At 33.7% G+C, this 72089-nt stretch overlaps 4 protein-coding genes across 4 annotated transcripts; 1 reads left to right on the top strand and 3 right to left on the bottom strand.

Moving 5' to 3' along the window:
• Nucleotides 1-44733: 44733 nt before the first annotated feature.
• Nucleotides 44734-46783, bottom strand: K441DRAFT_662502 (uncharacterized protein). The gene is made up of 5 exons (XM_067649051.1): nt 46470-46783; nt 46220-46419; nt 45503-46170; nt 45079-45455; nt 44734-45026 (listed from the first exon to the last, which is right to left on the bottom strand). The coding sequence occupies exons 1-5, from the start codon at nt 46728-46730 to the stop codon at nt 44982-44984; spliced, it is 1551 nt and encodes a 516-aa protein (XP_067502350.1). The 5' UTR covers nt 46731-46783; the 3' UTR covers nt 44734-44981.
• A 1077-nt stretch (nt 46784-47860) lies between these two features.
• On the top strand, nt 47861-49656 carry K441DRAFT_171968 (uncharacterized protein). Its single transcript, XM_067640322.1, has 7 exons — nt 47861-48228; nt 48283-48396; nt 48483-48755; nt 48807-49036; nt 49086-49103; nt 49176-49441; nt 49495-49656. Exons 1-7 carry the CDS (start codon nt 48042-48044, stop codon nt 49538-49540), a joined length of 1134 nt encoding a protein of 377 aa, XP_067502349.1. The 5' UTR covers nt 47861-48041; the 3' UTR covers nt 49541-49656.
• K441DRAFT_662500 (uncharacterized protein) lies at nt 49643-50370 on the bottom strand. The gene has a single exon (XM_067649050.1). It carries the CDS (start codon nt 50072-50074, stop codon nt 49772-49774), a length of 303 nt encoding a protein of 100 aa, XP_067502348.1. The 5' UTR covers nt 50075-50370; the 3' UTR covers nt 49643-49771.
• Nucleotides 50371-69314: 18944 nt separating this feature from the next.
• K441DRAFT_568471 (uncharacterized protein) lies at nt 69315-69467 on the bottom strand (the record flags this gene model as incomplete). Its single annotated transcript, XM_067643832.1, has 1 exon — nt 69315-69467. A coding segment is annotated over one exon (153 nt), but the record flags the coding sequence as incomplete, so codon positions are not given.
• Between the last annotated feature and the right edge of the window lie 2622 nt (nt 69468-72089).

Genomic DNA, 72089 nt, shown 5'->3' with positions numbered 1-72089 from the left:
TAGCATAAGTAGTACTAGTATAGTGGCTCGTCTCTTCTTGGTGGAATACCTAGCTGCTCTATAGTATAATAGTAAAGTTAACTACTAATTAGTGTTAGTTACATAAGCGGATATTATGTAGCTACAGTTCGTAGATAGTATAATAATTATTATTCTTGTTTTAATTCTTAAAGAAAGGGGTAAGGAACTTAAGGTTCCTCACTACACTAGTGCCGCGGCAGCACGTGACGGCAACTTGCCGTATGTAACGGCAACTTGCTATATATAGTGGCAATATGCCTTATATAGTAACTACTTGCCTTTATTCCCAACATATACAGTTATTTTAATTTTAATTATAGGTATTACTATTAGGGTCTCTAATATAAGTGCTTTAAGGTTATAGAGTTCTTTATTTTTTTTTTAATTTTTTTTTTATATCCGTTGTATTATACTACGTATAATACTGCGCATGCAGCCTCTAGGCTATGGCGCTATAGTTCTATATATATAAATCCTTTCTAGGCAGCTTAATATGTACTAGTAGCTATGTCCTAGTAGTTTATAAATCCCTAAGCTAGGGATTTACAGCTTCCTAATAAGATACTAGGTTGCTAACAACTATTAGGTAATAAGAAAACAATAGGAAAATAAAAGAAAAAATTAGAATAAAATCATAAATAATCCTAACGCCTGTCCCTGTCCTTTTTATAGTTCATTTCTGTCCTTTTGCTTTCTATGGTCTATCTACTAGGACTTTAGTAGGAGTTGCCTCCTTTTAGAGATCCTTCTGCTCTTAGCCACTTCCCAGTAGCTATTTTTGTCCTACTTAAGAATAGAAAAAGCGCCCTTCTTCCTTTCTTTGTACAAAAAAGCTTCTCTAAGGAGAGAGAAGAGCCTATTTGTCTTTGTATTTCCTTTCTATCTTCCCAATGTAGTCTGCATTCTAGTAAGAGGTGCGTAGGGGTTTGTACCGCGGTACAGTCCTTAAAGCATCTACCTTCTTTATCCTTCCCTATTGTTTTAGAGAAGGATTTAAAGAAGCCTTTTCCTAGTTTTAGTTGAAAGAAAGCTGATTGTAGCTTTTTAGGATATTTATCCTTAGTGGCTTTAAAAGAGAAAGGGTAGTTTCCTTTACAGATTCTAGTATAGTGTTTTCCTTTGCTTTTATTCTGTTGCCAATTGTTTTTCCACTATTCTAGTATCTTTTCTCTTGCTTGTTTCCCTAGGTGGGCTAGGGAAGAATAAGAAGATTATATTTTTCTTCTAGAGAGGCCCTTTTTAGCTAGTTTATCTGCTATTTTATTTCCATAAATTCCTAGGTGGCTAGGGACCTAATAGAAGTTAATAGAGATATTCCTACTAGCTAGATAGGAACAGCTTTGCGTAATTTTAAAGACTAGTTCTTGCCCTCCTATAAGAGAATTAAGCTGTAATCTCTTAATAGCCGCTTGGCTATCTATAAAGATATAAACCTGTTTCTCTTCTAGTCTTTATTGTTTTAGGTGTTCTAGGGCCCTATAGACTGCATAAAGCTCTGCGTCCATAATTTCTATATAGGGCCCTAGATTCCAATTTGTTGCATATTTAATCCTATTTCTCTCTCCTATTTTGCATACGGCTGCTGCATTTAATTTATTGTCTTTAGAGCCATCTATATAGTATATATCTACTAGGTCCCACTTTAGGGATTCTTATAGATTTTCTACTAGTCTTAGATGTTCTTGTGCAGCTTCTTCTTTACTACCCTTAGAGATAGAAAAGAAAGCGGGGATAGGAGGAGACCACGGTTTTTGCCAGTCTAGAGAGACTCTCTCTATATTCCAATTTTGGATTAGCTTCTAAACTAGAGTTCTTTATAGATTGCTTCTATTAATTACTAATACTAAGCTTTTAATATCGCTCGCTATTAGGCTAAAGCATCTATAAAGGACTATTATATTATAGTTAACTATTCCCTAACTAGGGCTATAATACTTATAGTTAACGCAGGGGGTTTCGGTTTGTTTACTATTTTAATAGTAGTTATTTTAATATAACGTAATATAAGGGCGCGAAGAGACTTTAGGGAAGATTTAAAGAAATAATATAAATTCTATCTATATCTAAGGGTATATAGCTCTTACTAAGAATAAGACGTTATATAAAGAAGAGAATGAAATAATAAGAGAGTTATATATTAAATAGTTAGGGGTCTTAGTGGTTAATATATGCGTATATACGTACGCGGTTTTTAACTAACTTTAGTAGAATTTAATAGATTTAGCAGAACTTGGTAGAGGTTGATTAAGCTAGTAAAATTTAGCAGAATTTAGTTAAAGCGTTGGAATTTATCTGTTAAGTGTTTTACCAAGACATTCCTACTGTAACTAGGCTAGTCCTATTACATTTTACATTATTAAATATCTCTAATATTAACTTAACCTATAAACTAATTAATCTTTAGATTATATTCCTATAACTAAGGCATTCCTAATACTACTTTATCCTATCCTAATACTAGGATATTAAAAGATATCTTAATTTGTCTTTCTTTAATAGTTATCTAAATAGGTCCTATTTTAAGGTTAATAATACCTTCTCTATAGGCTATTAGATCTCCTAAAATTATAACCAATAGATAAGGGTACTTCTTTTATCTATATGGTAGCCCTATCTTTTTTACTGCTACTAGTAAGATATAGTATTAAGTTGTTTAACTTCTAAACTTCTACTAGATGCTAGCTATATATATACTTAGTATTCCTATATTATTGCTTATCTAGCGCCTAATATATCCTAATTAGGTACTTTTAATTATTTTTTTAATTTAGGTTTTTATGTATATTATATATATAATCTATACCAATATATAATATACTAGGTGCTTTAGGTTAACTCTTAGCTTATCTTTACTCCTAAGTTTAAACCTCTATCTAGCTAATCTAAATATTAGTCTTTTACTTATAGGTACTAAAATCTATTTTTCTTATCTCTAGTCCTCTAAGCCTTCTTCTAGGTTTTTAGACATTATAATTAATGCTTCCTTAATATAATTTATGCGTCTCTCCATAATTACTTAGTCTTAAATAACTTTTTAGTCTAGCTATAGGTAAAAATCTTTCTAACTATTATTATATCGCTGTCTATACCACTTTTAGTATAGCTCTATAAGCGTATATAATCTATTTATAAGAAAATATCTTATTATTGCCGCTTTATAACAGTCCTTTATATACTATTCTTTAAATCTAGTTAGAACCCCTAAGTAGGGGGAGACTCCTTTAAGTATGTAGTATAACTCCTAGCTATTAACTGCTAAAGAATAGTTCCTATAGGTTGCTAGCGTAAGACCGTACTGGAAAAGGAGCGCGTAAAGGTTAAATAACGTGTTAATATTATCTTTAAAGTTTATAAACGGTTATAAGTAGTCCGTTAGGTTTATAGCACCTCTTAAAAACTTATTAGCTTTAGTAGTAATAAATTAAGGGCCCAGTGTGGGTAGAACTGGTAAATAGCTACGGCTTAGAATTAAAATAGTATATTAGCTAAGCCATTCAAATCACTTAGGATCCACTTCGCGGATATTATAATATTATAAGCTATAATAGCCAGTATAATCTTACGGAGTGATTTATTTACTACGCTATAGATAACGGTCTTCTTAATACTCTAGTAAACTACTATACTATTAATATAAATAGATAGCGCGCTATACTACTAGTTAGTAAACTATAGATTAAATGCGTAAGTAACATTATATATCTTTTTCGGATTAATATAGTTTACTTATTAACTAGGCTTAGGCAGTATGCTAAAGCCTAAGATTAAGGGAGGTTAGCTATATACCACTACTAGTTATCCCCGTATTTAAGTTCCTTAAAGAAGTAAAAGCCGCTAAACCCGAACTAGGTAAAGGCGTTAGTAAAGAAATAAATATAGGTACGCTTAACGTCGTTAAAGAATAATACCCTATTACTTATAGTAAGTAGGTTAAGCTAGATATATAAGTTACTTCGCAACTTAAAACTAAATCGCCTAGGTTTATACTTATTTACTAAAGTCTTTAGCTAAGTAGTAATAAAGATCTAAAGAGATTTAGAGTAAGATTAAATAAGTTTAATTACGTAGGCGTACTATATAAAGTAGCCCATAAGCTACTGGGCTTAAAGAAACGATAATAAGCTGTATTTTAGTGCGGTAATGACTTTCTTGATAGCGCGTAATTATTTCTATAGTAAGAATCGCGTTTATATTTATATGGTATTAATAGTATATCCTAAAATCTTAATAATAGTTCCTACTATATCCTTAAAAGCATTTTAAGGGATACTTAAGAAGTTAGTAATAGAGATATAAGTCTAGGTAATAGCCGCTAAGTTGTTTAGGTTGGTAAGGATAAAGATAAAGTTATTTAAGTAGTATTCCACCTTATAAGGTAGTTGTAAATAAAGTATCTAAAAAAAACACCACACATACAACCTTACTAAAAGGTAGCGCCGCACTTCCAAACTTACGCATACCCATCTTACCATTAAAACTATCTTTTTTCCCACTCCTAAAGCCTAATTCCGCCTACTTAGCAAGCTAGAGGTGGATCTATTCTCCTAGTTACCCCCTTTTGCCTACGATAGAAGACTTAGTAAAAGGGGTCCTAGCTTATAAGCAAAGCATAGATAGGAACACCAAAACTATAACCCATAGACTTTTCCTAGATTTTTCTTCTATAGAAAGTAAAAGCCTAATAAAATAGGGGGCGTAGGTACTTTTCTATATCTCCTTTAGTCAGATTTTCCTTAGTAAGAGAAGGATTGCCTTTTTGGGCTTTTCTGCTAATAAAAGCCTAACAAGTCCTTTTTTTTAGTAGTTTTTTCTACTTCTAAAAAGAGAAGAAAATAACTACACTAGTCTTTTTTAGCTAGTTTTTCTACTACCTTCTAGTCTAATTTCTCCAGAATCTCTCTAGTAGAGATAGTAAGGAAAAAGGATATAAAAGGATAGTAAAAACTAGCAAGGATTTTTACCTAGTTTTTTACCTCTATGACTAGGGGATAAGAGACCTAAGGAGGTTATTATCAACTAAAAAAACTAGGAAAACCCTCTATAAGCTATAAGCTACAAAATGTTAAAGGACTCTACGGCTACTAAGCCTAAAAAGCCTCCTAGAGGTAAAAACAATATAGAGATAAGCGACGACGAATTCTCGTCTACCTCGTCTACCTTTTCTTCTTCTTCTCTCCTGTCTTCTCCCTGCCTATCTAGGAAAGACGTAGGAAAAAAGAGTAAAAGAAAAAGAGAACTAAAGAAGAAGACCACTTATACCTGAGCCTATTTTGGCTAGTATACCTTCTTCTACCTTTTCTCCAAAACAATACTAATAAATAGCTCTATATAACCTAAACGAGGCCTATATAGGGCTAAAAGAAGGAGAAGAAAAAAAAGAGCAAGTTAAACTATTAGGGGACTATATACAGAGTACCTTAGTAGGAGAAAATCCTTTTATAAAGGAAAAGGAAAGAAAGGAAAGAGATGTCCTAAAAAGACTAGTAGAAGAAGTAAAAGCTCTTCGTAAGGAGGTAGCTCCAAAAACCTATACAGAAAAGCTAAAGAAGGGCCTCGCTGCTTCCTCCTTTGCTCTTCCTTCTTCTTCTATTACTTCTTCCTCTCCTTTTATAACACTTTCTTCCTCTCCCCCCTCCTTATTTCCCCCCACTAGTAAGACAACTAGTAGTACTACTGGTTCTACTAGCCCTACCTCTACTAGAGGAAAGAAGAAGCAGCTATAAGAAAGGAGACTAGTCCTAGTTATAGACTAAAAGGACTAGCCTCTAGATATTATCTCTCTACGAAATTAAATTAACTAACTATTTATATCCAAATTGCAAATAGAGAAGCTAGTAATAGCTACTATAGCTAGAACTAGAGAAAAGCAGAACATTTTCCTTATAACTATAGAAGAATATAATGTAGAGTTTCTAGTTAAATATAAGGAAATCTGGTCTAACTGCTTTTCCTTTAAAAGGGAACAAAAACTAGAGCCCTGGGCTTAGGTAGTAGCTTACGGCGTCCCTATCTCCTCCTTTTTAGGAGAAGGAGGCTCTAAACTTCTAAAAGAAGAAATAGAGACCTTTAACCCTATTAGAATATAGGGACTACCTAGATGGATCTTATCTAGAGAAAAGAGATATAATCCACAAACTAGGTTTAGCTCTATAGTTTTTGCTATAGAAAACGAGGAGAAAAGATAGGAAATCCTTAAGTAAAAGGAAATCCTAATTGCAGGGGTAGCTGCCAAGGTAGTTAAATACCTAAAAGTCTCTCCTACTATACAGTGTATAAGTTGCCAAAAATTTGGCTATATAGGAGATAGATGCTCTACTAGGCCTGTCGATTTTGTGTAGCAGTATATCTATCTAAAGACCACTCCTATTCTATTTGTAATATTATAGGTAAACCTTACAGGTATACTACCCCTCTTTACAGTAATTGTAAAGAAAAACACTTTGCTAATAGTAAAGACTGTAAGTCTCTTAAAGCAGCTAAACTAGTACACTAATAAGTATAAGCTTAGAAGGTTCTATACAGGAAGAAGAAGAGATCTCTCTAGTTTCTAAAGCTAGAGGAGAAATCTCCTTTATACAATATAATGTAGGAAAAAGATAAGAAGTATAGCAAACCCTACTAGAAATAGGATTTAGGAGAAAAACAAATATTATCCTAGTATAAGAACCTAGTACCTAGAAAGATAGACAAAACGTATCCTACTTCTCTATTCCACATCCTGTATTTAACCTTATTCTTCCTAGTAATCTAGCTATTCGCCCTAGAGTAGCTATCTATATAAGGAAAACTAGTTCTAGTGTTCTATAATATAGAAATATGGAGGATATCTGCAAAGACATAGATATTATAGCATTAGAAATCTATGGCCAACTTAAAAGATTTTTATTGTTTAATATCTATAACGAGAGACAACTAGACAAGAACTCTAGAACCTAAAGAAATAGTATAAGTACTATCTCTAGGGCCATTCTAGAACTAGAAATAGACCTCCCTTTTATACTAATAGGAGACTATAATCTATATTATATACGGTGGAACGCGCTAGATAGGAATCTAACTAGAGAGGCTAAAGAACTAGTAGACTGGCTAGACAAATATAACTACTAACTACTAAATTTGGACAAATAGGAAGGGACCTTCTATAGATCTAATATAAGGGAAAAGTCTATTATAGACCTAGCCTTCTACTTAGGAAACTTTTAAGAAAATACCTGGGATAATTAGACTATAGTAGAAGAAACAGGATCTGATTATAAGACTATAGCATTCTCTCTATTTACTAGAGAGATGTAAAGATACCTAAACCCTCTTTAAGAAACTCCTTTCTCTATAAAAAAGGCAAACTAGGAGCTTTTCTCTACTTCTTTAAAAGAGCAAGTTCTATAGCTAGAACTAGAAGCGAAACTTTTAGTACTAGAGAAACTAGGAGAAACCCCCTATATAAAGATAGGAGAAAAAGGTCCCCTAGCCTCTTTAGAAGATTCTTATAAACCTAGGGATAGAAGCTTAAGTATACTAGTAGATAATCTAGTAATAGATCTAACTAGCTATATAAAGCTAGCAGCAGAGAAAGATATCCCTAGATTTAGAACCTGTGAATTTTCTAAACTATAGTAGAATAAAGAGCTTCTAAAAAAAGACAAAAAAAATGGCAAAACTAGGAAGACTTTAAAAGGAATAACCTACTAGAAGTTCGAGACTAGAAGCCTATAAAGAAGCTAAAAATTAATACTTCTACTCGATAAGAGAAGCTAAGACTAGCTGCTAGAATAGCTTCCTAGAAAAGGCATAAGGAAAGGAGGTCTTTACTGCCCTAAGATATATAAAGGAGAGAACATTATAAATAATCCCTAGTCTATAGTATAGCAAAGACAGGACTATAAGACTAGTAAAAAGCTTTAAGGACCAGTGCAAAGCTTTTATAACTACTCTATTCCCTAAACCCCCCCCTTTTACTAGACCTATAGAGTGAAAGGACTATATAATAGATAATAAATGGGAATGGCTAGAACTAGAGAAAATAGAAGTTAAATAAGCAATTTTCTTTAGCTCTAATAAAAAGGCTCTAGGACTAGATGGGATATCCTTTATAATTTTATAAAAGGCCTACCCTATTATAGAAGATCTTCTATATAGAATCTATAGGATTTTGTTTATCCTAGGCTATTAGCTAAAGGTCTAGAAAGAAGCTTAAGGAGTTATTCTCCCTAAAGCAAATAAGGAGGACTATTTCTTACCAAAGTCCTATAGACCTATCTCCTTACTAAACTGCCTAGGAAAGACTCTAGAAAAGATCTTTACTACTAGATTAAAATATCTAGCTAGTACTACTAGCTTACTTTAAGACTCTTAACTAGGAGGAAGAAGACAGCGGTCTATAATAGACGCAGTTTTATTACTTCTAAATAATATCCAATCTAAAAATAGTAGGAAAAAAGCTAGACAAAGGATAGCTACTACGTTATTCCTAGATGTAAAAGGGGCTTTTAACTATGTCTCTGTAAACCAGCTTCTGTCTATCTATAAGGAACTAGGACTACCTATAGCGTTTATATAATAGGTAGCTACTTTCCTTAGCAATAGAAAGCTACAGCTTTCCTTTAATAGATAAATATAAGAAAAAGTAGAACTAGAAACAGGGATACCATAGGGTTCGCCTATATCCCCTATTTTATTTCTACTATATATACGCAATATCTGCAGCATACAGATAAAAGGAGCCTATTCTCTTAGCTATATAAACGATTTTGCAATTACGGTTACTTTAAATTCAGCTAAATCCAATTGCAAAAAGCTAGAGAGAATAGCGCTGGAGCTAATATTTAAAGCTAAAGAAGCTGCTATTAGTTTTGACGTTAACGAAACAGAGCTTATACACTTTTATAGTAAACGTACCACTATAGAAGAAGGGTTAAAGCTAGGAGACGTAGAAATATCCCCTAAACCCCTAGTTAGGTGGTTAGGGGTATTCCTAGACTCTAAGCTTACTTTTAAACAATATATAGAAATACAAATCTCTAAAGAAAAGACAGCCTTCTATTTAATTAGAAGACTAGGTAATATATAAAGAGGTCTGTCTCTATAAGCCCTACGACAGCTCTATATAGCTTGCGTTACCACTATAGCAGACTACAAAGTATAATGCTGATGGAAAGTAAATCTAGAGACTACCTACTAGATAGGTACCAATCTCTATAAAATAAGGCCCTAAAACTAGTTCTAGGAGCGTTTAAAGGATCTTCTAGCCAAGCTATAGAGATTGAAGCCTCTATTCCTCCTCCTAGAATTAGATTTAAAAAGCTTTGCAATAACTACGCATTAAGAATTCTAAAATTTAAGGAAAACTACGCAATTAAGAAGGTCTATATAGAAGAGGTTAATAAAGATAGGGACGAATTAGCAGCTAGTTGTAGCTCTAGTTCTAGCTCTAAAAACTCTACTATAAAATACCTCTTACAGCTAAAGACACAGCTACTATCTCTAGCCTCTAGAGTTTAGCAGCTAATTTAAAACTAAAAGATAGAGAGAATCTCTCTAGACTAGCAAAAACCGTAGTCTCCTCCTATTTCTACATCCTTTTCTATCTTAAGAGGTAGTAAGGAAGAAGCTGTATAAGAACATCTAAGACTAGTAGAAAGTCTATAAGAATCCCTAGAGTGGGACCTAGTAGATATATACTATATAGATGGCTCTAAAGACAGTAAATTAAATATAGCTGCCGTATGTAAAATAGGGGAGAGAAATAGGATTAAATATACAACAAACTGGAATCTAGGACCCTATATAGAAATTATAAACGCAGAGCTATATGCAGTCTATAGGGCCCTAGAATACCTAAAATAATAAAGACTAGAAGAAAAATAAGTCTATATCTTTATAAATAGCTAAGCAGCTATTAAGAGATTACAGTTTAATTCTCTTACAGGGGGGTAAGAACTAGTCTTTAAAATTACGTAACGCTGTTCCTATTTAGCTAGTAGGGGGATCTCTATTAACTTTTACTGGGTTCTTAGCTACCTAGGAATCTATAAAAACGAAATAGCAGATAAGCTAGCAAAAAAGGGCCTTTCTAGAAGAAAACTATAATCTTCTTATACCTCCCTAGCCTATATAGGGAGAGCAGCAAGAGAAAAGATACTAAAATAGTGGAAAAATAACTAGCAGCAGAATAAGAATAAAGGAAAACACTATACTAAGATCTGTAAAGGAAGCTATTTCTTTTCTCTTAAAGCCCCTAAGGATAAATATCCTAAACGACTACAATTAGCTTTCTTCCAGCTTAAGCTAGGAAAAGGCTATTTTAAATCATTCTCTAAAGTAATAAGGGAGGAGGACGAAGATGGTAGATGCTTTAGGGAATATAGAGCACTATAAACCCCTAGGCACTTACTACTAGACTGCAACCTATATAGAGAAGAAAGAAGAGAAATGCAAAAGAAGCTAGGCTCTTCTCTCTCTCTAAAGAAGCTATTTTATACACAAAAAGGAAGAGAGGCGCTTTTTCTATTTCTAAGTAGGATAGGGATAGCTACTAGAGAGTGGCTAATAACAGCAGGATCTATAGAAGGAGGTAACTCCTACTAAGCTTTTAGTAAAGAGATATTAGTAAGCAGAAGGACAGAAATAAATTACAAAAGGATAGGGATAGGCGTTAGGATTTCTTATTTCTTATAGTTTTTTACCATTTTCTTATTCCCTAGTAGTTGTTTATAACTTAGTATTTTACTAAGGAACTATAAACCCCTAGTTTAGAGGCTTATAAACTACTAGGATATAGTTACTAGTATATATTAAGCTGCCCTAAGGGATTTATGTATATAGGACTATAACGCTATAGCCTAGAAGCTGCACGCGCAGTATTATACGTAGTATAATACAACGGATATAAAAAAAAATATAAAAAAAATAAAGTATCTAGTATAGGCCTTTTGTAAAGAGGTTAAATATAAGTGGCGCAGTTTAAAGACTAAAGGATAGGCAATATTCCTAGTAGGTAACACCTTCCTAAAAGAGGCCTATTAATGTTCTTACCATATAAAATAGAAGGACTATACAGAACGCGTTTTTGATATATCTTTTAAGCAGCAGACATCTACGACCTATAGAAATAACGTAGGCTTAAATAGCGGTAACTGTAGTGTATACTAGTGCTCTATATTCTTTTAGGATTACGTTATTAATTAAAGATGCTAGTAAAAATCAGAGATTGTAAATTTAGCGATATCCTTTATTTAATTTTAGCACTAGGCTAAGAGGTGAAACTATAATAGGCCCTATCGCGATTCTAATATATCCTTTTTTAAGGTCTAATATTATCTTCTTAAAGATAAGGTCGGCGTTATTCTAAAAGGAGTTATAGCTTCTATAAGATCTTAAAGTAGGGATAAATTTGGCTCCTATCTCGTAGCTATAAGTTAGAATGCTTACTAAGATAGCTAGTAAATTACCTAGGTAGTTAGATAGAAGGGAGTGCTATACTAAAATCCTTAGAGGTAATAGAGAGTAGTAGAGAGCCTTCGCCTATATAAAGATTGGGAATAATAGTAATATATTAGGCCTAGGTCCCAGGCGTATAATTAAAGCTATTATTATTATTATGCTAAACCCTGCTTTATAAGGTTCGCCTTATTATCCGTAGGCGCAAGCTTTAGATAATACGGTATAATCTTTACTATACTTTAAGCACTTATTCGGGTATTTATAAGCTATATTATTGCAGCCTCTGCTATTAAACTTATAGTAGGTATTAAAGGTATAGAAGGTATCTAACCTAGATCTCTTTAAGGCGGCAAAGCCGATAGTACTATATATTATAAGGTATAGCGTTATATACTAGGCTAGTATTTATTAATTAGCGGGCTTTAGTTAGCCATTTGTTATTATAAAGGTGTAATAGTTAAGTGCTAAATTAAGTATATAACCTACCTAGATATATTAGGTTAATAAGGTACGAATTATATTTATTTAAAGAAGTATGCTAGTAGTAAGGTCCAGTAGGTATATATAGAGGGTGTTAGTAATAACTACGTAGTTAGTAAAACCTTTAAACTAGACGCCTTTATTAATAAATAGCTTTCTATTTACCTTTGCCTTCCTTATAACTAGAGTACCATTTTTAATCTATGTCTTATTGGCGATTTTAATTTAAGCGGTATAGACTTAAAGGTGGGCGAGGTTTATTAGATTAAAGGTACCCTTAAAAATGCCTAGGTAATCCCTTTTTATAACGCCAAGAAGGCGAAGTTTAAGTAACTTTACGCTAGGAGGGAGAGGCTTACTAAGGATATTAGCTAAAGTAGCTATTACAGTAGCTTATAAGGTCAAAGCGGCCAAGCCTAACTATAATTAAGCCATTTAAGCTAGGTGGTATTTATAGTAGTAAGCCTCCTCTACTAGGCAGGCTTTACGCTCTTCCTTATACTTCTAAATCTCCCTTATATTTTGGGCTTGTTCCCTTTACTTTCTAGTAATTTTACGCTCTTCTACGGTAGTAGCGTGTATATTAGCTTTAAACGGCATTATAGGACTAATAGAGGAGGGTGTAGCGGTTGTAGACAATGGTATAGTTAAGGTAGGTCGTCTAGGTGGGTATACTTATTAGGATTATACAGTAAAACCGCGTTTTACCATTATCTTAATATACCGTTTCTCTATAGTATACTAGTTAATAGCTAGAAACAGTTGATTTTCCTATAGGCTTACGTTTAAATTTAATACGCCGTTATGTTAAAGCTCTTTTATACAAAAACGGTATAGCGCGAGTTATTATAGCATTAAAACCCCTATTTTTAAGAGCTAATTTAGGTGTAATTTAGCGCTATATATTAACCCCTTACTCTTAGGCCTATAAACTAGTACCGCAACCATTAATATTTATTAATTTAACACCCCTCTTACTATGGCGAAGCCTAAAGACCTTAAGTGCCTTCGCCGTTATAGTGTCTTAGAGCGTAAGAGGCGGTAAATCCGGGTATACTATTATAAAAACCCTGGAAACCCTTAGAGAGACGCTACTCACTATTTTACTAATTAATTTTAACGCCCTATACAATAGTCTATTATATTAAACTCTTTAAAGCCTAAATATAAGTACTTTAATTCACTAGTCCTTTAACGTAGTAAGGGTGGCTTTAAAAGGCGTAAAGCTCCTAAAAATCCTAAGCTTAAAGAAGCGCTATTTAAGTAGTAATAGCGTATATAGGCCGCTGCTATACTTATTACTAGCAACCTTATTTAAGCTATAGTAATAAAGCTTTAAAATATAATAGCGTATTATTAGGGCTAATAGCAGCCTGGCTTTTTAAACGGTTAGGTTAATAACTTTAAAAAGAGGAATCGTATATTAAGACGGAAGCTATACAGCGAGGCCGGGTTAGCTAATATAGAGGGCACTTAAGAGCGTATATAGGAGCTTAAAGCTATTATAAACAAGTACTTAAATTAAGACGTTTATAATAGAGATAAGGCAGGGCTTTTTAATAAGGCTATACCGGACATAAGACTTATAACTAAAGGGTAATTAGGCACTAAAAAGTAGAAGGAGCGTATTATAACCGTCTACTATAGCAACGCAGACAGCAGCTATATTATACCCCTATAGATTATTAGAAAAGTAATAAATCCTTAATATTTTAGCAAGTACTATAGCAACCTAAGGGGCCTTAACTTCGCCTAGAGGTTTAACAAGAGGGCCTAAATAACAGCGTTAATATTCCTTAATTATATTAAGTAGCTTAATAGCTTAATAGGCGGTAGAAAGGTCCTTCTATTTATTAATTCTACTCCTAGCTACGCTGCTAGCATAAATATAGTATTAGAGCTTGCGAGCTTACTTAATATTAGGGTTAAATTTCTACCTTAAAACATTACCTCTTTCTATTAGCCCCTAGATCAGGGTATAATTTAAACCTTTAAAGCCTACTACCGCCGCTACTGGCTATGCTATATAGTAAATTAGGTAGAATAAGATAGGAACCTCCTTAAGTTAATAAACGTACTTAGGGCTGTTTAATAGGCTACTATAGCTTAGTATAAGATTAGCCCTTAAACCGTAATAAATTACTTTACGTATTTAACAATCATTGGACCCTATAAGGGCCCCTAGGGTTAGCTAAGCGTATATAGTAAACCTTAGCTTAAGGCTAAATTGCAGGTATATATATAGCAGCTTAGCTAGGTAGGGCAAAGTAGGCAGTTAATGACTATTAGTAGCTTTATTAATCTAGAGGGGGAGGACGCCTTAGTAGAGCCTAAGGCTTTATTAACTTAGGAAGTAATTAAGGCCTTAATTATAGCTTTATATAACGAGCTAGATAATAAGAAAAGCAATACTAATAAACTATAAGTTATTAAGCTTAATAAGGCTTTAGATATACTAGAGCGCCTTAAGCTCTATAAGGGGTAGTAAGAGGGGGGTATTACGGGACACCCCTGTAACACCTTATATACGTCCACCTGTTTTTACTAACTTAGCAACTAAAGACCGACCATAAGACGGCAATCTGCGGCAATTAGACGGCAACCTACTGTATTCCGCTATATTCTACTAAGTTCCACTAGGACTACTACCTAAATCCTATTTTACTTTATGTATATATTAACTAAGCAACTAAGTCTATAATATATACCCTTTCTTCCTATTTTCTTACCTTCTTTCCTTATATAACGTCTTAATCTTATTATACAGTTTATATATATAGATTAATAATATCTACTCCGCTATATATTATTACCGCTTATACTTACTCCGTAACACTATATTGCGTTAAACCTATACTTTATACTACTCTATTTAGTATATAGAATAACCTAAAAGCCCCTATATCTATAACTAACCTATATAATATGTTTACTAAATAAATAAAAAGCCTATAATAGGCCTTTATAGACGCCCTTACTAAATAAGAAGCTTAATATTAAGAAATAATCGGATCTCTAAGAAAAAAAATTAAAGAAATCTGTTATAACCTACTATCGACTATACTATTACCCCCACCTATTCTTACTAGTGTTAACATATAAATACTAGATAGAGGAAACGTGTCTAAAACTAGCTTTTTAACCCTAAATTTGCTAACTAGTGCCCTTATAAAGAAGTTAACCGAACGTCTCCCTAATCCTCCCGCCTATTTAAGTAAAAGAAGTAAACTACGCTCCTTTTTTAACTAACTTAAGAATAAGCTAAACGGTAATATTAATCGCTACCCTACCCCTAATAGCCAACTATTATCACGGAGTAAGTATAAGCGGCGATAATATATAGTAAGGTAGATATTATTAAGCTATATATATAAACTATATAAGGAGGTTAAGACGTTACGTAAGGAAAGAAGGTAGGAAAATAGGAAGAAAGGGTATATATTATAGACTTAGTTAGTTAATTAATACGTGCACGGAGTAGAATAGGATTTAGGTAGTAGTCCTAGCAGAACTTAGCAGGATTTAGTAGAACTTAGTAAAACTTAGTGGAATATAGTAGAATATAGTAAGTTTCCATTAGATTGCCGTAGATTGCTATTAGATTGCTGTTAGCTTACTATCTTATGGTTAGTCTCTAGTTACTAAGTTGGTAGAAATAAGTAGATGTATATAAGGTGTTATAGGGGTATCCTATAACAGTACCCCCCCCTTTAAACTCGAGCTTTTATAAGATGGGGCTGTAGTAGTTCTAGGTAAAGTTTATAAAAGTCTTCTACGGCTTATATAAGTCCTATAGAGTTAACAGGTTCCCATAAGGGCTTAGTATAGTTTCTCCACTTTATAAGATATATATATTGGCGTCTCTGTTTATTATACTTAATATTATTAATTCTTTTAATAAAGTACTTATTCTTACCGTCCACCTTAACTAGTAGGGGAGGGTCCTATATCTGTTTAGGCAGGGCGTCTAATACGGGGGTAGTAGGGTAAAGGACTGACGTATAGAATATAGGGTAGATTTTAACCGTATTAGGGAGCTTTAGTTAGTAGGTATAAAGAAAGATAACCTTTTTAACCTTATAAGGGCCAGTATTCTTCTAATTAAGTTTCTTAGTAGGTCGTTTCGTGTTTAGATTTCTTGTATTTAGCTAGACAAAATTACTAATTTAGTAGGCTAGTGCTAGGGTTTATTTCTTATTCGCTATAGATTTATAGATAAATTAAGCCTAAATTATCTTATTAGTAAGGAACTGTTATAGTTCCTCTATCTTTTCTATAAATTTATTTACTTTTATAACTTATAAGGCATAATAAGTGGGGCGAGGAACATTACTAAAGGGTTTAAAACCTATTTATAGGTGCTAGCTATAATTAGCTAGAAATAGGGAGACTTTTATAGTTTCCGAGACGGAATTATTTATAGTAAACTCGGTAAATGCGAGCTAGTTAATCTAGTTATCTTATAAATATAACGTATATATCTAAATATACTATTCTATTATAGTATTTACGCGTTCTATTTAACTATCTATTTTTAGGTAATACGTAGTAGATAATAGTGCTTTAATGCGGAGTTAAGTAGTTAGTTCTTTTTAGAATACCGAGATAAACTGGCTACCTTTATTAGAGATAATCGTTTTAGGGAGTCCGTGGAGTTTCTATATATAATTTAGGAATAGTTAGGCGATAGTAGGTGTTAATATATTAGGACAGGCGATTAAGTGTCTTATCTTAAATAGTTAGTTTATAACCACCATAATGTTTATACAGCCTTTAATTTTAGGGAAGTTAATAATAAAGTTAATTAAAATATCCTTCTATCTTTGGTCCGGAATAGGTAGTGGCTTTAAAAGACCGTTATACGTCTTATATAAGGCTTTGGCTTATTAGTAGGTATAGTAGCTAGAGATATACTTTTATATTATATTATACATATTTAGCTAGTAATACTCCCATTAGAGTAGTTTTAGGGTCTTTTCTTCGCCTAGGTGGCCGGCGACAGGTAGATTATATACGTGTTTAAGGAGCTTAAGCTTAGGCTTATTATAATTAGGGATAACTAAACGGTTTTAGCAATATAAGCGGTTTCTATAAGCTTTATATTTATTTAAAGAAATCTTTTTAGAGCGTCTAACGCTATCTTAAATTAGCTTAAGCGTTTCTTAAATAAACTCGTTATTTAGGTATTTGTTAACTATAATCTGTTTAATTAGTTAATTGGTTATTTTAAGGATGTATACTATAAGGTCTTTAGCAGAAGGGTTAAATAGTTTAGGGTAAAGTAGGGCCTAATTTCAGTAAGAGCGCGCTTCTTTTAGGGCTGGCGCGTCTTATAAGCGTTAAGTTAGGGCATTAGGCTTCTAACCTTAGACGCCTAAGTAGTATATAATTAAGAATTAGAAGCGTAATAGATATTCTAACTAGCGGGCCTAACGATAATTTAGCTATTTTATAGTTGTGAAGTACTATAGGTTCTTATAGTTATTAAGGACCTTAATTAGAAATCCGGCGCCTTTTAGTTTAGGTTGCTATTGCTTAAAGCATTTAATAATAGCTAGCAATTCTTTATTGTAGATTTTATAATTATATTTAGCAGGGCTTAGTTATTTTAAAAAGTATACTATAGGGTATAATACTCCTTCTTTATTATATTAAGACAGATTGCCTCTAGTAATATAATTAAATAAGTTGGCTTTTATAACACTTATTTATTCTAGGTTAAAATGTTAAAGTATAAATATAGTAGTAAATATAACCTTTAAATAAGTAAAGGCCTTCTTATATTCCTTATTAAAGATAAAAGCTTTATCCTTTTAGGTTAGAGTAATAAGGGGTAAAACTAGAGCGAAGAAGTTATTGATAAACCGTTAGTAGAAATTAGTAAATCCTATAAAGGCTCTTATATCCTTAACGTTCTTAGGTTCTTACTAATTTATAATTACTTTAACTTTCTTTAGGTCTATTTATATACTATTTATTAAAATAAGAAATCTAAGGTATAGGACTTCTGTTTTATATAACTCGCATTAATTTATATCTAATTATAGACTAGCTCCGTATAGGGCTTATAAAATAAAGTTAACGTATTTCTAATATTTAGTTAGGTTATTACTATATATTAGGATGTTATTAATATAAGTAGTATAGAAGATATCTAGGTAGAGATATAGGGTATTATTTATATAATATTAAAATAAGCTTAAAGTTATGAGGTAAGGATGTAGATAGGGAGTCTAATGATAGAATAATAAGTATATTGTATAGATAGAGACGAATCCTTAAGGGAAAAAGGAGGAGTCTGTGTGCGAGGTAGGAAGGGTTTTCCCTAGGTATGTATAGAGCACGTGCCTTATGGGCGAGTTACCCCTAAGTTGCCCTAGGGTCGCCCATACCTTACGGCTATATAACTATCTACTTAGGTTTTACCTAATAATGCCCCCCCCTTTAAAAAGGGTTATCCCCAATCCTTTATATACTTAAGCCTTAATAAAACCCTATAAAAAACCTTAGTAAGGAAAAAATTTAGAGGGGAAAGAGTATCTTAATTTTATATATAGAGAGACGGGTGGTATATATGCGCGGCGCGAAGATGTTAAGGAACTTCGACCAGCGGTTAAAGTTGTCTAATTAGTTAGATTTGCCTTATTAAGACTCCCCCGCATTTAACTAAGCTAGTAATAATTTTGTATACCTGGTATAGAAAATCCTAATTAGTCTATTTAATAGGTAGAGCTAATAGAGCTTAATACCATCGCCTAAATTTAGTAGACTAGAAATATTTTAAAAGCTTACTTATATAGGCAGGTCGCTAGTACCTTATAGGTCGGTTATAGGTTATTTGTATATAGCCAGATTTATAGACGGTAAGGCTATATACCTATTAAATCCGCCGCTAACCCTACTTTGGCCTTACGCTATACTAGTATAGCACTGTATATACTTTATAGGTAGGTTATAGGTTACTTATATACAGCTAGGTTTAGGACGGTAAGGCTATATGCCTATTAAATCCGCTGCTAACCTATGCTTTTGCCTTGCGCGTTATCTATATAGTATATGCGTGGAATAGTATAAGTTGTTAGTATAGGTTGCCACTAGTAGGTCACTAGTAGGTTATAGACCCTGGTTAAATGGACCCCGGTTATAAACGGGCCTATTCTTTAATATATAAATAATCTGCTTAGCTAGTATAGAGTGACGGACTAGGTTTAGGAAGGGTACTTTCTAAATTAAGGCTGCAGTTCTTATAGCAATTATTACTTATTCTTTAATCCCTTAGGACGTCCTCTACTCCGCTTTAATATAGGTTATATTTTAATAGCGGCGCTTACTTTTTACCTGCGCTTTAGCTATAAGGCTAGGGTGTTCCGCTTGCAGTACTTATCTAGCAGTTATTAATAATTCTTAAGTTCTGTTTTATATTTCTATTTATTATACTTATTTAGCCATCCTAGCTATTTAATAAGGTACTGCGGTTGTCTAGTACAATTTTAGTAGGTGATAATTGCTTCTACTTCCCAGCTGCCTTCCTTAAGCTTTTCTACTGCTAGGGGTTAAAACCTAGGGCGTAACCTATAAGGCTCTAGTAGGGAGATATAGAAGACTAGGTGGAGCCGTGCTATAGTAGGTAAAAGCTCTAACTTATATACTTACTGCCCTATACACTCTAAGATCTAAAACGGTTCCATAAACTTATAGTTAAGCTTTTTATGGGGATATTTTATGCGGATGTTCTTAGAGGAGAGTAGGACTTGTTTACTAACGGCGAAGTATTTGGCTAGGTGGTAATGATTATAGTATTTTACCTAAAGCTTTTAGGCGTACATTATTGACGCCGCCGCTGCCTTATATATAAGGCGTAGGCGTTATAGATACATCTCTATAAGTTGGACATTTATTAACTTAGACCCCTCTCTACCTTACTAGGCGTCTTAGATGCTGTCTAGGACTCCGTCTAGGATATTTAGTAGCTAGCTATAGGCGAGCTTAATAGGGGAACACTTTATTATGGTATAGACCTTAGAGTTATAGGTAAAGGCTGCTTTTTTAAGTAGGGAGGCCTAATTAGACTGTTCCCAGTTTGTAAATATATATAGGTATACCTTAAGCTCCTAGTTCTAACGCTCCGTCTAACTATCTATCTACGGGTAGAATATAATATTAAGTTTATGTTAAACGCAGAGATAGTAGTATATAGTGCTTTAGTACTCGCTCGTAAATATACTACCCCTATTAGAGATAATATTATCTAAAGGCCCTGTTTATACAAAGACTCTAAATAAGAGTTCTGCGAGTTGTATAGTATTAATTGTCTTACGTACTAGATAGTAGCGCACTAGCTTTATAAAATAGTCTATAAGGACAAGAATGGAGTTATACTCTATACTATTAGGAGTCTTAGACTTTGGGAGATCCGTAATAAAGTTAAGTAAATAATGCCGCTAAGCTTAGGTGGGGGCCTAGAGAGGCTGCAGCTTACTATAGGGTTTATAGCGGCGCGATTTAGAGTATTAGTAGGCATCGTAATTATCTAGGTATTTGCAGAGGTTTTAGGTAAGGCCGTTTTAAGTATACTTCCGCGCAATTACCTTAAAGGTATAGTTAAAACTATAGTGGCCGCCTATAAGATTATTATAATTTCGCTTAAAGATCTCCTATTATAGTGGTATATAATTTAGCACCTAGACCTTATTATTTTACCTTAGGAGTCCTTAATTATTAAGGGTNTAGTCCTTATTNCTAGTNGNAACTTATTCNTNNGTTAACTNATTATATATANAGCGTGTAAAGGCGTCCCTTTTTTATACTTTATAAATGAAATTAACTAGTAACTTAGGGGGGTGTTCTATAAACGCCGTTTTAGCTAAGGCAGCTATTACTACCTCTTACTATAGTACAAGACTTTACATAAAGTTAGTGCTAGCGAAGTAATATATAATACGTAGGTGACTTACTGGGTTGTTATAGGGGACTATAGCCTAGGCTAAGGGGTCTTCCTTAGGGTTAAGCGCTATTAGGTTAGTTAAAGTGGTCTTAGAGAAAATAGTAGGACGCTTTAGTCCGCCGGCGCTAAGTTCGCAAGGGTTGCTTATATACTATACGTATACTACTTACTGGTTTAGTATAGTAGTACTAGGGCTGCCCATAAGGCCTATAACCTACAACTTTTGCTATAATATAGGTAGTATAGCATTAAGGATTGTCCTCTTACTGCTATCTTTAAAGCCTTTAGTATAATCCGGGCGCTAGGATAATATATTAGTAGGATTTATTTTACCTAGCTTATATTTAATTTTAAAATTAAACTTAGCTAGTTCCTTAGCGTACCGGGCCTAGTAAGTAGATAAGCTTTTAGTGGTTATAAAGTACCTAAGATTATTATAATTGTAGAGCACGCGCGTTATATACGCGGCGTATTTGAGGTAATAGCGCTATATCTTAAAGTATTATACTATAGCGAGTAGTTCTTTATTATACGTATTATACTATACTTCTAGGCTAGTAAGCTTCTAACTATAATANGNGATTAGGTGCTAGTNGAGTTAATCTNNNTACCCTAAAGGCTNNANAAGTATACCGCTATAGGTATAGTTAGAAGCGTTAGTAATTACTATTAGGGGTAAATTAGGGTTAAAGTAGCGAAGTAAAGGAGCCTATATAAATATAGCGCGTAGCTTATAAAATGCCTACTATGTGTTGTTGGGCTAGGACTAGGGTTAATACTATTTAGTAGGCCCTTTTAACTTACGCTTCTTCTTCTTCTCCCTATCTAATATTGGGTCGCGATGTGCCTATATAAGATGTGCGTGTAGGGGGTATATAGTATCCAAGTAGTTCTAAATAAATTGCCTATAAAAGTTAGTAAAGCTAAGAAAGACCTAGATATCTCTATAGGACTTAGGCTTAGGCTATTCCTTAATAGCTTTTACGCGGTTAGGGTCTATTATAATACCCTTAGGGGTGATAATAAAGCCTAGGAACTTAACGTTCTTAGTATAAAAAATATATTTTAATAGTTTGGCGTATAGGCCCTAAGCGCGAAGCTGTTATAGTACCTACTTAACATGCTTAACGTGCTTATCCTTATTATTTAAGTAAATAAGAATATTATCTAGGTAAACTACGTAGATAGTATCTATTAGGGTTTTTAGAGCTTTATAAATATAGCTCTAGAAAGTTATAGGGGCGTTAGTAAGGCTAAAGGGCATTATTAAGTACTTAAAGTGACCGTAGCGTGTCTTAAATGCGGTCTTTTATTTATCTCCCTTTTTAACATAAATTCTATAGTACATATTACGAAGATCTAGCTTTATAAATATCTTCGTATAGCTAAGCCTATTAAAGAGTTCGCCGACTAGCGGTAGGGGGTACTGATTTTTAATCGTGATCTTATTTAGGCGTTTGTAGTTAACATATAGCCGCATTATACCGTTTGCTTTTAGCACGAAGAGGATAGGCGCTCTAGTAGGCGACTTACTAGGCCTAATCTAGCCCTTTTTAAGAGCACTATCTAAGTACTTTTATAAAATCTATAACTCTTTCTATAAGAGGTTATAGAGGGGTATTTATAGTGGCGTCTTGCCTTCTTCTAAGTTAATTATATAGTTGTACTTAGAGTTTTACAGTAGCATGCTTGCTAGCTTATTAGAGAAGATATTAATTTCCTCCTTATATATATTTAGCAGGCCGGGGGCTATGGAGGTTAAAGCGATTATTATATAGTGGTGTGCTTCTGGGAGCTAGTGGAGAGAAAGGTGCGGCCGATATACGTTTTATAGGTGTGCTTGCACTAAGAGTGTATATAGCTCTATTATAGTATACTTAATAGTTTTAGGGTTTCGATTACCTCCCCCTTATATATAGGTAATCTGCGCTAGCACCGGAGGGTCTTTACGGGTACTCGCTGCTAGTGACGGTAGGTCCTTTACTATATTTATAACTAGTGTCTTTACGTCTAGAGGGTCTATATAGGTACTCGCTACTAGTAATAATAGGTCCTTTATTATATTTATAACCGGCGTAGAGAAGGAATCTTCTAGCTATAGTGAATAGACTATTTTACTAGCCTTAATGTCTGCTAGGAGAGCGTTAAGGATGACTATTTAGAGGTATCTAGGGTCTAAAGTTCCTTAGATAAACTGTCTAGAATGGAAGCTAATTAATAGATCTGCTTTTACGAGCCAATTTTATCTAAAAACTATATTGTAACTATTAAATAAGCCGCCCTAAAAGGTCTATGGGCTAATAGTGCGAGAGGTACCCTAGGAGTTGCTAGTGGTAACTATTAGATTATAAGTATCCTAGATTGTTATCTGGTTGCTATTAAGGAAATATATAATAGGTTTACGTAAATATAGCACGTAGCGTATAGGCAGGTTAAACCTATAGATGATATCTTAATTAATAAGGTTAATTTAGTACCTATTATTATATAAAGCACGTAGGCGGACTTCGCCCTAGGGTATATCTATTATAATATGTACTATAATATATTTCTTCTCTCCCTCTATATTAGGCCCTAGTTACAGTTAAGAGAGATACGCTATTAGGGCTTTAGGTTTTCCGAAGCCTAAGCTAACTTCTCTTTAGCCTACTTCTAGTATTCCTTATAGTGGCCGCCTGCGGTCCTTTAACTCGCCTGCGTAGCACTAGCGTCTAGGGGGTCCCCTAAGCCATCCGGCTTTTAGGTGGTCTCCCTAGGAGTTTGCTTAGAAAAGCGTCGCCCTTTTTAGGTTCTGTTTCCTAAGCCTAAGTCTATAAAGCCTATACTGCGACCGCGCTTTATACGCGATGATTTGCCGCTACTACTTACGCGATCTTTTATAAGCTTTATAGTATTAAGCAATTACTCTACACAGTAGATTTTATTAAAGAGGTCTTTAGCGGTTCTTACCCATTAGGCGAAGTTCTGGCGGAAGAGCTCTGCTTATAGGTAGGCTAGGAGATATAAGAACTAAAAGTCTACCTATTATTTAGGATTAATAAAAGGGGTATATAAGAAGAGGTCCTCTAAGCTATATATACGGGCCAGGAAGACGTTAAACCTCTAGTTCTTCTTTATAATAGCTATATAGTATATTATAGCATTATTAAAGCGTCTTACTATAGGGTTCCTAATTTAGTCTTGGACTATAGTCTTAAATTTGTCCTATAGTAAAGGACCCTTATCCTTAGTGCCTAACTGGCGATAAACTAGTTAGGCGATTGTCTTCTCTTTTATAAGGCCTTTAATGACCTAGCGCGTGCGTCGCTTATAGTTGTAGTTAGCGTTATTAACCTTAAATCGGTTCTTAACTGCGGCAATCTACCGGTTAAAATGCTGTTAAGTAGTACCGCTAATATTAGGTGGTAACTTCTTAACTAGGGCGTTAAGATATATTCGGCATATACGTTCGCCACGTAACTTATACTCTTTACTAGAGAGGCAACAGGAGGGCTTTATTAAATTAATAATGCTTTATAAGTTAGCTATTTTCTTAGCTAGCTTATTTAGCTCCTTTATATTAGCGGTATTAGGTAAGACGCTAGTAACCTTACTAAGCTCCTATTAGGCCTAGGTATATAAGTTAAACTAGTCTCTAGCGTTCGTAGATGTCTAATTATTTTAAAATTTAGAAAATGGCTTAGATGCTACTAGTATGCTTTTAGCGGTTTCTATACTAAATCCTAAGGCGTTCTGCGGTCGCATCGCTAGCGTATTACTATTAGGTGCAGGCGTTAGTTTTCTTTTTAGAGGTATTATAGAAAAATTAAACTGGCTATCCTCCTAAGGGGATTGGTAAGGATTTAAATATAAGGTAAGGATATGGATAGGGAGTCCAATAATAGAATAATAGGTATATTATATAGACAGAGATAAATCCTTAAGGGAAAAAGGAGGAGTCTGTGTATAAGGTAGGAAGGGTTTTCCCTAGGCACGTATAGAGCACGTGCCTTACGGGCGAGTTACCCCTAGGTTACCCTAGGGTCGCCCATACCTTACGGCTATATAACTATCTACTTAGGTTTTACCTAACAAAAGTATTTATAAGGCTAAATAGCGTTACTAAGTATTTAAATAATTTATACTAAGTACAAAATATAGTAAGCTATTTATCTCCTTTTACTATATAAAGGCGGTTAAATATAGAGATAATATTAAGCTTTATATAGTAGCGAGCCTTACTTAGTTAGTTTAGTGTCTCCTATATTAATGGGATTAAATATTAGTTCTTAATAGTAATGGCATTATAAGCTTAGTAGTCTATATAGAAGTATAAACTACCAACGGGTTTTTTAATAAAGATTACTAGTACGGCTATAGGCGACGAGCTTACTCTAATAAATCCTTTACTTAGGTTCTTATCTAAATACTTTTATAGTACTTAGAGTTCGTTTTAGGATATTCTATATAGGGGTCTAAATTTAGGCTGCTTTCCTTCTTTAAGTATAATCTTATAGTTATATAATTAGTATTCTAGTAGCTTATTAGCTTTCTTCTATAAGAATACCTCTAGGTAGTTATAGTACTCTACTAATACCTTTATAGTAGGGTTGGTGTGCTTCTTCGGTACTAAGGCCTTTTTAATATTAGCTATAGTAACAGCGAAGATTGTATATTTAGGTTTTTTAGTAAGTTATACTAGCGGGGTAGCTCCAATTATATAGATATCTAAGGTGCTAAGCTTACTCGGATTGTCTATAGTTTCTTATTTAGGTTTAGGTTCAGTATTAGGTATAAAGTTAGTAATAGATTTAAGTTTAGGTTTTTTAAGAATCCTTTTTATAGTAGAATACTAGTCCTTCTAGTATTTTTATATATTAAGCTTAAGCTTCTACTTAGCTTAGGGCGGTATAGTACTTAATAATAACTTATAGAATTTAGTAAGGTTTTCGGATCCTTAGTAAATATTAGTAGAATTCTTATATTAGTGGAATCTGATAGATTCCTTAGGCGTAGAGTGGACAGTAGTAGAAATCTTACGTTAGTAGAATTTAGTGGAATTCCTAAGTTAGTGAAATTTAGTAGATTCCTTAGGTATAGGATAAACAGTTATAGAAATTTTGGACTGGTAAATCCTAGTAGATTTTTTAGATTTTAGTTTTAGGTCTAAGCAGCAAGTTATAAGGCACTTCTACTTGCAATAAAAGGTAGTAAATAGAAGCTTAAGGTTGTTTTAATTAATAGTTACCTTATATAGCTTTATCTAAGGTTATTTTAGGATTACTAAGTGACCTAGGGTGGTAACAAAAAGTTTAATTGGTTCTTCGTGGTTTAGGTATTAGAGTCTTAGGTATACTATATAGGTAATTTGGCCTAAGACTGTATATTTACTATTAAATCCAAATATATTAATATGCTAGTTAAGGGGGGTTAAGGTAAAACTATTATCTTATATAAAGGTCTTATTAATAAATCCTATACTACCAGCTCCTATATTAATTAGGACCTAAGCATTAGCTTATTATTTATTCTACTATAAATAATAGTCAATGGTTATGCTATAATCCTAAGAGTTAGAGTTTATAATATCTAAAGCATATAATAAGATCCTAATGCAGAACCGTTTTAGAGAGCAACTTAACTCTAAAACGTGCCTTTTAGTAGTAAGCGGGAAGGGGTTCCTATAGGACGTTAGTTATAGCTTTATCCTTATAAGTAGTGCTTATTAAACACAGGGCTAAAACCAGGTAAAAATTAAAAATAGTAACTAGAAGATTAATACGGTAAACGGTTGCTAGTATTAGCTGTTTATAAATCGTATTTAGGTATAGGGAGAGAGTAGTAGTTAAAGAGGTAGGAGTTACTTTTATATTTAAAGCAAAGGCCTAGCTTAATGCGTTATTCTTATTTAAAGGACCCTAGTAGGGCGTATCTTAGGGTCTTAGTGTTAATATCTATAGCGTTAGGGTGCTTAAGTTAAGATAACTTAGTAGATATTCGCGGGGCTATTATATTATATTAAGGAGCGTGTTTCGGTATTAGGCGTAATATATTATTATACTATTTATTAATAACGTTTACGCAGGCATTAAGGGCTCCTAGTAGGTCTACGCTTATTAGGGAGGTTTTTAGTTCAGGGTTTAGAGATTTAATAAGGCTATTAACTAGTGCAGAGTCGTTTTAGCCAGTTTCCTTTACATAACGGTTAAATTCGAAAAAGTATACTAGGAAACTCTTCGTTCCTTAAGCTATATAGTTTATCTTTCTCTAAGCAGTAACTTAGCGGTTTAGATCCCTATATATAGCTTTAAGAAGTATAACTAGGCTTTATACTAAGTTTAGTTAAAGGGGTTTAATAAGGTTAGCTACCTCTCCTCCTAGTTGGCTTAGGGCGTAGTAAAGTTAATTAGCTTTAGTAGGGTAATAGTTAGCATTACTAGTTAGCTTATTCTTACGCTAGCTTAAAAATAATTAGAGCTCTTACCGTTTACTAATAAATACTAGGGGGTTAGGTAATTATTTAGATTATTATAGTATAGTAGCCGGTTTGGGGTAAATAGTTATTATAGGTTTGGGGCTCGCGTTTTATATATTTATCTCTAGGAATAGTGTTTAGTCTTAAGGCCCTAACGTGGGTATCTTAAGCGTACGGATTTCTTCTTAGAGGTTCTTAATTAGTTACTAGTATTATGCTTCTTATTTAGCTTATTATTAATTTAAAGTGGCTTAGTTTTATATAAGGGCGTTTATAAAAGATTTTTATATCTCTACTAGTTGTTCTTAGAGTATGGATATAATGCCAGCAGCCGTTACGGGGGTTTTAGGGTTATTTTGCATTTTAGAGGTAGTATATAAAGTTAACGCAATATAGTGTTATAGAGTAAGTATAAGCGGTGATAATATATAGCAAGGTAGATATTATTAAGCTATATATATAAACTGTATAAGGAGGTTAAGATATTACGTAAGAAAAGAAGGTAGGAAAATGGGAAGAAAGGGTATATGTTATGGACTTGGTTGCTTAGTTAATATATATATAGAGTAAAATAGAATTTAGGTAGTAGTCCTAGTAGAACTTAATAAAATTTAGTAAAACTTAGTAAAACTTAGTGGAATATAGTAGAATATAGTAAGTTGCCGTTAGATTGCCGCAGATCGCCATAGATTGATATTAGATTACTATCTCGTAGTCGGTTTCTAGTTGCTAAGTTAGTAGAAATAGGTGGATATATATAAGGTATTACGGGGGTGTCCTATAATAACTATATTACACTATAAGTTGTTTAATAAGAGATACTATAGAATCTATATACCCGTTCTGGCTAAGCACTATAAAAAACTAGTTGCTATACTAAAAGCATCTTATAGCGACCCTAACTAAATTACTATAAGCTCGGACCCCTAGAACTTAGTTATTTCCTAAACTCGGTTACCCCACTAAATCGGCCACACTACTTTAGAAGCTATTTACACTTAACAAAATTTAATTGATTATTTGCCCTTATATACTATTTAGTATATCGGCTTTGGGCTTTCTATCTAGCGTATTTTAAAGCTTTAATTTTGGCCCCTTTACCCTTATTTTGGTCTTTTTTTCCTCTACCTTTACTATAGCTTTGTTTATTGCATCTATATATTTTAGTATTATATTTAGATCTACCATTATCCATTTATATAATTTTGGACTTTTAAGGTCTTTATGTTATAATTATAAGTTATATATTTAAACGCCTATATATATAGCCTTTATAATAACTCTCTAAAGTTATTAACTTATTTTTTATAAAAGTAACCAAGTCTCTTAATTAAGTATATACTTATTAAAAGGCCTTAAGCTATATAATATATATAATAAGGCTTCTTTAGGGTCATTATATTATTAAATTAATTACTATTAGCTTTTTTAAATCTTAATCCCTTTATTAAAGCCCTATTTTTTACGGAAAAAATATTTAGAGCCTTTATATCGACTTTATAAATAAATACTAAAGATATACTGCCTAAAATTAGTTATTTTTATTATAAGGCCTTTTTTTAGGTCTTATAGTAATACTTAGTAAAATAGTACTTCTTAATTAAAGCTATATTACTAAGATATATATACTTTATAATTTACTAAAATATTTTAACTTAATAGAGGAGATTTAAAACAGATTTAAAGTTTATTATATTAAATGAAGTAGTAAAAAAGAATCGATATATTGTATATTTTATATTTTATTAAAAACTTAACTATATAATGGCTTATATAGCTATTAAAGAAATATAATTAAGCTTTATTACAATAAAAAATTGGTTTTAAGTATAAATTTTTTTTATTAAATTGCCTAAATATAATACATTTAACTATTTAACTATTCTTTTAGGCTATATATATTTAATAAAATACTTTACCTTAGTATACTTATATTAATTAAGGGTATTTTCCTTTAAAATAAATTATCTAGCGAAGGGCAAATATTATCTTTATAATAAATACCTATTTATAATTATTAAATAACTTTATAGAAAACTTTTTTTAAAAGATATATCTTATTGTAATTAAATTTATATATATGCTTAATATAACTCTGAATTTGTCTGTATTTTAGGCGTTTTTTACCTATATATTGGCATTTTTTTACACCCATTTATAAAAGCTATAAAACTTTTAAATTTACTCTAGTTATACCGTATTAATTTATATACCTTCTACTAATTAGGTATATATAATTTTTTATATAAAGATTTTATTTAGAGTAGCTAATTACCTATATTTTACTACGGGGTTTAGTATTACTACCTTAACCAGAGGCTTAAGCTATTATTATTTTTTTAATTACGTATATAATAGGGAATTTTTTATAAATCCTATTTAAGTACCTAATTGGCAAGGAAGGCCTACTATATAGGAGTTAATTGCTATTTATATTGGTGTACAAATTGCCCCAGTAGTCCGCCATTTAATTATCGCATAAAATTGCCAAAGGGACACTATATGCAAGCACTGCTTTTTGTATAAAGTTATAAACATTAGATTTAGAATCTATAATAGTTATTTATAAGTTCTACTTATTTTGGTCTATATTGATTAATTCGTTGTAGAGAAAATAGGTTGACAAGTCGATGGTTTAATTTTAGTTAGGTGGCCGAGTTCGGGGGCTAACCGAGTTCTGGGGGTCCGAGCTTAGTATAAAAAAAACCAAATAAGATAATATAAGGCTTTAAGAGCTTTCCATTATACTTCGCTAAATTCTATTACTATACTAAAGAGACTAAATAGAACGAACCTACCTTAATTAATCGCCTAGTAAAGTCCCTAAACTTTAAACTAAAGGCTTCCCTTATAGGGGTTAAGCTGCTAGATACTCTTACCGCCTATACTAATGTTATTAATAGCTTATATAACGATATACTACGCCTTATCTTAAAATATATACCCTAATACTTTGCCCCCTAGCCGTCTAAGACTTGCAAAGATCTAGACGCTATAGACATTAATACTAGAATACTAGAGTATACTCTACTAGGGTCCTCTAAATAAGAATAACGCATTAAATTAGGCCTCTGCTTTAAGTGTGGAAGCAAAAACCACATCTTAAGAAACTATTCTATCCCTCTACCTACGCCCTAAAACGATTTATAAACGGCTAATTTTAGTAACTATTTATCGCGCCTAACCTTAAGTCATTACTTATAGCCTTCCTTATCTAGTTCTAGCCCTATACTTAGTAAGCGCCACTTATAAGGATAAAGCTATAATTAATATGCTATAAGAACTCTACCCTAATTACCTCTAAAAAAAAGGTCCTAGAGCTAAGTCGCTCTCTAAAACGGCTCTACCTTAGGATCTTATTAAATACTTTAGATGTTATAAACTCTAACTCTTAGGATTATAGTATACCCGTTAACTATTATCTTTAGTAGAATAATTAATAGGCTAATATTTATGTCCTAATTAATACAGGAGCTAGTAGTATAGGATTTATTAATAAGATCTTTATATAAGATAATAGTTTTACCCTAACCCCCCTTAACCAGTATATTAATATATTTAGATTTAATGGTAAACGTATAGTCTTAGGCCAAATTACCTATATAGTATACCTAAGACTTTAATACCTAAACCATAAAGAACTAATTAAGCGTTTTATTACTACCCTAGGTTACCTAGTAATTCTTAGATAACCCTAGATAAAGCTATATAAGGTAACTATTAATTAGGACAACCTTAAACTTCTATTTACCGCTTTATAATATAAGTAAGAATGCTTTATAACGCACCGCTTTAACCCTAAACTAAAATCTAGAAAATCTACTAAGATCTACTAGCCTAAGATTTCCACTAATATCTACTCTACGCCTAAGGAATCTACTAGATTCTACTAGTATAGGAATTCTACTAAATTCCACTAATATAAGAATTCCACCAACATCTACTAAAAATCCAAAAATCCTACTAAATTTTATAAGTTATTACTAAGTACCGTACTGCCCTAAACTAAGTAGAAGCTTAAGCTTAGTATATAAAATTATTAAAAGAACTAGTACCCTATAATAAAAAGAATACTTAAGGAATCTAAACCTAAATCTAATACTAACTCTATACTTAATACTAAACCTAAACCTAAATAAGAAACTATAGACAATTTAAGCAAGCTTGGCACCCTAAATATCCACATAATTAGAATTGCCCTATTAGTATAACTTGCTAAGAAACCTAAATATATAATCTTTGCTGTTACTATAGCTAATATTAAGAAGGCCTTAGCACTAAAGAAGTATACTAACCCTACTATAAAGGTACTAGTAGAGTATTATTACCGCCCAGATGCATTTTTATAAAAGAAAGTTAATAAGCTACTAGAATACCAACCATATAACTATAAGATTATACTTAAAAAAGGAAAGTAGCCTAGATTTAAACCCTTATACGGGATACCTTAAAATAAACTCTAAGTGCTATAAAAGTATTTAGACGAGAACTTAAGTAAAGGATTTATTAGAGTAAGCTTGTTGCTTATAGCTATACTAGTAATCTTTATTAAGAAACCTAATAGCGGTTTACGCTTTTATATAGACTACTAAGCTCTTAATACTATTACCGTTAAGAATTAATACCTAATCCTATTAATATAGGAGACGCTAAACTAACTAAGTAAGGCTCGCTACTATACAAAGCTTAATATTATCTCTATATTTAACCGCCTCCGTATTATAAAAGGAGATAAATAGCTTAATATATTTTATATTTAGTATAGATTATTTAAATACTTAGTAATACTATTTAGCCTTATAAATACCCTAAGCCTATCCCAATATTACGTAAATAATATATAACCGACTACCAGTACTACGTTAAAGACACTACTCTATCACCTACTATGGACCGTAATAGTTACAGCCGCCTTAATTAGCTTAAAATGGTAATTACGGCTATATTGAGGATAAGATTAAGGGGTACATATAACCTACCTTTGTTCGTGTATATATAGATACTTTAGAGCTACATTTATAATTAAGTCGTTTATTTAATTCTTCGTACTATAAAGCTTACAGTTATAAGCCCGGATCGCACTACCTGCTAAGCAATTAATCTACTACCATATTTAAGAAGTCACTACTTCTACTACCTTTGTAGTGTCTTGAGCTTCTTTAAATACCAAACGAATGGACGATTGACCTTGACCGACGACCGTACCCAACCGACAAACGAACTAATGAATTAAATTAAGAGTTCGGAACGTTAAAATAAGGTTTTCGCTAAGCCACCAATTGGACCCTACCTGACCCTATAAATTCTAAAAATGACGACTATAAATAAATTAAAAGTTAATCTTATCCCTAACTAGCCTTCTAATTGGACATAGTGGTTCTTTATTATCTAAGACACAGCCATAACTAATGAGGTATGGCAGTATATCGACCTATCTATAAAAGACGAGCTTCTAAAGCTAGAACCACCGCATTAACCTATACTAGCGGACGTACTTCCTAATGCTATATCGATAGCTTAACTGGACCAAATTAAGCTTACTGCCTATAACTAGCTCTACGCCAAATATAAGGACGATCTACGCGTACACGAGAAGAAAAAACAGGCTATAAACGATATTAGTAACTATATCGTTCGCACTACATCGGTAGCCTACCTTCTACTTATTAACGGCCTTAACACGGTATACAAACAGCTTAAAGCATTAAAGACTGTACTAGCCCCTACCTCCTTAGGTCGAAAGCATGACGTCCTTAATTAATACACGGCTTTAAAAGCCTATAATAAAAAGCAGAGTATTGATAAATGGTTAAATAGCTAGCGGAACGTCTGTAAGCTTGCGGAGTAATTAGAGCTACCAGACGTATAGGGATTTAAGCCACACTACGATTTCGTTTAAGCTATTAAGCCCATCTCTTCTAGCTTTGCAGGAGCCCTAGAAGTAGACCTTATTTATAAGGAACGGAAGGGCGAAGATGTACTATCTATTATTGATCTTATTAAGGAATTTAAGGAGCACTACCGCATATAGTAAGCATCCTCTACCTCTACTGCCAATAACTCTGCCTTTATAACCCTTTAAAATAATTTTAATTCCAATTCTAATTCCAACGTTAATTCCAATTCCAATTTAAAATGGCATAAGGAATGCATATACGGCCTTATACATCGATTCGGCGACTGCTACTATATTGCTAAGCATAAGCGCCCTTAAGGATAGAAACCAAACCTAGACGTCTAGAAGGAAGTAGATGAAAAGATCTTATCTATACCTTAGATTAAACGCATCGTCAAATAGATTAAAAAACGAGGGGTAAAGAAGGACAATTAAAAGAGCACAGAATTTATAATTAATTTTAATTCTAAAACCCTACCTTCTAAAACCCCAACTAGCCATGCTGCCGTATTTAGTACTAGTTAAATTTTATTCGAACCCTAAAACACCTAGATACTCGGCCCTAGTGTAGATACCCACGTTTGCAATAACTAAGAAGACTTTACCTTCTCCTACCTAGCAGTAGAAGACGACTGCCTAATTGCTAGCGGAAATTTTAAAAAGATTTAAGCTTACGGAATAGTAACTATTACTATTAATACACCTACTAGGAACTTAAAGATGAAGCTATTCTATATAGCATTGGTACCCACCATATTTATAAATATTGTAGCACTCTTAAGAGCTACTAATAACGATATCCATTTCGACTTAGGATAAAACTTGCTATACTATCTAGCAACTAGCGAAACAGTCTGCTATTCGAAACGACTAGAGGGCTACTAGGCACTAATACACAGAGAGCCTACCCTAGATTTAATAACTTAATCAACCTTCTTAATAAGAAGACATTAACTAAGCAGAATGGCCCGTAAACCAGTCGGAGCTACAGCTATAAAATAGTATAAAATACTTGGCTATGCAGGACCTAACGCTATTAAGTAGCTTCCTAAGCATGTTAATGGCGTAGAGCTTAAAGAGCTAATCAACGAACAAGCACCGCTTAAAGTTGAATGTGAAGTTTGCTTAATATCAAAGCATATATAGCAGATCTCTTGAAGACAAGAACATGAATTCCTAGCCACTCGACCATTCGAGCGAGTAGCATTTAAAATTATTACCCTTGGAGAACTAGGGTATAACGGCGATAGATACGTAATGCACTTCTATTGCACGTATTCTAAATTTAATTTTATATTTACCGCTAAGAATAAGGACAAAGCTACTGTCCTACCTACCATTTATAAGATATATTAATTGATTAAATTACGATTTTACTAAGACGTCGTCTTCTTCTAGAGCGATAATAAACGAGCTTTTGGATAGATAGGAGACACCCTACAGACATGGTGCGTAGATAAAGGCATTACTTTTAAATGCCGAGCCCCGTATATAGAAGAATAAAATGGCGGAGCTAAATGATCTGAACGAACCCTTATGGAACGATTAAGGGCTATACAGCTGGAAGCGTCCTTACCCCTATCTCTAGGACCAGAAGCTTTTTTTACTGCTAGCTACGCACTTAATTAAACCCCAAATAAGCAACTAGGATGGAAAACTCCGCCTATGGTAAGCCGCCATTACTTACCTATATACACGTATATGGCTGTAAGACCTATACGCTGGATAAAAGAGTTAAAAGGGGAGATAAGCTAGGTCCTTATGCGTCAATTAGACACCTAGTCGGCTACGATTTAACTAATATCTACCGAATCTGGATTTCAAGTCTTTACAAAGTCATTTAAACTAGAGACGTTATATTTAACCAGACCTCGTTCTATAACCCTGAGGGTTAGAACATTAACTACCTACTAAGGGAAGTATTAGAGGACACCCTATAGATAATTGGTCTACTAGAACCTCTCTACGAAGATAAATCTAAGGATAAATTTATCCTATATAGACCTACCTTAAATGTAGATTAAACGACTATACCTAAATTAAACGATTCGGTAGAGCCTCCTATAAAGGATATTAAGTAGTTACCAACACCGAGTAGGACGGTATCTCTAGATCTGCCAGAATTGAATACCTTACTATAAGGACTTTAAGACGATATCCTAAATATAATTGAAGCAAGTCCTACCTAGCTAAGCAGTTTATTAGAACTGTTAAATATAGCTCTATAAGCTAACGAAGTCTTAGCTAAACCTTCTGCCGACCTTATCCTACTAGAAGTATTAAAAAGAATTCGACGTTAAGCGTATATAATAGCACTAGCCAATCTATCTACCCTATTTGGTTACTCCGCTGGATTTGCTATAAGACTAATAAAGGACATCGACCAAACTAGATCCGTATCTCTATATTAGGACAACCTTCCTCCTAAACTAAAGAATCTTAAAGATCTAAGAAAGTATCCTTTAACTATTAGCTTTTAAAAGGCTATGGAAAAAGAATATAATAACCTAAAACGCCAAGGGACATTCAAGACTGTACTAAAAGAAGAAGCAAGCAATGAGCAGATCCTTTTACTAAAATGGGTCTTTAAATATAAGCTTAATAGCGACGGCTACTTATAAAAGCTTAAAGCTAGACTATGCGTCCGCGGAGACTTGTAGATTACCAAAGAAGAGACCTATGCAGCAACCCTAGCTGCTCAAATATTCCGTGCTCTTATGGCTATAGCAGCCGCATTTAATTTGGAAATTTAACAGTATAACGCTGTAAACGTATTTATAAACGCTAAGCTCAGCAAACTAGTCTACTGCTACTGCCTAGAAGGATTTGGTTAAGATAGACATGTCCTAGAGCTACTTATAGCGCTATACAGATTGAAAATATTACCGCTACTATGGTATAAAGAGCTCACTAGTATACTGGCCGAATTTGGATTAAAGCCTATTCTAGGTACTAACTGCCTATACACTGACGGACGACTTATTGTCTTCTTCTGCGTAGACGACATTGCCGTTCTATTTGCTAAAAAGGACCTTTTAAGACTTAAAGAATTTGAAGCTAAGCTTCTACAACGATACGAGATCCATGTACTAGGAGACCTATAGTAGTTCCTAGGAATTCGAATCGAACGAGATCGACTAAGTCAAAAGCTCTGGCTTTGCCAAGATTCCTATATTAAAAAGATAGCTAATCGATTTAATATTTAACTAGGCAGATTTCCTAAGTTACTACTTCCTGCTAAAGAACTGATTCCGTCTAACTAGTAGATGAACCCTTAAAGGACTCTAGCCTACTAGCAATAAGTAGGGTCTCTTATATACCTCGCCGTATTTAGAAGACCTAATATTACTAAGACGCATTTTAAGCTAGCCGAATTCCTTATTAATCCAAATTAAAGATACCTTGACGCGGCAAACTAAGCTATTACCTACTGTCTTGGAACAAAATCTATAGCTATTAAATACTCTAGCGAAGTATTTAGAGCTTATATCTACTTTAGAAACTCTAAAGAAGAAGACGTTACCTTTTACGGAGTATCTAATGCAGTATTTGCGGACTATAAGGAGACTAGACGGAGCTCTTAAGGATACCTATTTATCCTATTTGGAGGCCTAATTAATTGGAAAGCAACCCTATAGTAATTAGTAACTCGCTCGACTACTAAAGCGGAGCTTCTCTCCCTGTTTACTGCTGCTGTTAAGATTATCTAGTGGCAACGATTCTTTAAGGCAATCGGCTTTAATATAGAGCGCGAATTTACCCTACTATACGATAATATGCAGACTATCCGCCTGTTAAGACAAGATATACTAAAACTAGACACCAAGCTTCGACATATTAACGTGTATTAGCACTAGCTTAGACAGAAAGTCCAAGATAAAAAGATTGACGTCTAATGGGTCCTGATAGACAAGATGCCTACCAACGGCCTTACTAAGGTCCTACCCCGTTAAAAGCATAAGGCTTAGATAAAGCAATTAAATTTGGTAGATATTCGACATCAGATTAATTGATTCCATTCGCAATATCCGCAATATCTACGATATTCGCAATATCCGTCACGGTCACCCCATCCTTTTACTACTCCTAAATTGTATCTAAATTTCCTATTTTGGTATAATCTCTACCTTTATTTTTGTTTTCTATAGCTTTAACTACACCATTAAATCTAGGGGGGTGTGTAACCGACTACTAGTACTACATTAAAGACACTGCTATATTACCTACTATGGACCGTAATAGTTACAGCCGCCTTAATTAGCCTAAAATGGTAATTACGGCTATATTGAGGATAAGATTAAGGGGTACTTATAACCTACCTTTGTTCATGTATATATAGATACTTTAGAGCTACATTTACAATCAAGTCGTTTATTTAATTCTTTGTACTATAAAGCTTATATAATACCTTACGTCCCTACCTAGATATCTTCTATACTGCTTATATTAATAACATCCTAATATATAGTAATAACCTAACCGAATATTAGAAATACATTAACCTTATTTTATAAGCCCTATATAGAGCTAGTTTATAATTAGATATAAATAAATGCAAATTCTATAAAATAGAAGTCCTATACCTTAGACTCCTTATTTTTATATATAGTATATAAATAAACTTAAAGAAGGTTAAAGTAATTATAAATTAATAAGAACCTAAGAACGTTAAGGACGTAAGAGCCTTTATAGGATTTACCAACTTCTACTAATAGTTTATTAATAACTTCTCTGCCCTAGTTTTACCCCTTATAGCTCTAACCTAAAAAGATAAAGCCTTTATCCTTAATAAGGAACATAAAAAGGTCTTTACTTATCTAAAGGTTATATTTACTACTATACCTATACTCTAATACTTTAACCTAGAATAAATAAGTGTTATAGAAGCTAACTTATCTAATTATATTACTAAAGGCATTCTGTCTTAATATAACGAAGAAGGAGTATTATACCATATAGTATACTTTTTAAAATAACTAAGCCCTACTAAATATAATTACAAAATTTATAATAAAGAATTACTAGCCATTATTAAATGCTTTAAGTGATAGCGACCTAAACTAAAAGGCACTAGATTCCTAATTAAGCTTCTTAGCAACTATAAGAATCTATAGTACGTTATAACCATAAAACAGCTAAGCTATTATTAGGCCCGCTAGTTAGAATATCTATTACGCTTTTAATTCTTAATTACGTACCGTTTAGGCGTTTAAGGTTAGAAGCCTAATACCCTAACCTAATGCTTATAAGACGTGCCAGCATTAAAAGAAGCGCGCTCTTACTAAAATTAGACCCTACTTTATCCTAAACTATTTAACCCTTCTATTAAAGACCTTATAGTATCCCTCGCACAAATAGGGTGCTATATTTTGTGGCCCGTGCGCGGAAAACATTAAAACTTAAGAGTTTCGGTTTGGTAATACGGCAGAACGACTTACCGCCTACGTATGCACCTCTTTAGTTGGTGCGCACGGGCCGCATTTTATAGAGCGTTATTATCTATGTAAGGGATACGTCCTTAAAATAACTGATTAATTAATTAAACGGATTATAATTAATAAATACCTAAATAATAAGTTTATATAAGAGACGCTTAAGCTAATATAAGATAGTATTAAACGCTCTAAAAAGATTTCTCTAAGTAAATACAAAGCTTATAAAAACCGCTTATACTACTAAAACTACTTAGTTATACCTAACTATAATAAACCTAAGCTTAAGCTCCTTAAATATATATACAATTTACTAGTAGCTAGCCACCTAGGCTAAGGAAAAACCCTAAAGCTACTCTAATAGGAGTACTACTGGCTGAATATATATAGTATAACACGAAGGTATATCTCTAGCTACTATATCTGCTAATAAGCTAAAGCTTTACATAAGATATACAATGGCCTTTCAAAGCCACTACCTGTTTTAGACCAAAGATAGAAGAATATCTTAATTAACTTTGTTATTAACCTCCCTGTAAGTAAAGGCTATATAAATATTACAGTAGTTATAGACTAACTATCTAAGATAAGGCACTTAATCGCCTACCCTAATATATTAACGCCTACCGTTTCCTAACTATTTCTAGATTACGTATAGAAACTCTATAGACTCCCTAAAATAATTATCTCTAATAAAGGCAGCTAGTTTATCTCTATATTTTAAAAAAAACTAACTATCTAACTCCGTATTAAAGTACTGCTATTTATAGCATATTACCTAGAAACGGATAATTAAATAGAATAGTATATTTAGATATATATATTACACTTATAAGATAACTAGATTAACTGGCTAATATTTACTAATTTTATTATAAATAATTCTATCTTAGAAACTATAAAGGTCTTCCTATTTCTAGCTAACTATGGCTAGTACCTATAAATGGGTTTTAAACCCCCTAGTAATGTTCCTTACCCTACTTATTACACCTTATAAGTTATAAAAGCAAATAAATTAGTAAAGAAAATAGAGGAACTGTAATAGTTCCTTACTAATAAAATAATATAGGCTTAATCTATGTTGGTAGGGGGGTACTTAGGCAGTCTCTTTAAGCTTAGCGATGTGTCACGTGATAGCGCGCGGGCCATCGTGTAGATATCTTCTCGGGGTCTTCGAGCCCCTAAGATTCTTCCTTATAGAGTATTATATGTATTATTCCATCAGCCTGCTCAGCGTCTGACAATCTATTTACAAAGCTGCAGTGAATAAGAAATAAACCCTAGCACTAGCCTACTAAATTAGTAACTTCGTCTAGCTAAATATAAGAAATCTAAATATAAAATAACCTACTAAGAAGCTTAATTAGAAGAACGCTGGCCCTTATAAGGTTAAGAAGGTTGTTTTCTGTAACCGACTACCGACACTGTGTCGAGATCGTCACCTGGAGGGCTCCAAGACAGCCACCCTATATATTGACTTGCAGATTAATATTGCTTGCAGATCACCGTTCCCGTTTCAGCTATCTATTACCCCATTATTTCTACCCTCTTCATGTATATATATAGAGCCTCTAGAGCTACATTTACAATCAAGTCGTTTATGCATTTCCACACTCTGCAAAGCTTACATTTTCTCTTACGCCTACTAACTAAAGCTCCCTAATACGGTTAAAATCCACCCCGTATTTTATACGTTAGTCCTTTACCCTACTACTCTAGTATTAGACGCCCTACCTAAACAGATATAAAACCCTCCCCTACTAGTTAAAGTAGATAGTAAGAATAAGTACTTTATTAAAAAAATTAATAATATTAAGTATAATAAACGGAAACGCTAATATATATATCTTATAAAATAGAGAGGCTTTATTAAGCCCTTATGGGAACCTATTAACTCTATAGGACTTATATAAGCTGTAAAAGACTTTTATAAACTTTACCTAGAATTACTATAGCCCTATCTCGCAGAAGCTCGAGTTTAAAGGGGGGGTACTATTATGGGACACCTCCGTAATACCTTATACACATCTACCTATTTCCACTAACTTAGCAACTAGAGACTAACTATAAGACGGCAATCTATAGCAATTAGACGGCAACCTATTATATTCCGCTATATTCTACTAAGTTCTACTAAGTTTTACTAAATCCTGTTAAGTTCTGCTAGGACTACTACTTAAATCCTATTCTGCTCTATATATATATTAACTAAGTAACTAAGTCTATAATATGTACCCTTTCTTTCTATTTTCCTACCTTCTTTCCTTATATAACGTCTTAATCTTATTATACAGTTTATATACATAGCTTAATAATATCTACTCCGCTATATATTATCGCCGCTTATACTTACTCCGTAATAGGGGGTAATAAGGCTCTAATTGCAACTCTTATAAAGGTAGAGAGAGTAATTTAAGGCCGTCGATCTATATAAGTAGAGTAGACGACTATTATAAGCTTCTTTAAATAGTATGGATAGAGAGAAGAGTTATTTAAGCCCCTTGCAGCGATTAATAAGTAAACTCGTAATATAACGTTTCTCTATAATATAATGTTTAAAACCCCTACCATTGAGCTAAACGTAATAACGAGGTTTTACTATATACGTGTATAAATATCTTAGTTGGTTATAAGCGGTAATAGCGTTATAAAATAATTCTTAAATAAATAAATAATAAATATATAATGAATATTAATAAGTTTAGCGATATTAAAAGCGAATTAGCCACGTAGTAACTGCGTTTAATATTCGCGAATATTGCAGAAGGTCTTAGTATTATGCGTTGCCGAGATAGATACTACTAAGTAATATATAGTCGCTAGTATATACGCTGCCTAGGCCCTCCTACTTATAGTATAATTTCTACCTTAAAGAAATAGTAGGATAAATATAGATCTAGATCTAGGTATCTTATCCTAGGGCCCTAACCTAGGTCCCCTATATATATTCCTACCTAAAGATATAAAGGAAGATAAAATACTATATTGGTAAGTCTAGGCAGTTAGATAGGATAGGGAATAAGAGGCTTATTATAGGCCTACCTATAAGGTATATATAGAATACGCGTATAGTAGTTATACTATATAGAAGGGAAGGGGTCGCCGGAGGTACTAATTTGCCGTAGTTTAATAACTCGATTTTATACGTTAAGATATAGTAAATATATTCTTAAGTCTCTGCTAGGACTTACCCTCCTAGTAAGAAATTTTTTTTCCCATTACCATTACGTTGCAGCGCCTGCGATGCGCTGCCGTATATACGTCTCTATATTGGCTTTGCTAAATCTAAAGACTAGTAGGTTTGTAGCTATTACTTTATATAAGTATAGAGTCCGATTTTAACAATCCTTCTTAGTTATTATTAAATATCTCTAGTAGCTTAAATATAAAAAATAGAAATAGGATTAGTAATAGGGGTAATCCTTTAGGATACTTATAGGTATTAGTACTGTTTTGCTCTTATAACCCTTAAATACTATTTTAGTAGTACACCTTATAAAGAAGGCTTAGGTAAACTTAACCGTCTAATTTAATAGGCCCTTTTTTTAAATTTATAGAAGTCTTTTATATAATACGTAGTTAAAGGTTCTACTTATATCTAGGCTTAGTATAGATACTACGCAGCCTAAGTGCTTACCACGCCGCCTAAACGCTTAAAGTAATTAAGAGAGGGCTAAGAGGGCTAAGAGAGCTAATTGTTTCTTTCTTACGCCTATATACGTCTATGGTAGTAGCCCTTACGCCTCTATAGCTTCTTATATACATTTTATAACTATCTTTTTTAGAAGCTTTCCTAACGTATTTTTAAGGGCGACTAGTTAATAGCTTTCTAAGATAGAGTAGTTCTTTTTATTTACTCTCTATAAAACAACTATAATTATTTCTTTCTAGCATTTTAGCAGCTTACTTTTATGGAGGCAGATAGTTACAGTATTAGCTAATAGTATTACTATAGCTTTTAATATAGCTTTAATTGCCTTATTTAGGATCCTATTTAGCCTAGCCGCTTTACTAGTAGGGAGTTTCTATATAGTATCTTTTATTTCCTTTATTAAGACTATTTAGCTTATCTCTAGAGGTTAGGGGTAGTCTTAACTACTAATATCCTATAGGTCCGCCTAGAACGTGCCTAGAAAGAATCTCTCTACTAATATTTTTATTTTCCCCTTATTATTATTTACATACTAATCTTATTCTATTTAACGGAGTATAGGTAAATAAAAATATTTTAGCGTTTCCCTTATAGCTCTCCTATACCACTTTAATATATACTAGAGGCTTTAATTATATAGTTTAGTAGGGTTTAAAGTAATTTCATTTAGGAATTAACGCCAGCTATTTCTACTCTCCTTCTATATTATCTTCTTTAGCCTATCCTTTATGGCCTTATAGCTCTAATAGAAGTAGGCCTTACCTATTACACTATACTATCGCCTTAGTCTTCTTATACCTATAAGTAGCTATATTGCCTCTAGTAAGTATTTATACTAAGTATATTTATAGGGCTAGGTTTTTAAGTAGTACTCTTTTAAGTAGTTACTTATAATCCTTTAAATATCCTCTAGTATTACCTCCAGTATTATTACTAGTCTATTAGTAATTTCCTAGCAGTATTTTTTCTAGTTAAGTTTTTTTTATAGTATATCTCTAGCAAGTTTATTACATTAGGGCGTTAATATTAAGGGCTATTCGTATAGGTATATAGTCTATAGTAATTACCTATATATTTTTTAGCCCGTAGAAGGCTAGCCGGTTTATAAATACTTCTTATATAAATACTAAGTTAATTATACTCTTTTAAATCCCTCTTTTTAAATAGGTTTACTAGTTAGGGTAGTTAGTGCAAGGCCTTACGTTTTTAGTTTATTAAGTAGGTGCGTTACCTATACTTTTACTATAGCCTACTATCCTTTCTATGCTATATATTGTATATTAAAGTCCCCTAAGACTATTACCTTGCCTTTTACTATATTAATAGTATATTATAGTAGTCCCTACGTAGTTATCTAGAGTTTATTATTTCTTAGGTTATAAATATTAATTATACTAATTTAGCCCTTATTTTATAGCTACTTATAATTTAACTATATTAGGGCTAATATTATAGTAGCTCTACGCCTATATATTAATATATTAGCAAATTAGGACATATATATAGGTAACTAGGTCTAGTTTATATATAAGGTAGTATCCTTTTAGTTAATATATTTTATAGGTTTACTTATTATATACGAGTTCTATAGGGCTATTATCTAGTTTTTTTTTGTCTAGGCTATTAAATAAAGGGTGTGTTATTCTATAGTTTAAGTATCCGCAGTTATATTATACTATTATTAACCCTTTTATAGCTTATCTAGCGACTTATAGGCGTCTTCCCTTTATATTTAGGGCGTTTTATTTAAGGCCGCTATAATTAGGATTCTCTACTAGGATAAGTCTCTAGTAGTATTTATACTACCTTATAGCTATCCTACGCTCCACTTTACTACTAGTTAGATAGATATTACCCCTACTAAGGTAGGTACCCTAAATCTCTTCTATTATATAATTATATACCTACTATTATTTACCCTACTTATCTTCTTTACCTTATATACGTTTCTATATAGTATAGCTAGGCTTATTTTATCTTAGTAGCTTTTAGGTATACCTAGTAGGTTTTATACTCTAACTTCTACTATACTTTATATTCTTTACTATAATTTATATATCTAACTTCTTTATCCTTAGGGTAGTCCTTAGCATTATAGGTATTAGTATACTCTCCGTACCTTAACTATGCCCATTCTTTAAGTCTACTACGACCCTCCTATATCGCGTAGGCTTTCCGGCTATACTATATATATTAGTTTTAGGGTATAATATGCCATAGATTTAATTAGAGATAGTTATTTTTTTATTAGATAATTAATGGGCATGTTTTGCTACTATAGCGGCTTTTTTATCTATAATACTTATTATATAATAATAAATACATCTTAATATAAAGGTCTCTATAAAGGAATTAGACTTAAATTAATATAGTATTTTTAAAGTATAACCTATTATAGGTGATGGTTATACTATAGGCGTAGATATCTATTAACGCTTTACTAAACTAGGCTTTAATCTACCTAGGTTTCCAATTAAAAATATTTAAACTTTTAATTATTATTTTAAGAAGATAAAAGTCTAAGTACGATTATATGTGTGTATAAAAGAATGTATAAAAGATAAGTGAGAATAATGGACTAAACGCATCTAGTAGCTGGTAATAGAAATATAAGCTGAAAACAGGAGCTTAAGGCTTCACGTCGTGAATTTTTTTTATATCTATTAAGTTCTAATGGGCTGTAGTGATACTATCGTACTCGGAGTAATCTAAGGAGATTAGTAGATGCATTCCTACAAATATCTATTGAGTGTTAAGTACCTTATCTCTTACCCATTCCAAGGCAGCCTGACCCTTCTCAGTAGTGCGTGAAAGGAGCATCCAAAAATGATATGCTACACCATCATTTCTTGCGGTAATATCGCTTGTATGCGCGCTATCTGATTCAATAACGGATTTCATGGCTGGATGAATAGCTTCTGATCCACTTAGTGGTTCTCGGTAAGGGGTTTGTTGCTCTTGGTACATGACCATGGTACAAGTGGTTGTAACGTTCATTGGTGCTGCAACAAGAGTGCTGCTATCGAGATTTTTCTCATTAGGATCTGGCTCGATAATGCGAGGCGTCGATTGCTGACCCGATGGTCCTGATTTCTTTCTACCATTGGGGGGGCTAGGAACCAGAACGGAGCTTCCGCCTGAGGCCCTTCTCCTCTTTTTAGCATGACCAGAACGGAGCTTCCGCCTGAGGCCCTTCTCCTCTTTTTAGCATGCTGTTTCCATTCATGAGCTATGCTTTCGATTTCTTGCTTAAGAGAGTACTTCCGTTTAAGACTGATCCTTCGAGCTGACATGTCATATTCTGTGTCATTCATCAAGCGACTGAGAGCTTTAGCTGTAGCGATTATATCACTCTCATTGAGATGATGGTGAAAATGGAACCTGAGATCCAGGTATTCGTTTCCCGCGTCTCGATATTCGCCATTCGGAGGCTCAAGAACCTGATTATCGGTGCAGTTATGTGGAGCGATCCATATATGTTCGGGACTTGGTGCGAAGCGTGAGAAAAGCGGTGGATGCTGTTCATCGGGGAAGTTTGGTGCCTCCTCAATCTTATTTCGTAATTCAGAAGATTGGAAAGTCTGTCGTGTCCTTAGTTCTTTGAGAGCCCATATCAAGGCTGAGGTAAAGGACTGAGGACCAGGCTTCCTCGTATTTTGGTTTTCTTCACAGGCGCCCAAGAACTCGAAGCAACGGCGTGGCGATCGGTTCTGTCTCCACAAAGCCCCAGCATCACAGCAATCAAAAATAACCAAAATGTCGGCATCAGTCGATCTTAGGTTAATTTCAGCACTTCCCCAGGCAATACTGTCGCGATCGTGGGGTTCGTCGCCTGGGCTATGAGAAGTTTTCCTGCTAAAACGTTAGAGCCATGCTGCTGTTGGATGTTATAATTACTTACGGAGTGAGCCGAAGTTCCTGCCCATCAGACCAGCCATGGCCAGCATAATATATGATAAGAAGAGCGTGCTCTTTGTCGTGCTCGTTTACGAAGCCTGCTAAATGAAAATTGACCTGCTTCTGTGGACGTTGCTCCTTCAGAATTCCCCTTTTAACTTCAAACTTGTAAATATCCTTAAAGACGGACGCGAGTTCATTCACCTGCGTTCTGTCAGAAAACCTTCTTGGCACGTTTCAACTAGCCAAAGTACCTCGTCTTCCGTTTTTAAATCATCACAAGCTGCTTCCCAAGAAAGAAGCAAAACGTGAGTCTTGTCATGGCATACTGGCTTAACCGAATGGTGCATGTTTATGTCAAACAGTTTTTGAAGCTTCTCTAATTCTATCCGATCCCGCTCCGCTTTAGAAGTATATGGGAGATCACATTCTGATGGACTGTCAAAGACAGGGCCTGCTAGAGGATTATCAGTGTCGATCTGAGCCAATTGAGGAGAAGGATGTCGGGCAACCATCGTAGGGAAATAATGAGCTGGTAGAAGAGAAGTGTGGTTTGACGACAGCTCCCACCCGGCAAGTGGGTGCCTTATCAAAATAACTGTAACTCACCACACGCTCACTTTAAAAGGTGTTGCTGCGGCCAGACTTGTTCTTGGAAGGAGGCAAGGCTGAATTTCGAAGCCTCAGAAGGCGGAGGTCTCTCGTGCTGGCGCAGCCCCATTGAAGCTAAAAAGCCAACGCAATTTTATTGGAAGAGGGCGTCTTGGTGCCCCACCGGATAGGTAGTGCTGCAGTGTGGGTGGCATGTCCCGGCTATTGGTTATGCTGATCAAGGTGTGTCAGCTCGATCATCTGCCCTCCTTTGTTCGCCTCACCATGAAGCCACATCAATGATCGGTGAAAGCTACTAGCCTCCCAAAACTTACAGAATGAATTATCGACTGGCCAACCAGGAGATAGCTTGGTTTGGAGCCGCAAGCCAGCGAGCCTTCTCAGGCCAAAACTTCATATAAGGCCGCATTTCCAGCCTGATCGTGACCACACCTGGTTCACCGGTCCCCCTCAGGCTCCTCTCAAGGCACACCTGCGTTCACCAGCATGCCTAGTCAGGATGATACTATGCGTGAAGGACGTGGCGTATCAGGAGATACCAGAGCACAAAATTCCGTGGTAAGGCGGCTAGAAATAACTTCATCCCAAAGAACATTTCCGAATTCTAACATTGCTAGGCGGAAGGTTCACCTGATTATCGTGCGTATGTTCCTGTTGATCGTAATGCAGTAAATGTAAGTAGAGGAACGAATTTGTGATGGTCGGATTGGCCAAGCTCTAGGCGACGGTGTACAGCATTTGTCTTGCTCGGCATTAACGGTTCGATGGTGCTCGCAGTTACAACCAAAATTCGAAATCCACGATAAAGTCTGGTTAAAGGTGCCTAGAAAGCCTGCGGCAGAGGTAACCATCACAGCTAGTAAACCAGACGGTGAGACCGGGCGTTGGTCTTACAAAGTAGAGGATAAGGCTGGACTGCAAGTCAACCTACGAGACTATACAACTGAACCGCAGTGGTTTTCTGAGAGTTCGTTGAGTAATAACAAGTGAGGGGGTTTGAATGACCGGATATGAAATGTCATAGGTCTGATTGGGAAGGCAAACTCGTTAGCCAATCCCTGTAACCATTTCTCAGCCTTCTATACGAGGCTAATGGGGGGTTAGTATATAGATCGCAGTAAGGAGCACAGCTGAGGGAAACCTGTCCGGCGCAAACGACCATGAACATATCATCATTACCTTAATTTTTTCTCTTTAATTATTGCAATTGAACTATGAACAACTCCACTAATGACCTGAAAGTTATGGAGGAGGGTGAGGTGGGGAAAGAGTGTGCTCAGACCCTGGAGCTGTTGCCAAGCTTGACAGGGAAAACAGCAGTGCCAGAAATTGCAGGGACAACTCGAACTTCATCATTCGTCTCAAAATCTGAGAAGAATGCTATAATCGAACCAACAAAAGGTAGCGGATTTATAGAAAATGATGGCCGTTGTCAGACTAATGGTTTACCCACAGATGTAAAACGATGTGGAGTGAAAGGGTGGTTTACATTCGTACCGTCTTTTACGAAGCTGATAAAACGCATTCCACGACGACCCTCATATAATGTTCCAGTTAATGTTAGGCAATGTAAGTGCTCTAGCTCTGATTAGTTCGCCTATGAAAAAGCGCATAGACAGATTGTATATCTTACTGACAGGTACCACTCGTTAAAGTGGAGCAATGCCCCCGAGGATATCCGAACCTTGCTGCCTTCCTTGACAGCAATGAAAGCTTCACGCTTTACCGACGCTTCGGCTACCTACAGGCCCGGCTACTGCTAGATAAACAGGATGAAATGCGGAAATTAGAGGAGAAGCTTGACGAAATGGACAAAGAGGATGAGGAAAACAGATCCAAGAGGCTCATCACACGAGATCTAAAAGAACAAGATGCGGGTCCTCGCCGGGAGCTTTTTAAGGCAATTGAGGAGAGATTTTGTGAATACGGTACGAGCGAGCACTCATCAAGTCCTCAATATTATCTAATCATTGAGATAGCTCATATCCTTACCACAGCACAGACGCTGATGGCTTTTAATCGGCCTGCTGCGAGCGACTATCAGAGCGTTGCGAACTACATCTATAATAGGGAGCCGGTTGTCGAAGATGAACGAACGTGGATCTATTGCAAAGAGGATATGATTACTCTGAGGGCAGGGCGAGAACATGCCTGGCTGGACACCGGAATTGAGCGCTTATTGAGATTCCTCCATTGCCAACTTATTGAAGTACGTTATCTTAAAATTATGAGTCTTATTAATGCTAATCAGTCTAAAGTGGCTATTTTGCTCCAAGGTACAGCTGCTCACTAGTCAACAACTTCCCTATTATCGAATGGCCGCTTTCTAACACTGTTTTTGAGCACAGGAAACCAAATTGAAATCTCGTGGTATTGAGGTTTATTATGATCGCTCTCGCATTAATGCGTTCGTAAACACGCTGATCGCACTTATAATTCTATTGCTCCTGGTCGTTCCAATCTATATACTCTATCACTTAATCCATGACGTTAACACTGGTAGAGCTTATGCTATATGCATAGGCGTCTTACTAGTGTCTACACTCGCTTTTTCGGCAGTACTATCTCTATTCACACGAGCTAGACGACACGAGACCCTTGCTGCCGCTGCCGCGTAAGTGTACTCGAAGTACTTCTAAGATCCACCGAATTTTGACCTATTCGTAGATATTGTGCAGTCCTTGTTGTCTTCCTCGGCAACGTCAGCCCCTAAACCAGAAGACCAAACGCTAGATATGAGGCTGGGATTGAATGCAAAGTCCTTGCATTACAAAGCAATTTTTTATCACTTTTACATTAAACTTGGCTTCTTCTTAGTGTATTGCAACCGCCTTCTAGGTGAACTAGATACTCGTTATTACACATCATTATTTTAAAAAAAAATCCCAAACCACCATCATAGAGATAACCACATGGCCAATTGCTCACAGCGTACGCATAACTACTACCCCCTAATGTGTACACATAATACGCTGCAGTTTGGTCCTGCGGAGTTCAGATAGATGTTGCCAATGACTCCGCCACTGGAGAGCGTGGGGCCGAGGATATTGTTGGTAGCACATGCAGTGTAGGAGGTTACAGTTGTACTGATAGTGTTCTGGGCCACACTTGTACTGTTTGTAGTTATTGTGGTCGTCGTCTGGTCGATAATGGTAAGGGTAATTGAGAACGAGAGAGTTGTGGAGACATCTGAGGGCGCGATAGTTGAAGTTATTGTGGACGTAACGTAAATCGTCGAAGAGATCATTGAAGGACGGAGGGTTTTAGTGATAGGGCTGCCTATGCGCAGGACGGTCTTTAGGACTTGATTCTCTATCACTTTGAGGCCTGGGATAGACTTTTATTAGCCTGTGCTGATCTGACCTGTATGCATCAAAACTATGTCGCGCATGCTTCAATTGGATGATAGTCCTCTTCCAATCACCGAAACCACGAGGTCCATGCTCTCTGAACGTTAAAGCTACTCTGAATCAATTCCGGAAATCTACTTGACGTACGAAAAACGAGAGTGTCTTAGATATGTGCTCAAGCCATAGGTAAAAGTAACTGCCGGAGTGACATGTCACAGCCTTGTCAATTTACCTCTGCAAGCTCAGATTACCTCTGCAAGCTCAGACCACATATTCGGAATAATTTTATATCCGCTCCACATAAAATCGAAAATGTGGTCTGAGAGACATCAACGTTTCTTAAGAACTCCGACTTTTTTTATAATGTTCCCTATATTCGCGGTTGAACCACTTAGCCATAATAACTTAAAAGACTACCAAAAGTTAATCGATTAGAGAGACAACCTAATATTTTATAAATATCTGGTTTAAACCAGCCTATAACCCCCCAGAATTAATATCATTTTTATTAAAAAAAAAAATCCGTTATTAAGAATCCCGGGAATGGCTATAATATTATAATAGGTGAATATAAAGCCTAAAATTCTATTATTAATAGATCTAGCTTTTATAATTATTTTAAGCCTATATACAGTCTTAGACCTTATGTGGGTGGCTTTAATAACTTTGTTAAGGATTATATATAGCTCCCATACAAATTTAGACGATACGGCAAGACATTGCAATGATATCGCAATAATGTCGCAATAGGCGCATATATAAGGCCTAAAATTTCCTTGGTTATAGAGCTGCTTCTACGGGTTAATTTAGCGGTATTTCTAAAATAATAGCTGTTGTAGGGATGTAGATCAATTTCGTTAAAAAAAGGTGACTGCTCTACATATAAAATAACGTAGTTGACCAGGAAGCGAGCCACCCCACGTAGCGAGCCATATACAGGTGATATTTAATCAATTTATAATAAAATCAACAACGAGCTTATATATATTCTAAATAGGCCAAATTAAAGCTTTTATACTACTGTTTCGATCACGATATCGCTTGAATTAATTTATCTACGTTTTGGTGGTGATATAGACCCGCGCGCCGACCAACTGCACGGGCGGCTACCACATTCCTGCGACGTCCCTTTCCAGATCAACGACCCGTTAATCCACTTATTTGCAGGCTGCGGATCGCACCTAAATATATAAGAGAGGTGGGCCCAATCCTGATTATATTTACTAGGGTTTAGAACGGCTCTACTTAACGTAGCAACGTTAAGCTTTGGTAGAGTCGTTCCTTCCTTATACTCCCTTTAAGTTAACTTTTGTGCGGAGACCTCCTGCTTCTATAGATCTTTAGATTTTAATTAATTTTAATTAATTGATGTTTTTCTAACTAAGGACTCTGCCCTTACTAAGGAGTCGCCTACTTAACTTCTTATTAATACTACGGCGCTAGTGGAAACTAGTGGATTGTAGCTAGTGGATATCGGTAGATTATAGCGGACAATCGTAGACAGTTTTAGACAATTGCCGTTACGTGACTAGAGGATTATATATAACGTCAAGCGGCGCTACCCTCCGTCTTTTTTTCTTTCTTTAGCTTTAGATCCTTGTTTATAGATAATCTAATTATATAGGCTTGCGCGTCCCCCCTGCTGTACTTATACCTTAGTTAACTAAGTCGCTAATATTATCTAAAGCTTATCTACTTTTCTTCCTAAGAAGAAACTTAAATATATCTATAGAACTATAAATAAGAATAGAATATAGAAGTAGACCTAAAGACTATTACTAGAACTTAAAGAATAGAAAAGAATAATAAGACTTTTAGAATACGTATAGACCAGAACCCCTATAGAATCCTACTAGAAGTTACCCTAATAACTATACCACTATACTAAGAAATATAGCAGCCGGCAAAGCAGCGGTAGGACCCTTAAATACCTTTAATAGTAAAACAGTAACTAATTTAATAATTAGAAGCTGCAATTATAGAATAAGCTTAAAGTTAATGCGGACTACTTCCCTACTACTTAAGCTAAAATAGCCTATATCTTTAGCCGCACCAGCGGGGATGTATAGACGCAGTTATATCTGCGATACGTATAAGATTTAATAAATCCCTTCCTCTTTAGAGAAGAGATAATTGTCTACCATCTTCTATTTATAAGGACCCCTTTAGAGTATAAAATACCTAGCTTAATTATAAAAGCCTAAGTATAAAAACGATAGAGACCTTCTTAGCCTTTTAGACCTACTTTATATACCTAGCTAGCTAGGCCTAAATTCTCTAGAAAGATTTAATACTAAACCTATTTAATAAGCTTACCCTAGACCTATAGTAAGCTATACTACTGGTTTTTACTACTATATAGACGCTAAAGAAACTTATAGATTAGTACTTAGCTATTAACTAAGGCCTTTATTAAATTAAGGCACGCGGTAAATAATATAAAGCTAGAAACCCTTTAAGTTAGACTATAAGCAATATAAGGATAACCCGTAGTACCCTAGTATAATTAGTAACTCCTAATAGCACCCGCCATATAGTCTACTATTAATTTAGTAGCTAGCCGCGCGGCTAGTCATACCCCGGGTCTAGTGTATACTCGGCCTATATATAGCGACCCCTAAAGATAGGCCCTTAGTAATTAAGGCGCTTACTTCTCTTATAGTTAAAAGGGTTATATTATAAGGGACTATCTAACTAATACTAAGAGAAATAAGGGTTTGTTAATTTAGGAGGATAGTATAAGTTAGAAAAAGAGAAACCCAAGAAAAAGACTCCTCTTTAGGGTTAAAAGGGATTAATATATTATATATTAATCTAAGTCGGCTAGTTAGTAGAAAGAGCTGCACTATCTCTTGTACTTTATTCTATAATAGATATTAAGTTTTAACCTTTACTTTAATAGATACTTAATATACTGTAAAGCTAACTAACTTTTAAATATACCTATTAAAGAACTGCCTAAACTAATTCCTATTTATAAGTATAATGGACGGATAGGGCTACCTATTATAACTATCTTGCGGATTTACCTCCGTGTTAATAGACGAAGGTAATATAATGTCCCCTTTCTTATTACGGACCTAGGAAGCTATAATATAATCTTAAAGAGAAAATAGCTGGCCTATTTAGGCTTACAGCTTAACGTATAAAGTAGACGGCTTATTTAGCCTAAAATCCTACCCCTAACCCCTTTCTTTATAAAAGAAATTAGCATTATAATAGATAATCTTATACAACCCTAGATTAATACTATTTACTAGGCCAATACTATGCGTAGGGACTAGGCCTTTAAGAAGGATATATAGCTTAACCCGTAATAGATCTATATACTACGCCGCCCCTAGACTATATATACTACGCTACCTGCACTAGAGACCTGAGAAGTTAGTAGTAATTAAATTAAGCCCCCTATAAAGGACTTAAGATCTATATAGCTATAAAGAAAAGTTAGAAATATTAGGCGCCATACTAAACTAATAGATAGAAAGAATAACTTATAGAAAATAGAATATAAGCTAAGGATGATTATAAACTCTATACTGTAAAATACGGCCTAATAGATATCCGTAAAGAAACCTATAGACCTCCCCTTAGTTAATATCTACTATATTAGTGCCGTAGGATTCTACTAGAACTTAGTTTAGCCTAATACCATTGCCTTTACGACTAGCTTATACGAAATTAATTAAATAATTAAGGAAAAGAAAAGCGAGCTTATAGATAAGGAACTAGTAGAATAAAAACTACCCTATCGACCCTAGAAATTTAAGGATATATTCTTTAAGGCAGCGTCTAATATACTTCCGCATTACTAACTATATAACTATAAGATTGAGATTAAGTAGGGTAAGAAAGATACCCTTAGCTTTAGCCCCCTTTACTAATAGTCTATTGCCGAATTATAGGCTATAAAGTAGTACCTTATTAATAACCTAAATAAGGGCTTTATTAAGCCTAGCTAAGCCCCTTTTACCTTACTTATTTTCTTTATTAAAAAGCTAAACAGAGGACTCTACTTCTGTATTAACTATTATAAGCTAAAGAATATAACCTGTAAGGACCGCTATCCACTACCCCTATTTAATAAAACTTTAGCCTAAATAAGTAGAGTTAAAATCTTTACTAAGCTTAATATCTGCTAGGCCTTTTACTAAATTAGAATAGACCCCAGGTTTAAGGATTTTACTATATTTTAGACCTATTATAGAACGTATAAATATAAGGTATTTCCTTGTAGACTAACTAACGGACTAGCTATGTATTAGCGGTATATAAACAATATACTCTTTAACTACCTTAATAACTTCTATACGGCCTACCTAGATAATATTATAATCTACTTAAAAATGGGTTAGAATACAAGGAGCACGTCTATAAGGTCCTATAATGGCTCTATAAGGCTAGCCTCTAGGCCAATATTAAAGAGTTAAAATTTAGTATTAAGCATACTAAGTACCTATGGTTTATTATTAGTATAGATAAAATCGAGACTAATTTAGAGAAAATGGCCGTAATTACCTAGTGGACACCTCTAAGGACCGTAAAGGGGGTATAATTATTCCTAGGTTTCTGTAACTTCTACTAACGCTTTATTAAGAACTATAGCAGAATTATCCGGCCTTTTAACCGCCTTATTAGAAAAGACCAGCCTTTCTACTTTAACGCTATATATAGGCAGGCCTTTAATAAGCTTAAAAACAGCTAGTATTAGCTCCATTACTTACTTACTTTAACTTAGAACGGCCCTTTATACTAGAAACTAATGCCTTAAATAGGGTAATAGCTAGCGTTTATTCCTAGAAGTAACCTAATAGAGGGTAGCACCCTATTATATACTATTTAAAGACTATAATAGACGCTAAGCTAAACTACTACATCTATAATAAAGAAATGCTAGCTATTATCTCTAGCTTCTAGCATTAGTATATATAGCTAGAGGGGACCCCTAAACCTATTTAGGTAGTATTAGATTATAAGGCCTTAGAATATTTTATAACAACAAAGGCCCTTATAGCTTAGTAGGCACGCTAGGCAGATATTTTATCTTAGTTTAACTTCCTAATTACATATAGGCTAGGCACTATAAATTATGCGGATACTCTTATAAGGCGTAAATAGGACCTAGATATTACTATAACTAGAGCACCTTAATCCTAGATATAAGAAGAACTAAATATAGACACTTTAGGCGCTAAGATATATCCTATAACCCCTTAGGACTTAACTTTATTAATAAACTACTATAGATAAACTATATAGCCCCTTCTTTACAAAAGTACCGTAAAATGATAAAAGATATTAACAGCCCATAGTCCCTTAAAAATAGATTACTTAAGTATTAGGTTCGGCTAGTAGTAGTAAAGAAATGAAACTTATAGACTTAGCTTATTGCCAAAGCATATACCTAGGTCTCTATGGCCTACCCTAAGAAAAATAAGGCCTATAGGATTATTAGCAACCGCTACTACTAGCCCGGAATAGTTATAGATATTAACCACTATATACAGAACTATAACAACTGCTATAGGTTTATAATTCTATAAGATAAGACCCTAGGACTATTAAAGCCACTCCTAATACTAGAACGCCCCTAGCAGTATATCTTTATAGACTTTTATAAACTACCTACGGACCGTAATAGATACGATATGGCCGTAATTCTAGTTAACTACTTTAGTAAGCGCCTATTCTTAATCCCCTGTTATAAGAATATTAATGCTAAAGAGGCGGCCTAACTATATATCCACTACGTCTACTAAATCTATAGACTACTAGACACTATTATATCCGATTATAGGCCGCAATTTATATTAGCTTTCTAGAATAGGTTTACCTAAATCTTAGGCATTAAGCTAAAGCTTTCTATAGTATATTACCCCTAGATAGATAGTTAGACGGAAATTATAAATTAATACTTAGACTAGAGACTTTGGCCCTTTATTAACTACCTTTAAGATAATTAGGCTAAACTATTACCCCTAATAAACTACGCCTAAGTAACCCTACCCCACAACTTTATAGGATTTGCCCCTATCTAACTAGAAATGGGCTACTTACCCTATATAAGCTTTAATTAGGAAAGACTAGAAGAACCCTAGACCATACGCAAAAAACCATCTTATAAGAAAGCCTAGCAGTACGCTAAACGCTTAAAAGAAGCCTAGACAGTAGCCTATATAAATCTAAAAAAGGCCTAGAAATTAATATAATAGTAGGTAAGTAAGTATAGGCAAGAGCCTAACTTTACCGTAAAAGATATAGTCTAGGTTATAATAAAGAACTAGAAGACGGAACGACCTAGCTATAAGCTAGACTATTAGATAGCAGGACTATATAAGGTCCTTAAGAAGATAGGTAACTTATATAAAGTAAAGCTCTTAAATTTAATTAAGGTTTACTCTATTTTCTCCCCAGATAAGCTACGGAAAGCCGTAAATAACCTATTACCTAGATAAAAGAATAAACCTCCCTTATCAATCTAAGTTAATAGCGACGATAAATAGGAAATTAAAGAAATACTAGCCTATAAGCTTATAAGGGGAACGTTAAAATATTATATTAGTTGGAAAGGACATAACCTAGACCCTACTTAGTACTCTATATAGAACTTTATAGATAGCCCCTATAAGCTTTAAAGGTTTTATAGCTATTACCCTAATAAACATAAACCCCTAAAGTACCTTAGTAAGTAAATAGAATGCTAGAATAGCGAAGATAATAAGCTGCCTATTAAGCATAAAGATAAAAATACCCTACGGATATAATACAGACATAAAAAGCCTAAGGGTAGGCTTTTTTAGGAGGAGGGGGTAATATTACAGGGCTAGTAGAAACTAGTGGATTATAGCTAATAGATATTAGTGGATTATAGCAGACAATTGCAGATAGTTTTAGATAATTGCTATTATGTAACTAGAGGATTATATATAACGTTAAGCGGCGCTACCCTTTATCTCCTTTCCTTTCTCTAGCTTTAGATTCTCGTTTATAGACAATCTAATTATATAGGCTTGCGCGTTCCTCTTGCTGTCCTTATACCTTAGTTAACTAAGTCCCTAACAATTAATACAAAAGCTTTAATATTTTTTATTTTCTACCCTTTAGATATAGGAGTCGGTCGTAAAGCCTATTAAATTTAAATAGCTTTCTAAGACGTTGTCGAGTTAGAGTCTTAAGTAGGCCGTTAAGTCGCGTAGTTATTAATTTATTAATTTAATTATATTGAGATTTAATTTTCCTTATAGTTCTTAGCGTCTATAAAGTGCGTAAAGTAATAGGTATATTTAATTTCTCTATATGCTGGCTTTTAAAAGGCTCTATATAGGTAAAAATCTTTAAAATAGTAGTAGGATTATAAGGTAGAAGGCCTGTAGCTTTCTAAGCGCCGCAGATTATATTATAGGCAAATGCCTATATATGCGCATTTAGGTAGAGCTTTAAAAAATATTCCTTATTAATACCTAAGTAGCTATATTAACAGAAGTTATCTACTTATTTCCTATAGTTGTTACAAACCTTATACCAGCAGTAGTACAACTACTAAAAAGAGACATAAATGGGTTAGTTAAGACAGTATAGGAGGCGCTAGAACCGATCAAGCTATAAAATAAGGAGTAGCCGAGTTATATGGCTAGTTACGTTATAAGTTCGGAACGTAGGAATGTAGAAACATAGGAACGTAAAACGTACTGACGTACTAACGTACTAACGTACTTAGTATATTTCTTAGGCGCAGTATTAAATACTTAAAGGACTACAGTCCCTACCTAGATAGTTCTCTTCTTTATAGTAAATCTTAGAATATAATTAGAGTTAATCTATTAGGTAACTACTCCACTAGTTATTATTACATTGTTAACTTTCTTATTATCGATATACCTAGCCTATTAATAATTTTACCGTAGTTCCTACTACAAGGCTTTATTACATATTTACTACCTCGTTACGGTAATAATAAGCTACTAAAAGCACTAGTTACGACGCTATTAACGGTAGTAACTACTTTAGAAATAAGTGGGGACACTAGTATACAGAATACCGATTTATAGCTAGTTACGGTAGGTTAACTATAGGAAATAGTTAATTAATTAATAGATAATAACTGAATATTTAAGGAACAAATAATGGCATTAGAGTAGTAAAGGTTAAGTTACTATTCGTTAAGCGATTCTTAGGTAAGAAATTAAAGCTTAAAGGGTTTTTAGTATAAATATGTTTTAAGGTAATGTAGGAGGGTATAAAGCCTGCCATACTAATAAACTAAGTGGTCTATATAGGATTGTTTCCAATAAAAAGGGCACTTAAGTAGTTTAAACCTTACCTTACTAAGATATAGGAGAATAAATGCACGACTATAAACTTAGAAGTTAAATTTATGTTTTTAAGTTAGGGGGGATTTATAAAACGACTTATATAAAAATTTAAGGACCTAGAAGCAATAACTATAGTAAAAAGAAAGCTTTAAAACCTAGTATAACAAACCTTAGTAATTAAGTATCTAACGTAGTTCTAAACGCTAGCTATATAGGTTAAATAGAACAATAGGGCGTTTATAGCACAGTATAAACAGGGACTTAAAGTAAAAGTCTAGGACGTAATTATCCTAATAGAAGATGCGGATACCCTAAGGGAATTAATTAATTAAGTAATTAAGATTAATAATAGGATCTACTAAAGGAAGTAGGCTAAGAAAGGTTAGGATAGAGTTCTATAGTTATATAAGACGCAAAGTACGTATTAATTAAGTTAGAAACTATAGAATAGCGGACTAGAGCTAATAAACTTAAGTAGTACTAAAGAGTATAGGAGTAAACAACTATAAAAACCTAGAGGATAAGAATTAAGTAATTAAAGGTCTAAGGAGTAGAGGCTAAACTAGGAATTTTAGTAGCAGAAGATATTTAGGCAGACTCTATAATAAGAAAAATGGTTTAAAGAAGGAGCTTATATAAATTATAGAAAATAGGGTTATTTCGCTAGAAACTATAAGGATAGTTGGAGTAACTATACGGTAAAGGAAACTAGACTAGTAGACAATATATACGTATAGAGGGATAATAGTATACTATAAGGAATAAAAGAATATTTAATTAAAAGTTTTGCGTTTTATTATAATAACGTATACTAAATTTATAAGGACGCTAAGTATGGCGTAAGCTATTAGCTATAGGAGCTAAAATTATTAAAGTTTAGAGGAACTAATAAACTATCTTATAGATTAGACATTAAAGATAATAAATCTAATATAGGTGAAATATTTAGCGATAATAAGGTAATAAAGGCAGCTTACTAGGAGTATATAGACCTTAGAGATATTATAATAAAGATAGAAGTTAAATCTACTATAGAGGAAGGATTAGTAATGGGGATTAAGACTCTCTTAGATACGATATCTATCGCTTTATAAGACGTAAAAGAAGTAGAATAGTAAACTACTTTAGTACTTAATAAACCCAAAAGGCTATAGGCTTAAGATTCTTAAGACGAGATAAAAGACGCTTAAAATTCCCAAGATAGGGTAAGATAAGCTTAAGGACCTACAACGAATAAAAATCAATAGAGTAGAGCAGTAGCTTAGTTTAAAGATATACAAATAAGCACGGAATAACAATTCCTAATAATATAAGATTTTTAAAATAAGAAAAGTAAAACTTAAGACTTTTAATAGGTATTACGGAAGTAGGCACGAGCTAGAATACAATGTACTAAACGGGGTAGTAATTAAAGAAGGCTACGTACGCGTAACTATGCGTGGTTAATATAAAGACATTTAGATACAGAACAGAAACAGAATAGGTTAGGTGCGGGTATAAATAGGGGTTATAGGGGAACGTGCGTAGGTGTCTCGGGACGAACGTAAGCACGGGTTAAGAATGTCAAAACGCGCAGGGACGTGAGAATGTGTAAGTCCCGTAATAATAGAAGATAAGGAAAATATAAGGGTTTAAATAGACGAAAGTAGGGGCACGACTTAGAAAGGAGTTAGAAGTACCTACAATAGGTAAATAAAGTGTTTAGCCTTAGAATTGAATAGTTAATACTAGAATTATAAAGTTTATAGATTTAGAGGATTTTACAGCTAGATATAGACCAAGAGAAGACTAGGAAGGATTTAAGAATTATATTAAAGCGTTATAAGAGTAAAGAGGCTACTAAGGGTTAAGAATACTAGGTAGATTTAGGGTTAGAGTACTTATATAAAAGATTACTAATAGGCTAAAAGTAGGTATACTAAGAGTAAAGTGGCTTAAAAAACTGGAATAAGGAGAGGACCTAGGGGTTTTAACCTGATTTAAAGAACAGTATACTAAAGGATGCAATAATATAGTAATAACAAGATATTTCCTTATAAATAGATTATATGCGCTTATAAAACTATATTAAAAGTAGTATAGATAGTAATATAATAATAAGTGGGATGACTTTTATATATAGCTAAATAAGAAAGTTGTTTAAAACTAAGTAATTATAGAGAAACGTATAAGTTATATTAAAGGAGTATTAATTATAATATTAAGAAATCTAAAAGAAAAATTAAAGGACTAAAAAAGTAAGAGGTAAATTATGGTACTTATAAACAAGAGGCTAGCGTTTAGATTAGCTAGATAGAGGTTTAAACTTATAAGTAAAGATGAGCTAAGAGTTAACCTAAAGCACCTAGCATATTATATATTAGTATGGATTGTATATATAGATAATATATATAATATATATAAGAACCTAAAAGAAAAGAATCGGAAGTACCCTATAAGGATATATTAAGCGCTAAATAAATAATAGTATAGAAATACTAAATATATATACAGATAGCGTCTAGTAGAAGTTTAAGGATTAAGAGACTTAATACTTTAACTAAGAAGATTCCTTATAGAAGAATACTTAGACGGATAATAGTAGTGAGAATGCCTAAAGAATATATATCTATAGTATATTAAGGATAAAAAACGAACTAGGTATTAGCTAAAGAGTAAACCCTATATATAGAGATTAAGTAGCTAATAGTTAAGAAAAGTAGAGGCCTATAGGACTAGAGGGAGCTAGTAGTAGAGCCTTAGACCCTTAAAGGAATTTAAGAATAATACCTAAATTTATAAGTTAATTAGTAGAATTAATAGTTTACAGTATTAATAAATAGTAGAGTAATGAAGAACTATATATTACTAATAGTAGTAAAATAAATAGGACTACCTTATAGATAGAAGGAGTATTCTTATTTATTAATTATAATTTTAGAAGATCCAATAACCTATAGAGGAGGTATTATTAACCTTAAAATAGGACCTATTTAAATAACCATTAAAGGAAGATAAATTAAGATGTCTTTTAATATCTTACTATTAGGACGGGATAAAGTAGTATTAAAAATGCCTTAGTTATAGGAATATAATTTAAGGATTAATTAAATAATAAGTTAGGTTAATATTAGAGATACTTAATAATGTAAAAGGCGTATAGTAACTAAGTTAGTATAGTACTAAGTTAAAGTAATATATAAGGAAACTAAGAAAGGGTTATCCTATATACTAAAGAGATACTATAAGTATAGTAAAAAGCTATAGAGCTTAGAAAGTAAAAAGCTGTTAGAGTATATAGCATAGGACTATAAAATAGAATTAAAACTGGGAATAAGTTTAAAGTTCTTTCTAATTTATAAGCTAATTAAAGAGGAGTTAAAAGCGCTAAAGGAGTTTATTTAGGAAAACCTATAGAAGGGATATATTAGACTATTATAGTTATTAGTAGGATATTTAGTACTATTTATACTAAAGAAGAACGGAAAACTTAGGCTATATATTAACTATAGATAGTTAAATAGTATTACTAGGAAGGATAGGTATCCTTTATTCTTAATTAGCGAAATCTAAAATAGAATAGGTAATATGCAAATGTTAATAAAGATAGATCTAAGATAGGCGTACTAATAGATTAGGATTAAGAAAGGCGATAAATAAAAGGTAGCTTTTAGATTAAAGGAAGAACTATATAAGCTATTAGTTATATAATTTAGATTTATAAATATACTAGTAATATTTTAGAAGTAAATTAATAGTATATTAGGAGAACACCTTAATAAGTTTATTATAGTATACCTTAACAATATTATTATCTANTTAATAACTAAGNAANAANANNGNGAATACGTTANATNGNTNTTAANGAGACTATAAGAANAATAGATNCTAGTAGTAATTAAGAAATGCGAGTTCTTTATAAGGAAGACCAATTTTATTAGATTTATTATTAAGCTAGGTTATATTAATATAGACCTAAAAAAGATAGAAGCTATAGTAAGTTAGTAAAAACTAGAAAATATAACGTAGTTAAGGTTATTTTTAGGGGTTTATAACTACTATAGAAGGTTTATAGCATAATAGTTAAAGAATATTAAACCCTTTACCAGGCTTATAAAGAAAAAGAAACTATAGGTTTAGAGAAATAAGTAAAAGAAGTTATTTAAGGAACTTAAGGAGTTATTTATATAGGAACTAATCCTTAAGATTTATTAACTAGGATTAGAAAGAGTTATAGAAACAGATATATTAGACTTTATACTAAGAGTATATTTACTATAAAAGTATAGGAATATATAGCATCTAGTAGTATACTATATTTAGAAAATAATACTACTAGAGTTAAACTATAATATCTATAATAAGGAGTTATTAGATATAGTTATAGTATGTAAAAAATAAAGAGCATTCTTATAAGGCACGGGTAAACTATTTATAGTTAAAATAGATTATAAAAACCTAATAGGGTTCCTAATAATAAAAGAACTTAATTAGAGATAGGTTAAATAGGCGGAGATACTTATAGAATACTATTTTAAAATTTAATATACTAAAGGCACTAAGAATATAAGGGTAGACATACTAAGTAAAAAGGCTAAACTATAAAATAACGAGAAACTATTGGGAGTAATGCTACGTAAAGATAGTAATAGATTAATTAGATATAATTATCTTAAAATTATAGCAACTTAAGAATATAAGCTACCGGAAAGCGATTAGATAAGAAGAATTTAAAAGGTATAATTTAAGGACTTAGAAATAAACTAGTATAAGTAAAAAACAAATATATATATATCCTAAGAGGAATAGTAGAGGAATTTATTAAAGATTTCTATAAGGGAATAATATAAGGACATAACGGAGTAATAGTGTAAGCTTTGCAGTGTGTAGGATTTAAACAAGCAACTTAACTATAAATCTATGGAAATCAAGAGGTATATATATATGAAATAGTGTAGGTAATAGGATGAAATGGGAATAGTGATCTGCAAGCAATATTGATCTGCGATCAATATATAGGGTGGCGTTGAGGCTGTCTCGGCAGCACCTGTAGTCGGTTATAAATAGGCTTAGTATTAAAACTTTAGAAGGAGTATATTATTTATAGAATCTAAGGCTTAATAAGAAAAGTTATAAAAAAGTATCTAGATTACTAAAGGAATAAGCCGACGAGGTATAAGCCGTATAAAAAGCTATAGCCTATTAAAGTGCTAGATCGTCTATAGAAGATAATATTATAGGACTTTATTATAAAGATGCTAAAGTTAAGAAATCCTATTACCGGATAGGAGCATAATATAATCCTTATAATAGTGGATAAGTTAACTAAATAAGGCTATTTTATAGCATATATAGAAAAAAATCTTAGTGGAAGATATTGCTAGAATCTATATTAAATAAGTATTTATAAGATATAGAGCACTAAGTAAGATTATATCGGACAGAGATCTAAGATTTATAATAGTATTTTAGGAAGTATTCTTAGTAAAATAGGGAGTTAGAGTAGTAACTTTTACTATATATTATCTATAGACAGATAGATAAATAGAAAGATTAAATTAGATACTAAAGTAGTATCTAAAATATTATATTAATTAGTATAGAATAATTAGGTATTACTTTTACTAGTTATATAGTTTAGATACAATATAACACTATAAAAAGGCATAGAAATATTCCTATTTTAAGCAAATTACGGGTATAGACCTAAAATATTATTGTTACTATAATAAGTAAAGAAAACTAGTGGTATAGTAAAGGAAACTAGTGGTATAGTAAAGGAAAGAATAGAAACTCTAATAAATCTTTATAAGGACCTTTATTTTATAGTAAAATTAGTATAAAAGAATAAAAAAGTACTATAATGCTAAGAGGTCTAAGGGACTAGGTCTTAAGAAGGGGGATAAAGTATAGCTATTATATAAAAATTTTATAAGTTAATAACTAAGTAAGAAATTAGACTATATTAGACTAGGACTATTTAAAATTATAGCTAAGATTTTAGAAGTTATATATAGACTTAACTTACTAGTAAGGATAAAGATCTACCCTATATAGTATATCGCGATACTAGTACTAGCGTATAAAGACGTAGAGTTACTAATTTATAAAGCAGACACGTATAGAGGATAAAAGGAAGATAAATAGTAAGTTTTAAAGATTATTAGATATAAGGACATTAATAACAAAATATAGTATAAAGTAAAGTAAATAGGCTATAATATAACTACCTAGAAACTATTATAGAACTTAAAAAATGCTATAAAAAAGGTATAGAAGTATTAAAAGAGAACGGGTTAGGTAATATTAAGAAGGAGCTAAAGATAAAGGGATTAGTTAAAGGTAATAGATAAGCTAGATTATCTAAGGGATTTACTACTAGCGTATAAGTTATTTCCGCCTCTTCTTAATTGGAATTCTTTTTAGCCTTCTTAGCCTTAAGCTTACGGAGACCTTGCTTAGCAAGACGCTACTTCTTAAAGGGCACCTTTTTATAAACCTTTTTAAGATAAACTAGACAAGCGTAAGTAATTTATTAAGTCTTAAATACTTTCCGCTCTTTAGTATAAATCCGCTTCCTATTATTATAAAGCTTCTATACTTCTATAAAAGTAGTAATAAGTTTATTCTTAAGGCGGGACGCCTTAGATTAAATATAGGACCTTATAATAAATTAGATAAGGAAGTTAAAGACTTTAAAAACTAATAAGATATATACACTTAGTATTAGAAACGGATTAAACATTATAGGACGAATGTATGTTTGCTCGCGTATACTTAGTATAGGAAGAAGGTTAGCAACTAGACGGAGCCGCGATTGTAATATATACTAACTTCCTTTCCTTATAATAAGAATATAACGACATAACTTTACTAAGCAAAAGAATAATAGTTACTAGCTAGTTATAATAATTAGACGTAGAGGATTTAATAGGAGGTATTAGGAATAATAAAGGTTACTAGTAGGTATAGATTTGCTTCGCAAATCCTATACCTCCGTCGTACTGCGCAGCCCCCTGCCTACTACGCTTCCCCCTACATTAATATAAAGTCGGCTACTGCGTAGCCTCCTTTATATCTTTATAAAGGGAAGCGTAGTAGGGTAGGGGGCTGCGCTATAGGGGCTGCTTCGCAGTAGGGGGCTGTATATATTATAGAGGTTTAATAAATAGAGTCTTATAGAGTTTAGGCGAAATCTATAACGGCTTATATAAATACCTATAAGGTAAAGCTTGTAGATTACTATCTTATAAAGATATTAAGTTAAGAAAAAGGACAAAGGGTTGCTAAAACTAATATAAATAAATATATAGGGCTAGCCGCTAAGGCGTTAGTGGTATATAAGCTAACGGTAGAGTAGAACGGCAGATAGTAATATACGGTATATTGCCTTAACATTATGGCAATATGCTAAATATAGCAGAATATAGTAGAATATTATAGGTGTGGTAGAATATAGTAGAATAGTAGATGGCAATATACGGCAATATTGCGGCAATATGCCAAATATAGTAAAACATTGCAGGTATAGCAGAATATGGCAAAACATGGCAGGTAAGGCGCCTTAGTGCTATTATATTTATATAGATATTTATATAGTCTATAGGTAGTAGATAAGATATCTAGAAACTTTAACCGGCGGTTAAAGTTATCTAATTTGTTAGATTCTTACTAAGAGGTTATTATTATTGCTAAGCCTTATTACGTAATATTATTATAAGCTTATTTACCAATAGATAAGTTATATATATTTTACGCTTTATTAGCCTCTATAAAACTTTTAAATATACTATATTTTTAATACGGCCTTTCCACGCGGGCTTAGTATTAGGAATTACTATATAACGTATTAGCCACCCTAACAAGCCAGCCACCCAAGCGAGCCACCCAAAATTACACTAAAATCGGCTGTCTTTATATATTAATAACTCCACCACTACTTAATAAATAATTTTAAAAATTTAAAAATAAATACTTATATACCTATACTACTAATATTATAAACCTTTTAAATATAATTATTATTATTTCTCTTAAAGTTATACTTTTGCTATTAAAAAATTAATAGATATATTAAACTAAAAGTTAAATAATTAAGTTTTAAATATTAAAAACTTATAACCTATTAACTTAAATACTTAAATTTATAATTATTTATTAAGTAGTGGTGGAGTTATTAATATATAAAGACAGCTGATTTTGGTGTAATTTTGGATGGCTCGCTTGGGTGGCTGGCTCGTTAGGGTGGCTAATACGTTAAATACTATTAGGGCGGGTAATACGGCTTAGCGCAATATATAGCTGGCCATAGCTAAATACCTTTAAATTAAGCAGCAGGCCAATACGGGATAAGCTTTAACCTTAGGCCTTATTAATTGTTATAGTAAATATAAGCTTTATAGGAAACTGGTAACGGGTAAACTTAATACTATTAGTAAAGCTTAGGGTGTGTAATAGTATATAGGGGAGCTATATAATAGCACCATAGCGTTATAATCTAAGAATTAAGCATTTTAAAAGCCTAGGGGTAATGGATAAAACCACTAGGCGCGTCCTATTGCATAAGCCGTTGCTAGAATTAGTGTTATGGAGGAGTATAATAGGGAAGCCAACCTTTAAGTGCAGCTAATGCGGCGGTAAAGCGGTAAGATTTATGGTATATAGGAACTTAATAGGGTAAGAGGAGGCTCTAGTTTTATCCTTATAATAGTTAATAAAGGTAAAGGTAATCTAGTGCCTAGGCATACTAGTAAGTAAAAGGCTATTTAGGGCATTAACCGCATTATTTTTTAGTGTAAGGATAGCAGAATTACGCAGAAGCTCTAGGGCAAGAAGCTGGCGCCTTATATTTAGAAACACCGCAGCGGTAAGAGCCTCCTAACTATTACCAATAGCCTAGTCACACTTGTCCTACTAAATCATGCCCTTTAAATTAATGTATTCGCTAATATAAAGCAACCGCTCTATAAATATAGCAATCTCCTAGCGCTTAGGAGCGGTAAGGCTAGGGCGCTGCAGATATATATTCTATATAAGGCGAAAGACATATATATAGCGCTATAGAAAGAAGCGTTTTAAGGACACACTTATAATCTACCTATAGGTGCCCTTTTTTATAATAGGAAGGGTTTAGTAGAAGTTACCATAGAAGTATACTATAATTCCGCTAAAGGGGAGCTGGCGCCTAGGGTCCTTAGCGCTATAGAGGTCCTATAGGGTGCGCAATACGGCCTTAATAGCGTAGCAGTGGTATATAGCTAGCTTATCCTAAAAAAACAAGGCGGGTTTACTATAGAAGCTCTATAAAATAGGACTGCTTCTAAATGCTATAGGTACTATTCTTATCTATATTAATCGGGATCTTAAAGCGTAAGTAGGCAGTAGTTCCGCTAAAGAGTAATATTACTATAATACCTAAGTTAGTAACCGCCAGCGCTATACAGTTTTGTAATCTCTACTACAGTCAAACCCCCTTAATACGATATGGGGTATATAACGATATCCTCTACATTACGATCTACACCCCTTAATTAAGCCATTTTTGGTGTAATATTACGATAATCTGACTTTTGACAATATCGTTAAGGTAGCTCTACCAAAATCGTTGTAACTAGATAAGATTTTGTATGGGGAGAGCCCTATTTAGCCCATACAGTAGGTGTCTTATACCCTTTTAGGGTAGTTGGCCTTTTCCTGCTTATTAACGCATTACGTGACTATTTAGTATAACAATACCATTGGTATTACGATATGCTCGGCTGCAAAAACGGTATCGTATTAAAGAGGTTTTACTGTAGATAAGCACAGTATTTTATAAAAATATCTTTTTAGTACTACTAGGGCCGTTAATAAAGAAGAGACCGCCCTTATTAGTATCTACTACGTAGTTAAGCGTGCTAAAGATTAAGCGCTACTCTATATTAAGTAAGGGAACGCTTACTGTAACCTTTACCTATAAATCCTTAATAGAAAAGCTAAGCTGCTTACGTAGAAGCCAATTCTAAAGCAAAGCATACTCCTTAATCTAGCTGCGTTGGGGCTTAGGGAGGCCGCAGTATTTTAAATTAAGGTTGCGGCTAATAAGCAGGGCGCGTAGATAGCAGAGCGTAAGGTCCTCGGCCTACTCCTAGGTTAGATTAAAACCCGTATAAATTATATATAGCTAGTAAAAGTAGTTATTAGCTAGCTCCCTCTAGAACAGATCCTATAGGGCGCGTAGATTTATAGGCCTATAACTAGCTAGTATAGTAATAAATAGCTCGCGGAACTGCCTTCTAAGCTAAAAGTACGTGGCCTTACGTAGCGCCTGCGTATACTCCCTATTATCTTAAAGTAAGCTATATATAAGGCACGCTGCCTAAAAGGTAGGGTATAGATGGCCTTTAAACGTCCTCGTGTCTTTAAAAGAGCACTAGCCGGTAACATTAACTAAAAGAAGCCGTAGGTAGTATACCTCCCCCACGCTAATTAGAATCTAAATAATACGGCTAATAAAGAACCTCTTACGGTAAGGGAGCTACTACTTACGCCGCCTATTCCAGGTATAGTGCATAGGAAAGTCGTAATAGAAGATTTCCGTATACTGTTTTGCGTTCTCCACAAAAAACTCTATAAGTGTAGTTCTATATATAGCGTTCTAGGTAAGACGCTCCTCTAAGGCCTAATTAGGCTAGATTATAATAAACTACTAGCCTTCTAGATAGATTGCGAGCTACTATACAGAAATAGAGTGGCCGTATATATAGTTCTTATAAATCCTCTATAAAGCCTTATATGCGGTGATATACCAGGCGTCCACGTACTCCTTAATCTTATCTATAGGCTACTACGACCTAGCCTTGGCGGCCTAGGCTTCTAGAGTTATAGTAGTATAATTAGGGCCTTTGTAAGTATACTTAAACATATACTTTATAGCGCAGTATCCTATATAGGACTCTAGGTTAATATGCGCGTTAAAACGGGTTAAAAAGTACGCGTTATAAGGCGCTATATCTCTACTGCTATATATATAGCTCTAGCCAGGCTTTATAAAGGTAGGGCTGTCCTACGGGCGCTTATACAGCGGCTTATTATTATTTCCAACAATAGTCTCCTTTTAGAAGTCATAAGGGAACTAAAACCTATACTTCCTATCACGTATATAGGGCGTAGAGGTGTTGTAGGTACCGTAAGGGCCGTACAGCATATTGCGGGTAACGACATTATGTAAAAGCGGCTCCGCTACTAAATTTAAAATATCCGCCCAAATAACTAGGTTAATATCTATTGCGGTTACTAGCTATAAGCCAGGCTCTATAATTACTAATATATACGCGTAAGGGAGCCCGCACTTCTAGAACTTAATAGTTTAGTAAATTATAGCGGTATTACCTAATACGCGGGACTTTAAAATCTTATGCTGTAGCTACTTTAGCTTAATCTAAAAGACGCAATCTACTAGATCTAGGCGATCTCTTATACCTTAACCCGCCTCTAGCTCTGCCTAGATTTCCTACTAATATAGGTTATATATAAAGGTAATAAATTTGTTAGGGGAGCTGTAATACCGCGTAATTGCTATAGCGTCAAAATAGGCGTTGCGTATCTGGTGTAAGGAGCTAATATTAGATACGGGAAGGATAATATTCTAGCTAATATTGCTTTTTATAGCTTGATTATTAATATAGAGTGCATTAAGCATGCTTACATACTATACGACCTATAGGTTCTTCTAGTTATAGCGTAGCCACTAAAGACGGGCATTAGCGATTAAGGCGTACGCGTCTACTATAACCTTATAGAGTAGCCTTCTAGCAAAAAGCTAAGAGGAAAGGGGACGCCGGAGCTGTAGGTAATATTTTTACTACTACTACTATAAGACGCGTTTAGATCTATTGCGGCCCTAGCGTATAGTATTAGCCTTATTAGCCTTATTATTACTAGCCACAGAGTCCTCCCCCGTAGTATTATTAACGTCTATTATATAATCCTATAGCACCTACGCCCTATTTATAAGGGGGTAGTTAATCTACTAGCTAAGCTTACTACGCGGGTAGAGTAGAGGGTAGTAAAGGGGGAGATAGATAGAAAGCTGCTTGTTAATAAACTTTAAGCCTTCTTCCTTATTTTATAGTACAATTTAGTAAACGCCTTACGCGGCTTATGCGGAGGTAGGGATAAGAGCGGTAACCTTAGTTATAGTAGGGCGGTTATACACGTGGGGGTTAGTGACTATAGCTTCTATAATACTAATAGAAAGACTTACGCTTCTATTGTTCTAGATACGCTATATATTTATCCGCAGATACTATATAAAAGGATTGCTATTATATGAAACCTCCTAAATCGTCCTAAGAACCGCCCTATTTAGATTTTCAAATGCTTAGCTACGGCGCTTAAGTTGCTTATCCTCCCTATTAAATATATATAGTTACGCAAATAAAGCGTTACGGCTAGCGTAAGGATTTAAGGATCTGATCTGGTAGTATAGCTGCCTATAGGCTTAGAAGGTATAGGCACCTTAAAGCTGCTGCGCAAGCCGCTTATTAATTATAGCGCCAAGGGAGCAGAATATAAAGGAGTTGTTATAGTAACGGATAAATCTATAAAATTCCTCTAATCTAGGCGTCTGGCGTATATAGGTATTTACGCCTTCTAATTCCTCTAGTAGCTGCTAAAGATTACGCAGGTAATTCTCCTACGTAGGAACGCGTATAGCACCATCTATGTAGTAAGAGAAGCGGGGTTTCCTTTTTATAGAGTTTATTTTTCTCTCCTCCAGCTAGTATAGGGCCTTATAGTAGCTATACTTATACGTGGCCCGCCCTATAATAAACCGGTAATTAATGCCCTGCTATAGAGGCTCCCTTATAACGTTTAAGCCTAACTTATACGCCTAGCCTATATAAAATAGAGCGTAATAAAAGCCCGCATTTAGTATAGGGCGCGAATTAGGGCAGGCGTTAGCGGCGTTTAGGGATGGCAGCCGTCTTTGTATAGGCGAAACTTCCTCTCCTTCTGCCTATAGCCTGCTAGTGCGTTTTTACTAGGAGCGGGGCGTAGCTAAAATCTATTAGGGCGGAGGAGGAGGAGGAGTAGAAGAAGGAGAAGAAAGGGGAGGGTTATAGGTACTAGCGGAAACAGGGTGTGGCTCTATTTATTAACCGGTATACACCCGCATTTACTACGAGTTAGTATATACATTAAAAGAACGAAGGAAAGTAAGGGACTCCCGCTGGGCGGTAGAGTAGAAAGGCGCGGCTGTAAATACGTCTTCCTCCTACTAGGGTTACTCTGCTAGGTAGTCCTCCTATTATAGGGGTTGCTTTACTAAGTAGTGCACTAGTAGCTATTGCGGAGGCTATTACGGAGGCTATTGCGGAGGCTACTATAGAGGCTGCAGCTGCCTCTAAACGTGTGCGTTTAGCTACTGCTATAAGTATTTTTGTCTTTTTAAATTGCGAGGCATGCTTATAGTAGAGTTTCTATTAAGATTTTGCAAAGCTTTATAAAAAGCTATATATATAGCTCCCCCCTAAGCTTTTTTCCGTAGGTCTTATAAAGCTCTAGGCCTTAACATAGGCGTAAAGGTTTATAATTACTACTCCTCCATAACAATAGATTGGGTAAGGCTGTAAAGTAA

Source organism: Cenococcum geophilum (assembly GCF_001692895.1).
Source record: "Cenococcum geophilum 1.58 unplaced genomic scaffold K441scaffold_30, whole genome shotgun sequence".
Classification (NCBI taxonomy): domain Eukaryota; kingdom Fungi; phylum Ascomycota; class Dothideomycetes; order Gloniales; family Gloniaceae; genus Cenococcum; species Cenococcum geophilum.
The sequence above is the reverse complement of the archived record's forward strand: the minus strand, read 5'-3'. Positions and strand labels throughout refer to the sequence as shown.

What these genes read in the sequence shown, in the direction of transcription:
- K441DRAFT_662500 (XM_067649050.1), bottom strand. Translation starts at nt 50,074, where the DNA reads ATGATCTCTTCGACGATTTACGTTACGTCCACAATAACTTCAACTATC.
- K441DRAFT_662502 (XM_067649051.1), bottom strand. Translation starts at nt 46,730, where the DNA reads ATGGTTGCCCGACATCCTTCTCCTCAATTGGCTCAGATCGACACTGAT. An exon ending in ATTTAAAAACGGAAGACGAG is followed by an intron (nt 46,420 to 46,469) that starts GTACTTTGGCTA and finishes GACAGAACGCAG; the next exon opens with GTGAATGAACTCGCGTCCGT. An exon ending in CAGGAACTTCGGCTCACTCC is followed by an intron (nt 46,171 to 46,219) that starts GTAAGTAATTAT and finishes ACGTTTTAGCAG; the next exon opens with GAAAACTTCTCATAGCCCAG.
- K441DRAFT_171968 (XM_067640322.1), top strand. Translation starts at nt 48,042, where the DNA reads ATGAACAACTCCACTAATGACCTGAAAGTTATGGAGGAGGGTGAGGTG. An exon ending in TATAATCGAACCAACAAAAG is followed by an intron (nt 48,229 to 48,282) that starts GTAGCGGATTTA and finishes GTTTACCCACAG; the next exon opens with ATGTAAAACGATGTGGAGTG. An exon ending in ACCCTTGCTGCCGCTGCCGC is followed by an intron (nt 49,442 to 49,494) that starts GTAAGTGTACTC and finishes ACCTATTCGTAG; the next exon opens with ATATTGTGCAGTCCTTGTTG.